The 71,089-nt window shown below is 44.5% G+C and overlaps 3 protein-coding genes across 6 annotated transcripts in view; all 3 read left to right on the top strand.

Moving 5' to 3' along the window:
• CACNG3 (calcium voltage-gated channel auxiliary subunit gamma 3) overlaps positions 1-5,582 on the top strand; it is a 67,384-nt gene extending 61,802 nt beyond the window's left edge. For both annotated transcript variants that reach the window (XM_053365911.1, XM_053365910.1), the window contains exons 3-4: positions 1-10; positions 4,042-5,582. The exon at positions 1-10 is cut by the window's left edge. In XM_053365911.1, coding sequence (XP_053221886.1) covers positions 1-10; positions 4,042-4,556 — 525 coding nt within the window. In that variant the 3' untranslated portion in view covers positions 4,557-5,582. The remainder of the gene's footprint in view (positions 11-4,041) is intronic.
• Positions 5,583-19,858: 14,276 nt separating this feature from the next.
• On the top strand, positions 19,859-20,344 carry LOC128401495 (putative peptidyl-tRNA hydrolase PTRHD1). The gene has a single exon (XM_053364620.1). It carries the CDS (start codon positions 19,863-19,865, stop codon positions 20,226-20,228), a length of 366 nt encoding a protein of 121 aa, XP_053220595.1. The 5' UTR covers positions 19,859-19,862; the 3' UTR covers positions 20,229-20,344.
• Positions 20,345-41,311: 20,967 nt separating this feature from the next.
• On the top strand, positions 41,312-70,698 carry RBBP6 (RB binding protein 6, ubiquitin ligase). 3 transcript variants are annotated; one of them, XM_053366180.1, is made up of 17 exons: positions 41,312-42,010; positions 46,914-47,013; positions 50,231-50,267; positions 54,936-54,980; positions 57,281-57,369; positions 57,496-57,592; positions 58,161-58,300; positions 58,957-59,129; positions 60,101-60,204; positions 60,522-60,841; positions 61,872-61,971; positions 62,053-62,131; positions 62,221-62,278; positions 63,936-64,301; positions 64,661-64,762; positions 65,807-67,552; positions 68,958-70,698. In XM_053366180.1, exons 1-17 carry the CDS (start codon positions 41,845-41,847, stop codon positions 70,507-70,509), a joined length of 5,274 nt encoding a protein of 1,757 aa, XP_053222155.1. In that variant the 5' UTR covers positions 41,312-41,844; the 3' UTR covers positions 70,510-70,698. The 3 variants fall into 3 exon arrangements, with proteins under 3 accessions (XP_053222155.1, XP_053222157.1, XP_053222156.1); XM_053366182.1 differs by lacking the exon at positions 63,936-64,301; XM_053366181.1 differs by lacking the exon at positions 64,661-64,762.
• The last annotated feature ends 391 nt before the right edge of the window (positions 70,699-71,089 follow it).

Genomic DNA, 71,089 nt, shown 5'->3' with positions numbered 1-71,089 from the left:
GTATCGGCAGGTGAGTCCCAAGTCACTTCTCCACTGTCTATGCTGCTTCGCATAAGATCAAAGCTCTGGCCTTTGCTGCCAAGGCTGACTCCCAGCAATGGGGTGCCAACCAGATTTGAATTCCGTGCTCCCAGAAGGAAACACTTTTGCTCTCCACCCTTCTGGCTCCATATGGTCTATTCCAACTTTGCATGCCTATGAATGGGATAGCTGGGTATCTGTCCCAAAAGGGCCATAGAGCAGAACATCTGCCCTGAAAGCAGAGGGTTCCAGGTTCATCCCCCGACATCTCCAGATTTTGATATGGGATGCAGTGATTCTGTGTGAAGATTGAGCCCTCCTTCTCCTCCTCCTTGCCCATTAACCCTTGCCAAGAACTGCTGCTTAGGTCAGGAAGGGCCAAAGCTTAGTAGGCACAGCCCCTGCTTGGCATGCAGAAGGTCCCAGGTCTGGTTCTCTGCATCTCCAGGTAGGTCTGGAATGTCCCCTACCTGACACCCCGGAGAGCTGCTGCCCATCAATGTCAGCAATGCTGAGCTGGAAGTGTCAAAGGTCTGACTCAGTATAAGGCAACTTCTTATGTCTCTGAGCTGCTGCTGCAGCAACAGCAGCTTCAAAGGGATTTGGAGCCCCAGAATCCCTCTCAGAGCAGTTTCTGTGTACTTTGATGTATTTTACAAAACTCAGAATTGGCGCTCAACAGCAGCATCTTAATTCTGAAGTTAAAGGTTGAGCTGATAAGCCCTGTGTGATGTCTTAGCTAAGCTGGCGCTCTCTCGCTCTCTCTCGCGCTCTCTCTCTCTCTCTCTCTCTGTGTGTGTGTGTGTGTGTGTGTGTGTGTTGGAAGATGCTGTGCTTTTCTGAGGATGCTCTGCATTTTCTGGAAAGCTAAGCCCACCTTTGTTTCTTGGCAGAATGCAATTGCCTTTAGGGAAACAGCCAGAGGAGTAAATAAGATAATTCAGGGCAGCACAATAAAAGGGTAACCACTGAATAACAGAAATGTCTTGGGACCAAGGTAGCTGAAGGACTCCCTCCAGCCATACAATCCTGCCCAGATATTTAAGGCCAGGTTCTGAGATCCCGCTTGTACGGCCACCAGGAAAATAAATGAAATTGGTAGTACAAGCACTCTCTCTGTGGTGGCTCCACAGTTCTGGAACTGCCAGCTGGACGGATTCTGTTCAGGCTTGCAAGCAAGCTTTCAAAATGCACCTGTTCCAGGCTGCCTTTTCTCGACAGTCTCATGCTGCTGCCTTTCTGTGCCACCTTAAATGATCAAGTTCTTGCAAACGCAGAATAAGTGTGTTGTGGTACCTGTAGTGCTGCAAATTCCACCGATCGAAGTAGTCAGCTTTGGGGGGCCACAGCCAGCTTGGTTCCATAGACTCATCCTAGTGCCCCGTACCCTACTATACCCTCCAACACCTTGAGTCCCCAAACCGGGGTCCATGTGCTCCCTCCCACGCTCCCAAGTCAGTCATGTGACCAGCGCAAGATCACTGAGCCCAAAAAACATGCTTTTTCGGGGCCAAGCTCACAAGGCACCCAAAAATGCACCATGAGATTGCAGCCCTGGGGGGGGGGAGAACTTTGGGGGTTGCTTTTTTCTGGGCAAGGTCTCAGTACGTTCTCACTTGAGATCACAGCACCCCAAATGGCCGCTGTGCTCTCACACAAGAAAATGGGATGTCCCATTTTTCTGGGATACTTGGGTAAACCCTGACTTGCCCAGGCCTGTACAGAGCTTATCTGAGGTCCAAGGTGGGAGTCTTGTTAGAACAAAGTTATAAACACAAACAAAAAAACAGGCAGCCTCTGGCAGGGTAGCCCAGCCAGCTTAGCCCTCTGAGGCCCAGGGCAAGCGTACCCAGCTGCCCCACCCCCTGCGCAGGCCTGCCCTATAAAACGCATTATTCAGAAGAGTGGTTTCCATTGCAAGGAGGTCAAACATGAGACCAATCTGGTTGCAGGGCGTTCCAAAGGTGGAACGGGTACTACAGGGGTATACTAGGGGTATACACACATGACCCACTAAGGAAGATAGTCACACAATAAAATTCGAAACAGTAACAATTAATTGCACATTTATTCAAAATCCAATTAAAACTATGTGGTTTAATTAATTCAATGAAGCTGATGAACGTGATCCCGTGATACCAGCTTTTCAAAGGCTGATAGTCATTTACACTTCTGGTGCCCCCTGCACCCCCCCCCCATGACTCTTAGCAACCCCTCCCCAAGAATCCTTGTGACCCCCAGGGGGCAGTACTGCCCACTTTGGGAAACAGTGGTTTGGCAGAACCTGCTGAAACCAGGCCTCTCCCATTCCCAGGAGGCTGCTGTGCCTTTGCACTGCCCTGGCCAATTCAACATCTGGAGAGGAGCAGCCATCTGGAGAGGAATGCGAGCGAGTGGCAAATGGCTTCCTTCCTGACTGCTGTCGTGGGCTATTTCGTGACAGTATCTTTGTCTCCAGGAAATCTTTTGTCTTGGGCTCCCTCCACAAACGCTCCACCCTAAAAAAAAGACAGAGAGCATTGTTCTCACTTCTTCAGCCGAAAGGAGTAGAGACACAAAGCAGCAAACAAAACGCTCTTGGCTCATTAACGCAACACAAAGCTCCTCTGTGGCAAGGAAGCAAGGGGGGGCGCCTCATGCATGTTAGCTGAAAGGGTGCCCCCCTCCTGTTTCACACAGAGTCCAGAAAATGCCCCTGGGGTGCTGGCTGGTGCTGGTGTCAGGCAGGAATGCTGGAAGATCTGATAATGTGTCAAACTGATGGTGCATCTAGCTCAGTGTTCTTGCATTGGGTCTCCATCAGCTGTCAAGCAGTGGACACTCCCAGTCCTACCTGGAGATGTGGGGGATGAACCTGGAACCCTGCTTCCAGGGCAGATGTTCTGCTCTATGGCCCTTTTGGGACAGATACCCAGCTATCCCATTCATAGGCATGCAAAGTTGGAGGAGACCATATGGAGGCAGAAGGGTGCAGAGCAAATGTGTTTTCTTCCAGGAGTTGAAATGAAAATAGCATGACTTCACCAAATATGTTGGTGTTTGTGTGCCACCAGTTCATCCCTTGCATACTGCAGAGTCCCATTCATCTCCTCTGACTGGATGAGCAAAGTGTCAGGAACTGGCTGTATGGGGAAGAGTGGCAGAAGCCACCTGACCAGAGCCCCCGGGGGAAAGCACAGAGGGAGAGGGTTTGGATCCTGGCTCCTGGTGGTGGGAAATCAGCCACACCCAAGAGGAGGGGGAAAGCTGGGAAGTGCTGGAGGCTGGGAGCTTGGAGGAGGATGAAGAGGAGGAAACAGGCAGGTGCCCCAGCCCACAGGAATCAGACTTGACAGCTCCACCAGAGCCACCCTGACAATTTCTCTGCTGACAGCCTGCAAGCCTCTTCCCTTCCACTCCTAGAACAAGGCATCTACTGCATGTCACAGAGCAGAGAGCCAGGCAAAAACAGAGAGCGTTCTTTGGGTTAGAGAGTGAAGGCAGGGAGTTACAATCCAGTCCAGGCAACTGCTTCATCTAGACAGGAACAACCCTTAGAAGCTCCTGTGTGTTCTCTGCTCTGCTTCTTTAATAACGAAACTAACTGTAACAGGATAGTATGCACCCCGGAAATTATCTCTTTCAGCTTCTGCCTTCTGGAAGAAGGTATAGGGTTATAAAGACCAGGACTAGCCGCCTGAGAAACAGTTTCTACTCAAATTCAATTCTGGTTCTAAACACAGCATAAGGAGTCTCTATAGTATATTGTATTTTAAAACGGGGTTTCAGAGTTTTTAGGGGGGGTTGAATGTTTTATGTAGTTTTTCAATTTCATTGTTCTGTATGGGACAATGACAATAAAGATATCGTATATCGTATATCGTATGGCATATATCGTATATCATATATTGTATATCGTATATCGCATATCATAAGTTAACCAGCATGTCACTGTCTTTCTCTGTTCTGCAAATGACCTGTTCTCCCTGTTGACTCCCGGACACAAAGTTACTTTAGTCCTCCTCTGATTCTTCCCTTCAGGGCTAAGCAACATCATTGGGATTATCGTTTACATCTCTGCCAACGCCGGGGACCCTGGGCAGAGCGACTCCAAGAAGAGTTACTCCTACGGCTGGTCCTTCTACTTCGGGGCCTTATCCTTCATCATTGCTGAGATGGTGGGGGTGATTGCCGTCCACATGTACATCGAGAAGCACCGCCAGATCCGAGCCAAAACCCATTCCGTGGCGCTGCTGAAGAAGTCCACCTTTGCCCGCTTGCCTACCTACCGGTACCGGTTCCGAAGGAGATCCAGCTCCCGCTCCACGGAGCCCAGGTCCAGGGACCTGTCCCCCATCGGCAAAGGCTTCAACACCATCCCGTCCACTGACATCTCCATGTTCACCCTCTCCAGGGATCCTTCCAAGCTGACTATTGGGACACTGCTCAACTCAGAGAGAGATCATGGGTTTTTACAGATTCACAACTCCCTCCCCAAAGAGTTCAAGGAGTCCTTACACAACAATCCAGGCAACAGAAGAACCACGCCAGTCTGAGGCCAGCCTCGCCCCTGGTTGGCTGAGAGTCCTGGCAGTCAGAGCTGCCCTGCTGGCTGCCATGTATAGAGGTGTATCGTTGAGACTGCATGACATGACCCGCCCCCTGTGATGGTGTAACCAGTGAAACTTTGTTTTTCAGAAGAAACCCTCGGTGGGGATCCTGCCCCTCATGGGCAACCTGGGTTGAGGACTTCGTTTTTTTCCATTTCGTTTTTGAAATCCTCAAATCTCCACTTGCTAAGCCCAAGCGATTGTGGCTTTGGTTTGACTGCCGCTGAGCCTCCCCAATTCCCAAACCTCTCATTCTTTGAGCAAGAACAGACATTGTAGCTTTGCCACATGCACAGCAAAAGGGGTTCCCATTGGACTGCCAGGAGGCCCCATCAGGAATGTAGGGAGTACCCCATGGCTATTGGTCCCCCCCGCGGAAATCCCACTTGCGCGCTGTGGTCATCCCGAAATCACCTCTGTGGGAAATCTCCAAGCACGAAACGGCGAACCTGAGTGTGTTTGAGAAGACTGTGACCATTGTCCCTTCTTCCATCCGGATTGTATTGAGTGATGCTGGGGGGGTTGGGGTGGGGGCTGTCTGTTTTTGTGTGCATGCATTAAATAGCTTGGAATCCCATTTCCTGCCATGTGGTTGGAAGAGATGGCCCGGAGCCATTTCTGTGGGTTTAGGGAGGGCTCTGTGTTTTTCTCGCATCTTCAACGCTCCCATCAAGGACTCCGGGTCAGGTGGGGAGAGGCAAATGCTCCCCCTCCTCCATCTCTCCCAAGGTGCTGGTCGTCATCTGCCATCTGTGGGTCAGCTTTTGACATTGCAGGTAGGATGAGCTCACTCTCTCATGCCCAGAGGTAGATCTCTGGACACCATGAAGATTATGTGTGGTTGAGTTTGCAATCTGCTTTTCCAGCTGCAGCACCAGTCTATATCCTGTACAGATGGGCGGTCGATATCTGGAATGTTTGAAAGGTCCAAGGAAAGCAAATATATACCAATAAAACACATTCGGATCAGCATTTGTGGTTCAGAGGCCTTTTGTTGGTAAAGGAAGGCATGGGGCGGGGAGCAATATATGGAGGGGGAACATGGGAGGGGTTTTTTGTTCATATTGCAAAATAGCGAAGATCAGTCAGCAGCTTTCTTGAGGAATCAGCACAAATGCTACCACTGTCAACTTCAAGGAAGCCCCACCTGTGAATTGCAATTTACATGCAATATATTTTCCTGGAGCTGCCAAGAGCATCTGCTGTGTTCTGCCCCAAATATATCTCTCCACACACACACCTTGGCAGGTGGAACATGGAAAGGCAGTCAGCTTTGAAGACCTGGGGAAGAAAAGGGACAAGCAGTCTGTTGGTTTTCCTTAGCCTTCCTCTTGCACATGGTGACATAGGGATGCTGGTGGTGCTGTGGTCTAAACCACTGAGCCTCTTGGGCTTGCCGATCAGAAGGTCGGCGGTTCAAATCTCCATGATGGATTGAGCTCCCATTGCTCTGTCCCAGCTCCTGCCAACCTAGCAGTTCGAAAGCATGCCAGTGCAAGTAGATCAATAGGTACCGCTGTGGCGGGAAGGTAAATGGCATTTCCATGTGCTCTGGGTTCTGGCCCGGTGTTCCATTGCGCCAGAAGCAGTTAAGTCATGCTGGCCACATGACCCGAAAAGCAATCTGTGGACAAACGCTGGCTCCCTTGGCCTGAAAATGAGATGAGCGCCGCAACCCCATCGTCGCCTTTGACTGGGTTTAACCATCCAGGGGTCCTTTACCTTTACCTTTACCTTTAAATGGTGACCTAACTTGCTGATGTTCAGCCCACCCCAATTTTCATCCTACTTTTGATCCGAGAATACCCAAGGCACTCTGTCTCTGTTTGTTTAAGCTGGTTGGCATTTCCCTCTATGCCCACCCAACAGTTTCTCCAAAAGATACCAGCCAAGTGCCCTTTAATGCAAGAGTCTTTTAATGGGTTGGGGGGAGTGCTGAATCAGGTAATTATTGGTGGGAAGTGGCCTCTAAGGGAGAGTTCTTTTCCCTAAATACAGGCTGTATTTTCCCCCACCCCTTATCTAGAAAGCTTTACATAGTGCTTAATCAGAAAAAAGGGGGGGGACAACAGCCTCTAAGCAGTTTAGGTAAAAACAATAGAAAATAGTCAAAAGGAAAACACTGGTAAAATCAAACTTTAAAGACAAGTAGATGTACAAAATTGAATAAAAAAAACAGGGGGGAAACAACAGTTTTTAAACAAATACACATATCGGAATTTTGTGTCTGGGTAGACTGGTCTGAACAAACAAGCCTTAAGCATTGGAAACAGTTCAGCAAAGGTGTCTGAAAAATAAGAACATTTTAAGAGCTGGGTCAGCACAGCATTCTTTCTTCACAGTGGCCAACCAGATGCCTGTGTGAAACCCACAAGCAAGATTTGAGCACAAGAGCCCTCTCCCCTCCTGTCGTTTCTGGCAACTGGTATTCAGAAGCATTGCTGCCTCCAACTGTGGAAGCAGAGCAGAGCCCTTGTGGCTAGCAGTCATTGATACCCTCCTTGAATCAGTCCAATCCTCTTTGGAAGCCATCCAAGCTGGTGGTCGTCCCTACCTTCTGTGGGGATGAGTTCCATAGATTAATTCTGTGCTGCAGGAAGCACAGAATTTTTATCCTTCCCAAATCTTCCAACATTCAGTTTCATCGGTCGTCCACGAATTCTAGTGTCATGAGAAAAGGAGAAATTTTTTTCTCTTTCCACTTTCTCCGTGTCATACATTATTTTATAAACATCTATCATATGCCCTCTTACCATAGCTGTCAACTTTTCCCCCTTTTTAAGGGAAATTCCCTTATTCCGAATAGGATTCCTCATAAGAAAAGGGAAAAGTTGGCAGCTATGCCTCTCGCCTTTTTTTCTAAACTAAAAAGTCCCAAATGATGTAAGTTTTCATCATAGGGAAGTCGCTCCCTCCCCTTGATCATTCTGGTTTTCCTTTTCTGAACCTTTTCCAACTCTACAATGTCCTTTTTGAGGTGAGGCAACCAGAAGTGTACACGGTATTCCAAATGTGGTGACACCATAGATTTGTATAATGGCAAGAACACCTGTTATGTTTGCCTTGGTGTCCTGAAACTCAAACTGTGGCCAGCCTCTTTTGGAGGAAAAACTGTTAAACAGTATTTAAAATAAAGAGCAACATAGCAGGAGAGCAAAGCTAAGCAGCATCCAAATGTTTTCTTTTACCCCCAAGTTCCCACTTGACTATTACTATTATTATTATTATTATTATTATTATTATTATTATTATTATTATTAAAATAGTATACAACCCTTCATGTGTAGATCTTTGGTGGGCTTAGGGGAAACATCATGTTGAGGTGGGTGATGGAAAATTGGAAATACTCAAATGGCTGAAGCTTCTTTTTTAAACTCACTGAAGGAGAGAAAACTGCAAGCATATTCCCTCTGCTTGCAAACGTATTTCGAGAGCACCCTTCCTAGGACCTCTGTGTCCTTGAGAAATATTTAAAATGCAAAACTTATCAATATTAAATGCAGCTTTTTTGCTAGAGGCAGTGTTCCTGACTGTGAACCATAAAACAGACATAGACTTCCTGTATGGTCTGTTACAGGAAGGGTTGTGGGTGGAGGTGGAGAAGACTTTTGCTAGGCTGGGGTGTAATGGGAGGGGAGCTCCTTACAGCAGTGGGAGACTTGGAGACACACATGCTCAGTGGTGGAGCATCTGGTTTGCATGCAGAAAGTCCCAGGTTCAGTCCTCAGTTTTCTGTCTGAAAGCCTGGAGAGCTGCTGCCAGTCAGTGCAGACAGTACTGAGCTAGATGCAGCATTGATCTGACTCCGTATAAAGCATGTTCCAATGTGTCACTTGAGCACCATCTTAAATTCATGGTGACTTCCAAATGTTTCAGCCTACAACTCGCACCAGCCCCAGTCGGCATTTTGGAAATCGCAGCTTAAACCTGCGACTGTAAGAGGAGGATCAAAGTTGTTGAGGGTGTTTGTTTTTGAGAGAGAGAGTCCCGTCCTACCCCTGGAAGAAGATATTTTGAGAATGAAGAACTCGATTCCATTGAGTTAGATCCAAGAATGAGATATTTGTGGCAGCAATGGGTGACGTGGCCAACTGTGGGATGCTGACTTGCGATGCCAAGCACGGACCAGCTGCTTTGTGGAGGAGAGATGTGCCTGTGGATCAGCAGAGGGGGCGGATCCTGGTGCCAGCTCATAGCGGAACCCTCTGGAGGTATTTCTCTCCTGAGCGTAACACATGGAGCCGTGTGGGGCATTCGCCGCGCTGAGTGGGAGGGGGCCACTCTGAAAGGAAGGTACAAAAGGCCAACAGCAGGAAGGTGGCCTTCAAGCCCACCGGCATGTGGAGGTACGCAAGCTGGTGATCCCTGAAATACATCATTGGTAGGGCAAGGGGAGGTCCCAAGCAGGTTCTTTCAACTTGGGTTTGCTTTGGAAAATTCCGTTCCCTCTACCCTTTTTAAAGCAAGAGTTATACCATCCATTACAGAGACTCTCCTGGAAAGTTCTAGTGCTTTTGCTAGAAAGCAAAATGTGGGAAGAAGAGCCATGCAGCTCGCGGTTCAACTATGGAACTCTCTCCTGCACATAGCTGTCAACTTTTCCCTTTTTTTAAGGGGACTTCCCTTATTCCGAATAGGATTCCTCGCAAGAAAAGGGAAAAGTTGACAGCTATGCTCCTGTAGGAGGCAGTGATGGCCACCAACCTGGATGGCTTAGGTTGGTGCAAATTCATAGAGGAGAGGGCTAGCGATGGTTATTAGCCACAGTGGCTATGCTCTACCTCCACAGCTAGAAGCAGCAGTGCTTCTGAATCCCAGCTGCTGGACACCCCAGGAGGGGAACGGTCTCTTGTCCTCTAATCCTGCTGGAAGGTTTTCCAAATGGGGGATCTGTTTGGCCACTGTAATGACAGGCTGCTGGACTAGATGGGCCATTGGCCTGATCCAGCAGGCTCTTCTTAAGCTATGTTCTTATGAGTCTGCCTGTATGAAGGTCCCCAAGCCATGCAGGTGTCAGGATGCTATCAGCGGCTCCCATTTGGTTGCCCAAGAAAGTACAGTGGTACCTCGGGTTAAGTACTTAATTCATTCCGGAGGTCCGTTCTTAACCTGAAACTGTTCTTAATTTGAAGCACCACTTTAGCTAATGGGGCCTCCTATTGCCGTGCCGCCGCGCGGCCGGAGCCCGATTTCTGTTCTTATCCTGAAGCAAAGTTCTTAACCTGAAGCACTATTTCTGGGTTAGCGGAATCTGTGACCTGAAGCATATGTAACCTGAAGTGTATGTAACCTGAAGTAAAGGTAAAGGTAAAGGTACCCCTGCCCGTACGGGCCAGTCTTGACAGACTCTGGGGTTGTGCGCCCATCTCACTCAAGAGGCCGGGGGCCAGCGCTGTCCGCAGACACTTCCGGGTCACGTGGCCAGCGTGACGAAGCTACTCTGGCGAGCCAGAGCCGCACACGGAAACGCCGTTTACCTTCCCGCTGGTAAGTGGTCCCTATTTATCTACTTGCACCCGGGGGTGCTTTCGAACTGCTAGGTTGGCCGGCGCTGGGACCGAACAACGGGAGCGCACCCCGCCGCGGGGATTCGAACTGCCGACCTTTCGATCGGCAAGCCCTAGGCACTGAGGCTTTTACCCACAGCGCCACCCGCGTCCCTTGTAACCTGAAGTACCACTGTATAAAGACAAGGAAAAGTTTCTCACCGTGCTTGTTTATTTCAGTCTTTATAGAGAGAGGCTATAGAACCCAGCCTCTTGGATAATGGTGTTGTCCCAAGTGAATCCACATGCGCACACACACACACACACCGTCTCTCCCACTTGCCTCATTCATCCCTTCTATGGGTGCTGCTACGTGCCCTCTGTCTCTTAGTTCTTTGCTCTCCTACTTTTAAGGCTCACTGTGTTCTGGGAGATGGAGGGTCTGGAATGCTTTCCAATGACAATGTGTCAGCCAGCTGCTGCTCTGGCTCCTCCTCTCCCAACATCTGCCTCTGAGCAGTAACCTCCCTCAAACCACTGTTGTAAATCTATACTGTCTTCCTCTTCCTTCTCCCTGGAAGGGTCGGGATGGGGAAGCGGTCTCTACCATTCCTCCTCTGCCCAGTCCCTGAAAGCAATTGACTGTGCAGCATTGTGCCCTCTGATTGGCAGGCACCTTGAAGCCTCTGGATTGGCCAGGCCTTGTGCTGTAAATACAGTTGGTTGGAAAGCATAGGAAGTTGCCCTATACCAAGTCAGAACATCAGTCCCTCTAGCTCAGCATTGTCTGCTCTGACTGGCAGCGCCTCTGCAGCATATTCACCTCTCGACACAAGTGGAGTCAAACCTCATAAGGACTGAGCAACTGGAGCTCAGTTGAGAGAGCAATGGGGGAAAGGGGGGCTGAAAGGCAAACCTCTCTGTCTCTTTTTCAGCCATAGTTCTTGCCCAGGATCAGGGTATTGGCCAAGAGAGGACCAGGTTGTGTGACCAAGATCAGGTGCATAAAGTCACTGTCTCTTTAACTGTGTCCAGCAGGTTGCCTGCTGGACCTAAATCATCCTATTCATTGAGCTCTACACAGGTTCTGGAAACTAAACTGCTGCATTTAATTGAGTTATATAAAGATTCCAGGCAGGTTTCTTAGCACACACGTGCAGTCCAGACATTTCATTCTGCTGGAATGCAATCTTTGCAAGAAGGGGAAGGGGCAATACTTTGCTGGTAATGAGTCTGCTCCCACTGCCATTAGCAGATCTCATCACCCCTACCTGCAAAAGCACAATCCTGGATTAAGAATCACAGCTGGTTTATTGACTCATCAACTGATTCTGCAGGCAGGGCCTCAGTCTATTCCCTAGAAAAGTTTTCTCCCTATGAAAGCTGTAGGCAGACCCAAATCATGCAATCAGTCCTGCCTGCTCCTATAATATTTTCACCAGAGACCCACACTTCAACAAAAAAAAATATTTTAAAATCCCTCTCTTTGAAGAGTTGAAGACTGCAGACAGGAACAGCAGGGAAGCAATTTGGGGTCCACATTACATAATGAACTTGTCATTCGACAACTCTGGAAGTATTGTGCTTGTCAGAACATGGCATATTCCAGAATCACCAGTCCTGCCAGACTGGAAGAAAATGGCCTGAAAATTGCATTAGAATCATAGAACTGAAAGTTGGAGGGTACCCCAAGGGTCATCTAGTCCAACCCCCTGCAAAGCAAAAAAATCACAGCTGAAGAACCCCTGGCAGATGGTCATCCAACCTCTGTTTGAAAACCTTCAAGGAAAGAGAGTCCACCACCTTCCAAGGCGGTCCATTCCATTGTTGAACAGCCCTTACCGTCAGAAAGCTCGTCCTAATGTTTGTGCAAAATCTCATTTCTTGCCATTTGAATCTATTGGTTTGGGTCCTCCCCTCTGGAGCAGCGGAAAACAAACTTGCTCCATCTTCTGTGTGACAGCCCTTCAGATATTTGAAGATGTGATGATGCTTCATGATATGCTGTCCCTCCAGGTGGTACTATAAGGATGAAGATGAGAAATGATGACTGCCCCCATCAGTACATGGGAACAGTGTGTCTTCATGTGCTGCAGAATCCAGGGACCTTTTCAGATGCTTTTCACACTGGTGTGGCGAGCTGTAGCCGCTCCAAGTGGCTATAGTATAGATGTTTTTACAAAAAAAGGAAAAATAAAAGGCAGCCCTTGGGCCGCAATGTAAAATTGTAAGTAGTTTTTGAAAACAGAGAGAGACATTTGTGTGGATTTTTAAAAATCTGCTCATGCATCTGAAAATGGACCTTCAGTCGGTCTCATATGAAATAGACATGGGCTGAATTAAGACCGTTCCATCCATCCTTAGCTGCAATAATACTTCCTTTTGGCTCAGTGGTGAAGGGTCACAGCTGAGTGGCAGAGCATCTGCTTTGCATGCAGAAGGTCTAGGTTGAGTCCCCCTGGCATATCCAGGTACGACTGGGAATGCCCCCTGCCTGAAACCCTCGAGAGCCACTGCTGCCATCCAGTGTGTGGACAAGAGTGAACTAGGCAGACCAGTGGTCTGATTTGGTATGTTCTTCCCTGATCCTGTTCATGCAAAACTGAGCTCTGTCAGTTTCTTCAGTCGAGTCTCATTCTCAGCAAGGCTCCCCATTTCAAAATCCAAGAGAGGTACATTCTTTGCACTGGTCTACATGGACTTCATTGTATTAGGTATTGTATCTTGTACACAGCTACAGAGGTTTGCTGTCTGAAGTGGGGCTCAAATCTCTGCTGGAGTGGAGGGAGAACATATTTGAAAAGTGTTACTCCACCACTGAGGCTCCAATTCCTGCCTATATCTCTCCTGGACACACAAAGGTGGTTTCTCAGCAGATCACCTCACCCAGTCGCAAGGCAGGATCAGCTTTGATTCAGGCTCCATACGGGCATTGCCAGGGCCGGACAAAGACATTTTGAACCTGAAGCAAAATAGCCCATGTAAAAGCACCCAAGGCTGGTCAGGTTATTTTAGCACTCGAGAGAGGAAATCTCACTGACCATTCTCCCTGGGAATCAAAATGCAATACATGGCATTCAAAGTCAACTGCTTTGAAGGGTTCTTGGCAGCAGTGGCTGCTGTCCATTGAGAATGGCGAGGCAGAACCAGTCTTGGGTGTTGACAAGGTGGCAGGTCCAGCAATAACATGTTTCTGCAGATTCCCAGGTGTGTGCACACTCTCTGTTTCACAGTTGCAAGGACATGTCGAAGGGAGACCTGCCTTGTGAAACTCATGGATTACAATACAGGCAATGACCATTTTGTGTAGGGGTTACATTACCGACCACCCCCACCCCACATGCACACTGACGGAGGGCACATAAGCCCACTTGGCCCCACCCCATTATGCCCCCCACCCCTGCTCTGCCCCACCCCCTTTTCCAGCCACTTCTAGGTTGCAGCAATATGCACATGCGCAGTCACACAAATATTGGACAAGCATAAAATGGTTGTTGCCTTATGTAAAGCATTTCAGTGCCATGGTTTGCAATTTGAATGGAGACAAAGGATGTTTAGCACATTATACATATTAATTGGCTCACCAATGCCAAGGTGTTTGTCTCATCAAGAACTGTTTAGTGATTGTCCACTGTTTACATAATTATCCCTGTACTTTTATGAATTTCATTTCCAACCGACCTCACTGTTTACAATCCCTCCCTTCCAAAAAAAACCAAACCCACATGTGAATGTATACCTGGTGGCCGAAGATCTCACTCCCATGCATTTGGTGAAGCGGACTGTTGGTCATGGAAGTTTATGTCTTTTTGAGGTGCCAAAGGACGTGGTTATTATCTGAAGAGGATTACCAGATATAAGTCGAATCCATGCAGAAGAGAAGGAGGTCATTGCATAGCAAGGATCACTTACTTCCTGAGCAGCATTTAATATAAAGTATACATTTTTACTGCTCTTCCTAGACATGATGCTTTGAATTTCAGGCACTGCTGGCTGAAATCCTCTCACACACACACTCGCTCTTCCCCTTGGCATCAGACTCCTCCTCATCAACTGGGTGAGGAAGGACTGCTGTTGCCTGCATTACACCCCATTGGTGTGCATCTCATTGCATCAAAAGCATCCAGGGCTGGGAGCTGAGCTCCAGCTGTGGCCAAACAGCTGGGCAGATGAACTCAACGGTTGTATGGCCTGCAGCTGATCAATCATCTTGGGGTTAAAGCATCCCCTAAACATCCAGCCAGTGACACACTTCTGGCTTGCCTCCCCAATTTCCACAAGAATACTTAGTTTCAACAGTGAAGGTCCTTGTGGTTATTTGATTCCCCTCCTTCCTTTCAGTAACTGACTGGTTTTTGAGATAGATTAATTGCTTTATGGTAATGCTCAGCACTGGAGCTCATTAATAGATTAGAGTATGGTGTGATTTGAGCCTGTTTCAGTCCAACCTTTTCAACTATTGATAAAACACAGATGGAACCCAAATGTTTTGGAGATGGCAGAGCAACTCAGCCCCAGCCCCTCTGATCTTAAACCCTATACCGGAATCTCTTGGCTCTTATTTTCAGTCCATTTTTAATTGTAGATAGTTAAATCACACACACCTTCCCTCATTGTCTAGAGAGGAACATTCAGTCATTTGTTCATGAGCATTTTAGTGTCCATGTGTGTCAGAGAGGAGCATAGCTACAAATAAAATGTGCACCTCCTCCACGGTTCCCCAAGTCCCCAAGTGAATGGGTGGAGGTGTTGAGCCTAGTTTCCTTTTGAATGACACAGAGCAAGGGCATTTTTGTGGTATCTTTATATTTACTCTGCCTTGGTTCCATGGGTGAGCCCATAAGTGCAAGTAGCAAAGCAAGTCGGATGTTACAGCACCATGAGAGCTCAGAGGCAGCACCATGGACAGCTCCAAGGTAGCAAAGCAGGTCGGTGTTGTAGCACCACAAAGCACTTAAAGTGGGCAACTGGCTTGGACAAGGACTAGGAGTGCCTCCAGTCTACCTCTCTTACGGTGTCTTTTCCTCCAGGGCACAATTAAAGTTGTTGTTTTCCGCCCAAAATAAAATAAAATAAAGCTAGCCCGATCCATTGGGGGACTGCAATGGGGAAAGGCATGAAGAAGAGCAAGTTGGTAAGTTTATTTTGATGAAATACAATAATTATCAGGCTTAGCAGCTGTTGCTATTTAAAACAAGCAAAAAAAAAGCAGGGCTCGCATTGAAAAATGTTTTGCAAACCAGTTGCACCAACAATCTGTTCCAGCCAAACCAGCCATTATGGAATCCGTATAATAGCAGCAGCTCATTACAGAAAAGTTAAATTGCAAATCATTTTTTCCTCCCCTGCACAAAAGCAGGGAGATGAATGCACAATTTTGTCTCAAAGAGAGAGTCTCTTAATTTTTGATGTGGCTGCCAAAAGATACCTCACTTCATGCTGCAGCTGCTTCGCAGGGACTGATTGTCCGTTTCAATGACAGGAAGTTTCTGTTTCAAAAGAAGGATTTAAGAGCAACAAAAAATGCAAGTTAAAAAGCCAGAAGTTTACCAAACTGATCTCCATTTTTTTAAAGAAAAGAAAAGAAAAGAAAATTGGCTGTCCTGAGTGTTCAGGAGGATGTTTTAAAAGGCAAATTGCCAAATTTGCAATTTTAGGTGCCACTTCACCCATGACAAATTTAATAGGCACATGTTAACAGCCTCTCATAGTGCACCCACGGTGCTGTCCCACAATAGTGCTAAAAAATGAAGAAGCACCACAAATGTTATAGTCTTAGTGGATATACGTACCTTTAATGCATTGGACTGTAGGAAGCTGCCCTATACAGACCACTGGTCCATCTAGGTCAGAACTGTCCACACTGTCTGACAGTGGCTCTCCAGGGTTCCAGGCAGGGAAGACTTTTCCCAGCCCTACACAGAGATACTGTGGATTGAACCTGGGACCTTCTGCATGCAAAGCAGAACCTCTATTCCACAAGGCCCTTCCCCCTAAAGATAACAAGTAAGATTCTAGTCCTCATGGTTGTGAAGAAAGAGCTGATAGAATAGGAACACAGGAAACTGCCTCATTGGGGTCCACCTCTCTCAGTAATGTCGACACTGACTGGCAGTGGTGCTCCAGAGTATCAGGCAGGGGGTGGTCCCACCCCATCCTAAAGATGCCCTTAGTGATTGAACCTGAAACCTTCTGCAAGCAAAGCAGATGCTCTACCACTGAGCTACTACACTACACTGACCTGTAGACCACTGATCTATCTAGTGCAGTACCATCTACACTGATCATCAGCCAACTCTACAATTCTATAATTCTATCTAAAGTTAGAGATGGGTGGATTAGTCTATTTCCAGTCTGCAGTCAGTTTCATTTGCATTCATTCAGAACTCCATCTGTCCTGTTTTTTGCTTCTTCTTTTTAAGGTTGTGTCCATGTTCAGAAGAAATTGAAACACAGGCAAGGAGCATCTTATATTCTGTAGCATTAATTGTCCACTCCAGAAAGAGTTGATTAATCCAACAAACACCTTGGATTCTAGAAGCTGGAAGATTCCTGGAAGATATTCTCGATATTGGGCGATATCCAATGTTAGTCCTATTCTGAGTGTGGCTTTGTTGGATATCACTCACCATATATTCTTCTTCTCTCTAATACAAATAAAGAAACTGTAGCTAAATTCCTGTTCCTGTTGGGAGCAATGAAGGCATGAGAAAAAATCTTATCCAAATATTTGCAACCTTGTTTTCCTAGCTGTTGAAGCAGATGTTTAGTAATCTGGCATCTCACTTGGTATGTAAATGGATGTGTATGTTTTATTGTGAGGTCATTTGATGGGATCGATGGTGGATTGATTCTGCTTTTTTTTAAATAATAAAAAAGGAAAGTGCACAAAGTTTTGCATTTAAATCGTACACGGGTGGGGAGCTCTTTACAGTCCTCATTCATTTCTGGATAACCTTGGGAGAGGGGCCTACATGCCAGTGGTGGGTGGGGCCAGAGGCAAAAGTGGGTACGGGAAGGAATGTCAATGCTACCTTTGTACACACCTGTCTCTATTACCCCATCCCAGTGGTTTTCAACCAGTGTGCCGTGGCACCCTGGGGTGCCTTGAATGATGGTCAGGGGTGCTGCGGGCAACACTGGCCTCTGTCCCTCTTTCCTTCCCTCCCTCCTCTGATGCCTTCTTCCGTCTCTGCCTCCCAAAGGCTTGCACAGCTGTTTGTTGCAGCAGCTTTTCTGGCTACAAGCTCCACAGGTGAATGATGCCCCTGGGACTGGCCAGGGGGTACTTCTCAGTCCCCTGTGGAGCAGTGTGAGCAGGCAGGAAGGGGGGCAGCTCAGAGACCAGAGGTAGCAGCTACGGCTGCCCAGAGGACTCCCAAGGAGAGGGGAGAGGAAAGGAGGCTGGTGGAACACTCCACAAGGCATGGTGTGTGAAAAAGGGGGAGAGTCTGCCAGCTCTGCAAGTAAGAGGTGACATAACTGGGCACTTGAGGGCCACAGGGGTGCCGCAGAAAGAATGCAGTTGGTCAAGGAAGCCGTGGACTCAGAAAGGTTGGAAACCTCTGCTCCATCCAGTCAAGGAAGAGGCATCATCAGCACTCATCCAGTCAAAAACGCTCAAGAAGAGTGCAAAGCAGGGCCTGTGATGTGTGTGGCCTGGAAAGAATACAATGGGCCAGGTTGAGGGGCTGGAGGGCCACATTCAGCTTCCTGCAGAGGTGAGTTCCATAGTTTAATCATGTGCTGCGTGAAGAGGGAGTTTATTTTATCTGCCCTGACTCTTCCAGCATTCAACTTTCTTAGATGTCCCTGAGTTCTAGTATTATGGGGAAAGGAGGAAAACGTTTCTCTATCCATCAGCTCAGGATCTCCCTTCATTCATCTGATGACATGGACAGCAGCCCTCAAAAATGCATCTGATAAAAATGTATTCCATTACGCAACAGCAGCGGCCAGAATACTGATCGCAAAGAACTGGAAGGGGGAGAGAATACCATCATTATTAGAATGGCAAAGTAAACTCTGTGAGTTTGTAGAAATGGTAAACTTGACAGCAACTATTAGTGACCATTCAAATCAGAGAATAATTAAAGAGTGGGAGGGAGTGAAGGAATATATGAAAAAATATGGTTCCAGAACTGGAACCATAATTGATAACATGTAAAATGTGCAGGGGTAAGCAAGGAAATAATAAAAGAATCAGCTGAACAATGATTAAATTATAATAACACAACAAGACAGAAGAAAAAAAATCACACATGGGTGAAGGGGAACGGGGGGTAAAGGGGAAATTGAAATATTATTTATAATATAAAAGCTTTAATATAAAATTTCTAATTGTGTTACATTTGGATACAGCAAAGAGAAGTTTAGAGTAATTAGGTATATTTTAATTTAGATAATTATGTAATAGGTTTATGTTAGAAAATGAATATGGATGTTGAATTTGATGTTTGTAATTTTTCTTTTTTTTGGTTTTGGAAATATTTTTTTTTAAAAAAATGCATCTGATAAAGTGGGCTGCAAAAACAGGGGCTTGGGGTTTTGAGCCTCCGGTGAGCAACAACAGCTTTAAGCCTTTGCTGCATCGCATCACAAGTTCCCTTGGCCCCACCGCTGCTGCTGTGTTCTTTGAAACCTAAAAATATTCCTCTCCAGGACTGAGCACATAACTTATAAACACAAAAGCACTTATTATCGTTTAATCACCGGCTTTGTCCTCGCCACCCTTAGCAGTCGCTCCGTGCTCCCATCAAGATGAAAATTAATTTGTCATTTCAGCTGTATTTTTAGGAAGGGATTTCTCTCTCTCCCCCTCTCTTTCTCCCACTTCAAAACAATACACAGCGCTTGGAGATTGCTCCAGAAACACCCGTCTGCCTTCCTTGCGCCTTGACTGACCTCATGCCCTAGAACAGACTTCTCCAACCTGGTGCCTGCAAGATGTTGGGAACTACAACTCCAATCATAAGAAAGTAAGAACGTAATATGAGCCTGCGGCATCAGGCCACTGGCCCATCTGGTCCAGCACCCTCTTGTCACAGTGGCCTTTGGGAAATGCGCAAGCAGGATTCAAGCACAAGAGCCCTCTCCCCTTCTGTGGCTTCCAGCAACTGGTATTCAGAAGCATTGCTGGCACCAGCTGTGGAGGCAGAGCACAGCCATCCTGGCTAGTAGCCATTAGTGAGCCTCTCTTCCAAGAATTTGCCCAATCCTCTTTTAAAGCCACCTAAGTTGGTGGCTATCACTGCCTCATAGGGGGTGGGGGGTTTCCACAATTTAACAATGCACTGAATGAAAAGGGTTGTTTTGTATCTGTTGTGAAATTCCAACATTCAGCTTCATCAGATGTCCACAAATTTCAGTGTTATGAGAGAGGGAGGAAAAACTTTATTCACTTCCTCCATGCTGTACATAATTTTATAATCTTCTATTGTGTTGCCTCTTCCTCACCTTTTTCAAATCTAAAAGGCCCAGATGCAGCTACCTGTCTTCATAGAGGAGTTGCTCCATCTCCTTGAATCATTTATTGAAGGTTGAAAAAGGAGTACAGTGGTACCTTGGGTTAAGAATTTAATTCATTCTGGAGGTCTGTTCTTAACATGAAACTGTTCTTAACCTGAAGCACCACTTTAGCTAATGGGGCCTCCCACAGCCGCCACACCGCCGGAGCACGATTTCTGTTCTCATCCTGAAGCAAAGTTCTTAACCTGAGGTACTATTTCTGGGTTAGCGGAGTCTGTAACCTGTAACCCGGGGCAAGATGGCGGCGCGGGCGCTGGTTCAGTACATGGTGCTGAGGGGGGACCTTCGGCGGGAGCTGCTCTCGTGGCCCTTGGGCGCCTCGGTGGCGCAGGCCTGCCACGCGGCCCTGGCCATGGTGCACGCGCACTACCAGCACCCGGACACGGCGGCCTACCTGGCCCAGGGCGGCAGCATGAGGACCGTCGTGCTGGAGGCCCCAGATGAGTGTGCATTGACTGCGTTAGCAGAGGTACTGCAGCAAAACAACATCGATCACAAAGTGTGGATTGAACAGCCAGAGAACATTGCCACTTGCATTGCCCTTCGCCCATACCCTAAGGAGCACGTACACCAGTACCTGAAGAAATTCAAACTGCTGAAATGATCTTATGTATTTCTGGCCCTATTCAGGACTGGCCAAGAAAATCCAGTTCTCAGGTAGGCGCTTGTGGCCGAGAGTTTGTGGACAATTTGCAGTACCATGGTGAAGTGCAATAACTGAATCAGTCTGTAACCTGAAGCATCTGTAACCTGAAGTGTCTGTAACCCGAGGTACCACTGTAACAGCATTGCATTATCTGGATTTGGGGGATACCCTGTGAACTAACACAGATTCCTATGTCCTAACTCAGCCAGGATTCAAAAAACTGCATATACACTAAACACAGAGACTGGAGTTCGAATCTGTGAGGTGCTTTATCAACCTTCTATAGGAATGGTTCAACAGATGACAGCTGCTCAATGAGCAAGGAAGACAGACTTTGGTTTTTCTGCTGGGCTACCTGAAGGTGGCAGCTGAAGAATATTTGTGCTATTAAGTTCCACAGAGCTCTTCATTGCTTAGAGCGAAGGCATTTATACTGTTGACATCAGAAACTTGCCAAATATTTTGAAGAGTGACTGCTATCTGAAATGTAAATGCTTCTGGGCATTTGCAACGTAAACCAACACACACAAAACCCAGCGCAAAGAGTGTTGAGCTTTGCAAATAGTTGAAAGCAATTATGCTGTCATGGTTTTTATGCTGCTGTAAGACACCTTAAAATCCTATGGGCAGAAGGGTGGTATGTAAACATTTTGAATAAATAAATGTAGTGCACTATAAGCCAGAAAAATATCAATCTATTTTTCTGGCCTGGTTTAGGGACAACAGCTGCTTTGATAACTCTGTATTAAGTATTAATGTGTAAGTATTTTTATAGAGTTATATACATTGTTGTATGCATCTGTGTATGTGCTGGTTACCTTAGGAAACCTGGACCGTATAAGCATATAATGTGCACATGTTATTATAATGTAATGATGCATATAATGTGCAATCATTGTTCACATTTTAAGTGGAATCAGTGGGAAGTAGGGGGGAATATCTGCTTCTTCTTGCACTAAAGGAGCAAGATTGGAATTGGGAGGAAATCTGTGTGGATAAGTTCAACATTAAGGGCAGATCTACACCATAAAAAAGCACATCCAATGGCTCCCCCGAGGAATTTTGGCAACTGTAGTAAAGGGCACTGAGAATGGTATCTCTGTGAGGGGGACGCTACAGATCTCAGGATTCATCTGCAGAGTCATGTGCTTTAAATGTGCGTTGAATGTGTGGATCTGCTGCCAGATTTTCAGAAAATGCCATGCATCCATGACATCCAGGCAGCACAATGGAGAGCTCCAAGTGACTCATAAGTTGCTCTGGCAGAAGCTGGAGGTGAACTGAGGCCGTGGGAGCCTCTTCCCCCAGATCACCTTTCCCAACTTAGCCTGAAGACCTGGCATATTCCCGGCGCTGTTGGGCAGGTGTGGTAGTGCAGCAAGCACTTGGTTGCTCTTGGTTGCAAGTCAGGCTCAGGAAGGATCCCAACATGGGCTATGCAGAGCCCAGGCCGCCAGCCTCAGGTTTTCTGGGCTCTAAACCACCAGCATCAGGACCCTGGTCCAATTCCCCAGTGGGTGATGCAGCAGCTTCCTGATTCCACCCATAACTGTGGGGAAAAGTTGCAGGCTCAAAGTTTTATGCAGTTGTAATATCAGGGCTGATATTGAGTTCTATAAGGCATCCTCAGTTCAGTTAGCTCATACGTTGCTTAAGTAAGTGTTAAGTATTCATGGGAATAGCAAAAATGAGAGGTGAAGAATCTGAGATCAGCTGAGGCAAGCCAGGACTGAGCTAGCTGAGAAGTGAATAAATTACTCTTTCTTTCTTTCTTTCTTTCTTTCTTTCTTTCTTTCTTTCTTTCTTTCTTTCTTTTGCAAGTCCCTTTGGTGTTACCTCTGAAGGTTCAAGGACCTGTGAAATAGGAATGGAAGATGACTTATACAGAGTTCAGACCTTAGTACATCTCACTCAGTATTGTCAACACTGAATGGCAGATGCTCTGCAGGTTTCCAACAGAGATCTGGGATCTTAGTGGACCACAAGCTTAACATGAGTCAACAGTGCAATGCTGCAGCAAAAAAAGCTAATGCTATTCTAGGCTGCATCAACAGAAGTATAGTGTCCAGATCAAGGGAAGTTAATATTACCACTCTATTCTGCCTTGGTTTAAGAAGGATATTGAGAAGCTGGAATATGTGCAGAGCAGGGCAACCAAGATGATCAAGGGTCTAGAAATCAAGCCTTATGAGGAACGGTTGAAGGAGCTGGGTAAGTTTAGCCTAGAAAAGAGGAGACTGAAAGGAGATATGATAGCCATCTTCAAATATTTCAAGGGCTGTCACATGGAAGAGGGAGCAAGCTTGTTTTCTCCTGCTCTGGAGGGTATGACTTAAACCAATGGCTTCAAGTTACAAGAAAGGAGATTCTGACTAAACATCAGGAAAAACTTTCTGACGCTAGGAGCTGTTTGATAGTGGAATGGTCTCCCTCAGGAGGTTGTTGACTCTCCTTCCTTGGAGGTTTTTAAGCAGAGGTTGGATGGCCTTCTGTCATGGATGCTTTGGCTGAGATTCCTGCAAAGCAGGGGTTGGACTAGATGACCCTTGGGTCCCTTCAAAACTCTACAATTCTATGATTCTATTATCTCTCCCAGCCCTACCTAGAGATACCGGGGATTAAACTGTCAGAATCTCCGCTCCTCCGAGCTCCTCCGGAATCGCCCTCTGACATGATTAACGATCTGAGCCTCTGATAAGGCTCCAGGCACATTCCCTATTCAACAGAGTTTCCAGCACAGGGAACAGACGAGAAGTTTGAGCTACATTGCTAGGTTTTATTACTAAGCTACGCAGACAGAAAAGAAATACATCCTCTCTCTGTGAGAGCAGAGAGCAACTGAACAAACAAAGAAGACAGGAAACCAGTAACGTCACATCCGTCTCCCGTCTCCCGTGAGACTTCCAACAGTATGGAATCTCTGGAATGTAAACAGAGTCTTGTGACTCCAAGAACTGCACAGTGGCAACAAACAGAAACTAACATAAACCTGGGACCTTCTACATGCAAAGGGGGTGGTCCTCCTCCAGATTGTGGTCTCTCCACTTCCTTAAAGCCCTGGAGAGCCACTACCAGTCAATGTAGACAATTCTGAGCTAGGTGGACCATTGGCCTGACTTGGTATAAGGCAGCTTCTGATGTTCTTATGTTCTCCGCCAAACATAGGAGGTCAGGCTCCTGGTCCATGTAGCTGAAGTTTGTCTTCTTTTCCAGGCAGCGGCTTCTTGAGATTTCAGACAGGGAATCTTTCACAGCCCTGCCAGCAGATACCATCAGGGATTGAACCTGCAACCTTCTACGTGCAAAGCAGGTGGTTTCCCACTGAGCTTGACCTCCTAGTGCATCCTCTGCAAGGGGAGCAGGAGCTCTCTGTGAAGTGTCTGCAAACTGAAGCTGTGAGCTCTAAACAGGGTGGGGGAGGAACAAAAGGCTCAGGAGCGCAGGATTGGCCCTCTGGAGGCTCTGCAGAAAAACAGCATAGAAAACCATGTCTGTCCCCAAAGAGACACTGATGCCTTTCATCTTTATCAGCCAGAAAAGACAACAGAGGAGAAAGTGTTTCGAGTGTGTAATGGAAGCAAGACACCTCTACAGTCCAGGTGTGAAAATCACCTAGGCAGCTTCATGTGAAAGAGAGAAAGGAATCCATCACACGGGTGAAGGGGCACAACATCTCCTACCAGTGTATAGGAATGTCAGGATTTTCCATGGCTGGAATGTAGCCAACAGTAGAAATTTCAGCTACCCCTGAGGAAGGCACTCCTGACCTGTTCAGAGCTTAGGACTAGGAGTTGAAAATAGGTTAACCCTTGTATCTTTGCAATGCAGGAAATAATAAATAAAAGGAAGAAAGGAAATAGGTTCTGGGGCTCTGCTCTGCTCGGTCGGCACTGCTGCTTGTTTCAGGTGCAATTGCCTGCCCACTTCAGTATCTCCCCTTTATTTAGTGAATTGATCTCCAGCCTGAGAACTAAATGGTGAACGGCTTTGCCACTGTAATAGGAATTTTGAGGTCTTAGATATATGTTAAATGTTCATAAGTGTACCAAGAGCCTTCCCATTGTCTCAGGAATTGAGTAATCAGCATTTTAATGGGTGACAGACTATCAGGAAAGGCAATCAGATAACCTGGCAGACAAGAAAAACAACAATACCTTTTCTGTGATGTAGATATGATGTTTGTGGGGGGTGGACTTGGGTTACACCCCTTCTGTGATGTATGTATGATGTATGGAGGGGTGGTCTTGAGCTCGAGGGCAGGGAATTTAAAATGTCTATATAAGGCCTTGTGCGCCATTGTTCTGGGTTCCTCTTCCCTCCTGTGTGTGATGAGTGAGGACCCCGTTCAACAGATTAATAAAGATCAGGCTTACTAGCTGCTTTGCTTCTCAATATTCTCTGGTTGGAGGGACGCGGGTGGCGCTGTGGGTAAAACCTCAGCACCTAGGGCTTGCCGATCGCATGGTCGGAGGTTCGAATCCCCGCGGCGGGGTGAGCTCCCGTCTTTCAGTCCCAGCTCCTGCCCACCTAGCAGTTCGAAAGCACCCCTAAGTGCAAGTAGATAAATAGGTACCGCTTTATAGCGGGAAGGTAAACGGCGTTTCCGTGTGCTGCTCTGGTGCCGGTTCGCCAGAGCAGCTTCGTCACGCTGGCCACGTGACCCGGAAGTGTCTGCGGACAGCGCTGGCTCCCGGCCTCTAGAGTGAGATGGGCGCACAAACCCTAGAGTCGGACACGACAGGCCCATACGGGCAGGGGTACCTTTACCTTTACCTTTATTCTCTGGTTGGCCTCTGTTATTTTCTCCTACCAATAGGCAACCTATGTAAGGACTCTATATGGGCTCTTGGATACCCCATAAGGGGAAAAGGGCAGATTTGGTTTACAACACCACCCCGCTACCTGCCTTCAGCCAGACCCCAACTAGGACAGAGAGCAGGAAATTTTAATACACAATTTCTATAGAGTTTCCCCCACTTTTATTATAACAATCTAATTTCTGACTTATTTATAGTGGGGTTTCCTGTGTGTAGATCCACCTCTGGTGGGGGAAAAAATCCTGGAACTGTCACTCATACGTCTACTCATGAGTAAGCAATCCCTGATACTGCTTCGCTGCCAGCAGCTGTGATTAGGGTTAGCTATGATTCCTACATTCCTTCCTCTTGCATAACAATAAGACACAGTAGAGTCATCTAATGAAGCTGAAGAGTTAGCGATACAGGGCAGACAAAAGCAAGGACCTCTTTAGACAATTTGGAATGAACATACAGAAATCACTGCAGCAGGCTAATAGTGACAGCAGCAACAATGATACAGAACAGAAGGTGCGAGGTGGGAATTGTTCATTTTAGCATTGCACAGAGCGCCACTGAAACTTGAAAGTCCAAATTCCATCACTGTCATAATTGAGCTTCGTAGCTAACTGGGACTGTGCCCAGCCTTCCCCAGTCAGGTGCCAGTCAGATGTCTCAGATTGCAGCTCTCATCACCATCATGGTCATTTGATCATGGGGCTGATGGGACTTGTAGTCCCAAATGGCTTTGCTGGCTGGGGGTCATGGGAGTTGCAGTCCAAAGCATCTGGAAGGCACCAGATTGCCGGAGGCTGGTCTGTCCATTGCAGCTGGCTCTCTGTCCAGCAGAATCTCCACTGCAGGACATAACAGGGGGAAAAGAGGATTGTTGCAACCACTAGGTGTTATGTACTGAGTTGAATAGGATCCAAAATGCAGCAGTTTGATTGGTCCTAGAACAATAGGATTCAGAATGCAGCAGTCTGATTGGTCCTAGAACAATGCAGCAGTATGATTGGTCTGCAGGAGCCACCCAATCCAGCTCCAGATGGAAGTGAATCCACAACCTGATTGGCCTACAGGAGAATTCCAGAATTAGCCAATCACGTGCAGCCCATTGTGTAAATAATATATATATAAAGCAGATACTTTGGGGGAACATTCATTCCTCCTCCCACTATGAGCTGAATAAAAAGCATGAAATCCACTCTCGACTCTGAGTATATTTCACTAGGTTTGGTAGTTGAGGGGGTGGGGTGGGGTAACAGCCAGAGCTCTCTTCCTTTGACAATTATTTTAATGAGCTGCAATCTCTAGCAGCCTGACATCAATGCAGTGCACGCTGCATTAAATGCACAAATAATGAATATATATTTGTTTCCATCTGATCAGCATCTTTGGGGTTCAGAAAGCTCTCATATCATCAGATGCTCCAGCAGGGATGGTCACATTGTGCTTTGCTCTGCAGGAGCGAATCTGTCAATAACTTTTTAAAGCCCTATTAGGAAACATGAATTGACAGGAAGAGCCAGGAGGGAAAGTTTGCTATTCCGGCTCATGGCCAAGTCTTCATTATGCACAACAACAAGAACTCTCCCCCATTTCTGTGCCGAGGCAACCGAAAGCCAGTGTACTAAATACAAGATGTAAATTAACCAAATGGGCAATTTTAAAAACCCCTATCATTTTGCATTCTGTTTCTGCAAGCCATGGCAAGAAAGAAGGTGCTGAACTTTCCTCTCCTGATCAGTGGAAACTCCTGCTCAGTCTCATCACTGGGTTCTGTGATTTCATTTGCTAATTTTCAAGCTTATTTCCTACAGCCATGAAGACTAGAAACTTGCTTTTTTCATACATTATTTACTTAGCACCATCCATACACAGAGATGGCTCATATATATGTGTGTGTGTGTGTGTGTGTGTGTGTGTGTCATTTTAAACTGTTATTGATATTAATGTTGTTGTTGTTTTTAATTTTAGATTTTATGATTTATGTGTAAATTGTATTCCATTTGGTTGTGTACCTTTTGATGTGCTTTATTCATTGTCTATGACTTTTGTTATGTTGGTAATTATGTAAATCTTGTCATGTTGTAAGCAGCCTTGAGCATAGTTTCAACTATGGAAAGGCGACATACAAATAAAATGATGGTGATGGTGATGATGACGCTTTAGAAAGGATGAAAAGTCAAGTCCCTGATTCAGGTGAGCTTATAAACAAGAAAATGAAGGGGGGGGGATTGAGGAAACCTAAGAGGTTGGGGGTGGGGAATATACACTTATTTTCATTGCCCCTGTTTAGGCTTAACTGCATCTAGACATGAAAACTAGGTGGGTTTTCTGCTTGCCCATGGCTGAGAGCTCAGTAGCTCTCATTAGACAACCACAAGATTGACAGTTTCAGAGTTGATTTGGCCTCTGAAAGTGGAGCACATATTGATGAATGGAGACAGCAGTGTGGGGTAGATTTGGTTAAATTCACATTTTAATGCAAACCCACCTAATCTGCACTTTCGGAAACAGCAGACGGACTGAAATGCAACCATCCTTTAAAATTGACACTTTTCTGAATTTTGCATCAGAATTATTCAACTCAGAAATGTGTACAAAAAGGCATGTATGGGGTGGGGTTAATTTCATTTTATAACTTATATAAAACGGAGAGAACAATTATAACAACAGATGAAAATTAAAGGATGAAAAACAGGCACATAGAATGAATGCAGTTGCACGTGGGTTAAAACAGCAAAGTCCAAGTACAAAGTATCAGCACTGTCAGATTATCAAGTTGGGGGGGAGTCTTTATTAATGCATATATTGCTGAAAAATGCAGAATGTCCAGGGAAATTATTTGCCAAAAAATGCATACAAGAGCAGAAGTGCACACTAAGATGCCGGTGAAATTTCATGAGGACCTTTAAAAAAAATATATTGCAAACTCATGCGGAAATGTGGTAAATAGAATGAGGCAAATAGGAAAGTGAGAGAAGCAGGAATTGACAGCTACATCCATCGCTACGTGAGAGGGAAGTTCTGTGCTGTGCTGACTGAGCTGCCATTTGGGCTACTTTTAAGAAGCAGCCACATGGCTGGTGGGTTGTTTTCTTCTCCCGCAAGACCTTAACACAATGCGCAGTGAGGCAAATTGGGGCAAAGAGAGCTGACCTTTGACAAAAGTGCAGGCCTCCCATCGCCTTCTGGGAATAAGAATTACCTGTAATTTGGCGAGGACTTACACTACAAGGAGATTAAACAGGTGCAGGCAATGGCTCGGCTTGGAAGGTGGTTGGGAGGCAGGCAGGCAGTGTTTCAGAATAAATCAAGAGCCCGCAACACCTTCCTGCCAACTGATAATCACCCGCCACCTTTTCTTGAGCACAGACGCACATTTCCTCCAACCCAAAAACCATAAGGGTTGCTCTTAGAGTGTCTCCCCACCCCCCCACCCCCCCAGGAATGTTTTAAAAAGTCCCCTTCTGTTTTTAGAAGCGGGTCTGGAAATGGAGATCAGAGTGTTAACAGAACTGTTAATGGAGAAATCTGAGGGCTCCCTTGGACAAAAAAACCCAAGGACACCAGTTAGGAATACCAGAGCAAAACAGCAGCCACTAGGTTTGGTCTTTACTGAAGCCTGTCGCGACAGGACTCCCACCTGCCACAAGGTGGAACAAGATGGAAGCCCCGAACAAAAGAGAACCCAAACTTTTATTAGCTGCTAATTCCCATGTTACACACTCCCCCAAACTACATCACTAATAAATCATGGTTACATCCATGAAAGGGGAGGTCTGGTGGCAATAATCTGAGAATCCTGGACCCTGCCCTGTGGTTCTCCTTGCCCTCCACCGAACACCCATCAAGTGTAACAAAAGAGATTTTTACATTTCCCTGTTTCCCAGCCAAGTTAATCACACCCTTTTGTCTTCATCTGGGTATGATATTTCTGGAATGGCTACCTGTCTGGCACTCAGGTATCAGGATGCCAGGAATTATATGATTTTGATGGGGGATATGAATGGAGTGGTGTCTACAAATATGGATAAAGCACAGGTAGTTACTAAGGATGGTAGATTGCCAAAGACTTTCTTTGGTATGGCTGACAATATGGACTTAGTTGATATTTGGAGAATTAAAAACCCTTTGGGAAGAGAGGGAACCTTCTTCTCTGAGGCCAAAATGACATGGACAAGAATTGACCAAATTTGGGTAACTAGAGGGCTGGCTCCAAAGACTAGAAAGGTGGAAATATGCCCTAAAATGTGCTCCGACCATAATGCTGTAAAGATGGAATTGAAACTAACACCAACTGGTTCCTTCAGATGGAGGATGAATGACACATTGTTTAGGAATGAAGAAGTGACTAAGAAGGCCCAAAAAACTCTGAGAGACTATTTTGAGATAAATATGAATACCACTGTAGAAAAAAGAGTAATTTGGGACGCAAGTAAAGCAGTTATGAGAGGATTTTTGATACAACAGAATGCGATTCAAAAGAGAGTTCAAAATGAGAAAAAAGATAAGATTTTTGGGGGGGGAAAGGAAGGAGAGAAGAAATTGAGAGCGAAACCAAAGTCGCAGGAGATTCTGAAAGAGATAAAGTTACATCAAGTACAATATATGAAAATGATAAACCAGGAAATAGAATGGAAAATTAAACAGATGAGACAAAAGACATTTGAATCGGCAAATAAATGTGGAAAACTGCTGGTTTGGCAAATGAAAAAAAGATAGAAACTTAACACTATTACAAATTTGGAAGTAGAAGGGGAAAATATACAGAATCCAGTGGAGATTAGAAAGTGTTTTCAGAGGTATTTTAAACAACTATATACACAGGAAACCCAGAAACAAATGGACATTGATTGTTTTTTGAAAACAAATGGATTACAAAAAATCTCTCAAGAAAATAAGCTAATGTTGAACTATAAAATAACGGAGCAAGAGATAGAAGCGGCCATCCAGAATATGCAATTGGGTAAATCCCCAGGACCGGATGGCTTGACTTCAAGATACTGCAGATCTTTGAAAGAATGGATAATACAGCCTTTAAAGGAAGTGTGTAATGGAATATTGGAAGGGAAAAGGGCACCAGAGTCGTGGAAGGAGGCTTATATCACACTTATACCGAAAACAGAGTCTGAGAAGACACAGCTTAAGAATTACCGCCCCATATCTTTGCTTAATGTGGATTATAAAATTTTTGCAGACATTTTGGCTAAAAGATTAAAAAAGGTATTAGTAGAAGAAATTCATAAAGACCAAGCTGGTTTTCTCCCGGGCAGACACTTGTCTGATAACACGAGGAACATAATTAACATTTTAGAAAAGTTACAAGTGAATATCAATACTAAAGCAGTCTTGATATTTGTGGATGCGGAGAAAGCCTTTGACAATATTTCTTGGAGCTTTATGAAGAAAAATTTACAGGGAATGGGGGTTGGCCAAGGTTTTGAAAATGGTATAGGTGCAATTTACTCAGAACAAAAGGCAAAATTAATTGTGAACAATGTAGTGACGGAAGAATTTAAGATAGAGAAAGGAACACAACAAGGTTGCCCAATCTCTCCATTGTTATTTATATCGGTCCTGGAGGTTCTTCTAAACATGATTAGAAGGGACCAAACAGTTAAAGGTATACAAGTTGGAGCCAAACAGTATAAACTGAAAGCATTTGCCGATGATTTGGTATTGACATTACAGGAGCCAGAATCTAGTACTAAAAGAGTATTGGAACTGATTCAAGAATTTGGTCAGGTGACGGGTTTTAAGTTGAATAAGATGAAAACTAAAGTCTTAGAGAAAAATGCCCTACATCACTAATACATCATGGTTATATCATGAAAGGGGAGGTCTGGTGGCAATAATCTGAGAATCCTGGACCCTGCCCCGTGGTTCCCCTTGCCCTCCACCGAACACCCATCAAGTGTAACAAAAGAGATATTTACATTTCCCTGTTTCCCAGCCAAGTTAATCACACCCTTTTGTCTTCATCTGGGTTTGTTATTTCTGGAATGGCTACCTGTCTGGCACTCAGGTATCAGGATGCCAGGAATTATCACTCAGGCAGAGGGGCTGCTGAACAGCTGAGCTCACATATCTAAATGAATTTCTGAAGTTCTCCCAGTTGTGATAGGAATTTTGTGGTCTTAGATATATGTTAAATGTTCATAAGTGTACCAACCAACCACGTACATAGATCAGCACAAGAAGACCGACCTGGAACCATTTTGATTCCCAAACTGGGCAAATGTTTTCCCTGCAAGGAGGGAGGGGGGTCAGGGAGCCTTCCCATTGTCTCAGGAATTGAGTAATCAGCATTTTAATGGGTGACAGACTATCAGGAAAGACAATCAGGAAAGGCTATCAGATAACCTGGCAGACAGGGAAGACAACACCACCTTTTCTGTGATGTAGATATGAAGTTTGTTGGGGGTGGTCTTGAGTTACACCCCTTCTGTGATGTATTTATGATGTATGGAGGGGTAGTCTTGAGCTCGAGGGCAGGGAATTTAAAATGTCTATATAAGGCCTTGCGCGCCATTGTTCTGGATTCCTCCTTTCCTGCGTGTGAGGGGAGCACCCTGTTGCAACAGATCAATAAAGATCAAGCTTACTATATTACTGTTATTTTCTCCTACCAATAGGGAACCTTCATAAGGACTCTATATGGGCTCTTGGATACCCCATAAGGGAAAAAGGGCAGATTTGGTTTACAACACAGTGAGCCAGTACATAGACACATTTATCAGTGAATTCTTACATTTGGTATCATGCAGCAAAGGCCCTTTGAATAGATAGGAAGAAACTTTGATGAAGTGTTTTGTGGGGACAAATCACAAAAGTCACAAAAGTGATTGTACTGATTTTGGCAGTGGGCTGCATGTGCATGATATCTGCTGGAGGGGCAACCCCCCCCCCCCAACCTATACATAAATTCCTGCAACAAGAGGAAGTAGGGAAAGTAGCTATACAGTGAAGCAAACAAAATTCTGTTTTTAGACGCTGCATTTCCACTGCTGGCAATGCAAACGTTTGTGTCCTTACAGAGAGAGAGACATACATTAACCCAACTTCTCAGAAGGTCAAAGCAGAAAGTCTGCAGTTGTAAGACTATCAATGGCTACTAGCCATGATGGCCCTGCTCTGCCCCACAGTCAGAGGCAGCAATGCTTCTGAATCCAAGCGACTGGAAACCACAGGAGGGGAGAGTCACTGCTGTTGTGCTCAGGCTTGCTTTGCGGGGTTCCCATCTGGTTGGCTCCTGTGAGAGGACAGGAGACTGAACTAGATGGGCCATTGGCCTGACCCAACAGGCTATTCTTATGTTCATTAAGTTGCTAGTAATGTTCTGAGCCAGAGAGATAACTCGGGCAATGGCCATGGTGGCTCTAGGAGCACTCCCAAACTATGGGCAAAACTACACCATACATTTAAAGCTCATCCAACACGCATTTAAAGCACATGACTCCTCCCCTCGAACTCTGGGAACTCCTGTCTGGCAGGTTACTTGATTGGATTTCCTGGGGAGCCTGGCTAGTCTTTTGTAATGATAAATACTAAGTTCCTGGGCCAGGTCACAGGCTCACACCCTATTCTTATCCTAAATGTTCTCTTAAGACAGGATTTGTGAGGAAAGAGACAATGGGGAGGCTTTTCCATTTTCCTTTGACCTTGCAGAGGAAACATTTGGTCAGTTTGGTACAGTTTGGGAATCAAAATTGTTCCGGGTTGGTCTTCCTGTGCTGATCTATGTACGTGCTTGCTTGGTACACTTATGAACATTTAACATATATCTAAGACCTCAAAATTCCTATCACAATATAAACTACAGTTCCCTGGGACAGCCGTGCGCTTTCAATATGCAGTGTGGTTCTACCCTACATACCTGCTTCTTCAGAGGGAGTGCAAACCCATCCATGTAAAGACATGGCTTCAAGGGAAATGGCTATTCTTGCAATGCCCCCCACAGCCACTCCTGCTTCTTTCCTAACACTGTGGACTGTGTTCTATGATCCTTTGACCGCCAAGGATCAGCTGCTCCTCCCTTCCTACTCGGTACCCTGGGCTCCTTCAAGAGGAAGGGGGTGATATATAAATTCAATAAATAAATACTTCGTCAGCCTACTTTTTGCATGCTGCACTTTTGCAGATTGATTCTTGGCAGTGGTTGGGGTTTTTTATACATATATATAAATGTGTCTGTCAGCTGCTTTGAAAAGCTACAGGTGTATGTTAAATGCTTGGAGAGGCCTGGCTTGAAAAGCAACATGCTAGCACTATAAATAAAAAGGACGCGGGTGGTGCTGTGGGTTAAACCACAGAGCCTAGGGCTTGCCGATCAGAAGGTTGGCGGCTCGAATCCCCGCGGCGGGGTGAGTTCCCGTTGCTCGGTCCCTGCTCCTGCCAACCTAGCAGTTCGAAAGCACGTCAAAGTGTAAGTAGATAAATAGGTACTGCTCCAGCGGGAAGGTAAATGGCGTTTCCGTGCGCTGCTCTGGTTCACCAGAAGCGGCTTAGTCATGCTGGCCGCATGACCTGGAAGCTGTACGCCAGCTCCCTCGGCCAATAAAGTGAGATGAGCGCAGCAACCCCAGAGTCAGCCACGACTGGACCTAATGGTCAGGGGTCCCATTTACCTTTACTTTAGCACTATAAATACCGTATTTTTTGCTCTATAAGACTCACTTTTTCCCTCCTAAAAAGTAAGGGGAAATGTGTGTGCGTCTTATGGAGCAAATGCAGGCTGCGCAGCTATCCCAGAAGCCAGAACAGCAAGAGGGATTGCTGCTTTCACTGTGCAGCGATCCCTCTTGCTATTCTGGCTTCTGAGATTCAGAATATTTTTTTTCTTGTTTCCCTCCTCCCAAAACTAGGTGCATCTTGTGGTCTGGTGCGTCTTATAGAGCGAAAAATATGGTACATAACAAAATGGGAAACTGAAAGGGAAGCCAAATGTAGGGAGCCACAGGCTACACGGCTTGGAAGGACCAAGATCCCAAATAAGCCACCTGGGTAGATTAGATACTGATAACAGAGGCAAGATACTGGAGAGGCCTGACCCCTATCATTCAGGCTTGGGTGGCTTTTAGGTTAGACTGCTGTAATTCACTCGATGTGGTGCCGCCTTTGAAGACAGGAACTTTCCTTGGTACAGAATGACACTTCATTTTGAAGCATGTTTTCTTTTCCTTTTTTATAATATACATGGGCTGGGAGGGAGAGAGAGAAAAAACATATATTTACATTCCCACCAAGCACAATTAATTTTTGAAACGTCTTGTCCGCATCGCCAGCAAATTGCCCCTGACAAATTATACATCTGCTGCTATTTATGTGCGGTCAAATACTATAAATAAAGCATTTAGTAATGAAATAAATTGAATTCTTTCACAGCTAGATCTAAAAAGTGTTTTGAAGTCTGGCGTTGAGAAGTCCTGCCTTGTTCAGAAACTGAAACAGCAGGCTTTCCAAGAGAGTTTTGCTCTGGCTTCCATCACAGGGTTTTTTTTGGGGGGCAGGTAGCAAGATTGGCTGCCCCTCACAGCAAGCCCCTTTTTGGTTAGAGCCATGGTAACTCTTTATTATTTAATTGAAAGCCTTTATACACTGTTTGATTTTGTTTAAAAAATCTCTTTTTAAAACTATGACAGCATTCTCCTACACATAGAGACATTCACGCAGCCCCTTCTCCCTAATCCATGCAGATCAGCTGAGAAAGAGTGTCTGGTTACCCCATTCACCACCTGATCAGTCTGAGGACCAGGGAGGAGGGACCTGTACCCCCTTCAGGGTGCTTGGGGCTCCTCCAGATGTCCCTTTTTATTGCACATTCGTGATTGAGTTGTGCTTATGATGTTACTGGGCTGGTCATATGCAATTCCACGTTCCGTACTGCTTGCCCACAAAGGGGGAGGGAAGTTCATGTGATGAAAGACCTATAATCCCCACATGCCTAGACACTTGGGGTTCATGCTAGTGGCAGTTTAGGATCAATGTTGTAAGAACCATAAAAGGTAGAGGTAAAGGGACCCCTGACCATTAGGTCCAGTTGTGACCGACTCTGGGGTTGCGGCGCTCATCTCGCTATATAGGCCGAGGGAGCCGGCGTTTGTCCACAGACAGCTTCCGGGTCATGTGGCCAGCATGACTAAGCCACTTCTGGCAAACCAGAGCAGCGCACGGAAACGCCGTTTACCTTCCCGCTGGAGCGGTACCTATTTATCTACTTGCACTTTGACGTGCTTTCGAACTGCTAGGTGGGCAGGAGCTGGGACCGAACAACGGGAGCTCACCCCATTGCGGGGATTCAAACCGCCGACCTTCTGATCGGCAAGCCCTAGGCTCTGTGGTTTAACCCACAGCGCCACCCGCGTCCCATATGTAAGAACCATAGAAGCATATAATTGTAGCATTGGAAGGGATCCTGAGGATCATCTAGTCCAACCCTCTGCAATGCAGGAATATGCAGGTGTTGCATGTGTTGTAAACAAAAATCTGCCCTTTTCCCTTATGGGGTATCCAAGAGCCCATATAGGGTCCTTACGTAGGTTCCGTATTGGTAGGAGAAAATAACAGAGGCAAACCAGAGAATATGGAGAAGCAAAGCAGCTAGTAAGCTTGATCTTTATTGATCTGTTGCAACAGGGTGCTCCCCTCACCCGCAGGAGAAGAGAAGGAACCCAGAACAGTGGTGGGCAAGGCCTTATATAGACTTTTGAAATTGCCACCCTGTAGATCAAGACCACCCCCAGAAACATCATACCTACATCACAGAAAAGGCGGTCTAAAACAGAACTTTGAATGTTGTTTTTCCTGTTTGCCAGGTTATCTGATTGCCTTTCCTGATAGACTGTCACCCATTATCTGATTGCCTTTCCTAATAGTGTGTCACCCATTAAAATGCTGAAGTTGTCTGGGGAATGCAGGGTGTTTTGGTCTCAGAGTCCCTCGGTTTTAGGAAGTTTAGTAGGGTCTGCCAGGTAAACTAGCAAGCGACTTTGTTCTTGGACTAGGACAAGGCAACACTTGAGTGCAAGTTGAGTGCAGGGTGAACCAAGGAGTGCCGGGTGCACTGGCTCAGAGCCTTTCCTTTTTTTTAGCAACTGCTTTGGTGCATCCCAGGACCCCTCCCATCTGGGCTGCGGGAGTAAGTGAGAGGGTGGCAGCAGCAACCATCTGAGAATAAGACCCAGTAGCAACACTCCAGGGCTGTTGTGTTGCAGCAGAACAAGGAGAGGGGTACAAGAGGCTCTTTTGGACATCGCTGCCCCCGGCCGCTTCATCGCAGATCAACTGCCACTTTACCAGTCTGTGTACATCCTGTAACTTCATGCTGAAATCCCATAACTTTTCATAACACAAACACTCTGAGATTTCTCCCCCCCACACACACACACACTTTTCTTGTGCTTTGGCCCCCATCAGACAGCAATGAACAATACATAAAGCGTAACAAATCAGAACTGCTGTTATTGTGTCAAGAACATGGTGCAGAATATCACCTGCAATAAATCACCAATCTAGGGGGGCTCCCACGTGGGTGAACAGGTCTAATCTTACACCCACCACAGCAATGTGTTTACAGTGGTACCTCGGGTTAAGTACTTAATTCATTCCGGAGGTCCGTTCTTAACCTGAAGCACCACTTTAGCTAATGGAGCTTCCTGCTGCCGCCGTGCCACCAAAGCACAATTTCTGTTCTCATCCTGAAGCAAAGTTCTTAACCTGAAGCACTATTTCTGGGTTAGCGGAGTCTGTAACCTGAAGCGTATGTTACCTGAAGTATATGTAACCTGAGGTACCACTGTATTTGGCTTTTCTTGCTGCCCTAACCCCAACATTCATGGGGTCTCAGGGAGGCAGAAAAACTTGAGTCTTGATCAGACTGGGAGTTTTAGAAAATATGGTTGGGCTCTGTCTGCCAACTTCATTCCTGCTGGCTCCTGCAGTTTCCTAGCAGCTATCAGACCACCTGTGTCCTCTGCCTTCTCAGGGCTGGAAAAATTTAACGGGAGAAAGGGGTGCATTTGAATGGTAGGCTAGCAAGGGCTTGGCTAGTCAAACACAGAAAGTCTGCTGGGCTTCCTGGCCTGCATCAAGAGATTGCAACATTTTCCGTTGCCTCCCAGTGCCCACTGCTGGCCAGTTGTGGGAAGGCGCCACAAGCCAGGATTTCATCCCACAAACTGTTTGAAATGCAGATCAAGCAGGATAGCAAAGCCATTTTTCAAAGTCCTGGAAGACAGCAACTCTCCTTACAGCTAAAGCGCTGAGGCGAAGACAAAAAGTGGGAGAATTCAGTGTTACATTTTTAAGCTTGATGTTTACCAGCCTGTGCCTCTTGGAACAGAACAGCTGCAGAATTGGGGGGGGGAGGCTTGTTTCAAAATAAAGTTTTGGTTTGTTTTGTTTTAAAATCCCATGAAGCGTGGGGTGCACTTCTAGACAACCTGTTTTCTGAGCATTCATCCTGACCTGTTTTCAGAAGAACGGACCGTGTTGGCTATTTAATTCATTCTGATTTGTGAGCAGAGATGTTAGATGTGCAAGTGCTATTATCCCACACTTTCCAGGGCATTTTCCTGTTGCAAAAAGTCTGATCCTTTGGAGAAGGATGTTTGTTGTACAACAGCTTCAAATCAACATGCACCGTGCAGCCTGTATTTGCTGGCACGTAACGGCTCCTTTTTACCATTTGAGCTCGCCTTGTACTTTTTAATTGCGTTGTTGCCTGCCACTCTGTAATGCCAACTACAGATTCTAATATAAGTAGCTATGAATTAGGGTCCTCTGTCAGAATGGATGCCAATATGCTCCAAAGTCGCCAGAAAAGGTTCAGTGGCCACATTGACTCCTGCCACTCGCCCACCCTCCTTAAATAAGATTTAAATGAATATTCTGCTCTGGTGGGACATCACAACTCTTTCCTGGAGGCTGGAGGCCTCTCAGGAGGCTGCTTTCTACCCGTGTGTCTTGAGCAAAGAGTCTTCCCTCCTCTCCTCCCCTTCAAAGGATTGTTGCAGACCCCTCCTTCTATGCACCCCTGGCAACTTTTCTCCTTTACTCCTTTTTGTCTTTCTCCCTAGACAGTGTTCTCTCTGCCTCTCCCTCTCTCTCTCTCTCTCTCTCTCTCTCTCTCTCTGCCAAGCCTGTAAGAGAGCACAAAGTTGCTGTTGTTGTTGCTAATTTAATTTACACTGCATAATTGCCCAAGTGGCTTCTATGCAGTTTGAAGTACAGGAGAGGAGCCCACTGATGCTTGACCAGGTGTGCTGGCACCTGTGTCACATCTGCTGAATTAACATCGGGCAAATCCTCCAGACAGCAAATTTCAGAGAGAGTGGCATTTCCTATCTCCAGCATGTAATGCCATTTCAAATGGACCCTTTTAGAGTTGGTGGAGGGTGGTCTCCCTATAGATTTTACTTGTTCCTTCGGGTATAAAAACATCTAAGCCCAGCAACTTTTCTGAATTAAAACCAAGTATTGTTATGAGTTTGCGGGGAGGAAGTAGGGTATATGTGAAACCCTTCTAACCCCTGGATCCAGCAAGGGTTTAAATATAACCCAGACTAGCTTCCTGTGTTTAGGCGATCACCTGGGTGACGGGCAGGGCTTTTTTCAGCCAGAACTCAGTGGAAATCAATTCCGGCACATCTCAGATGGGTGCCATGGCCATTATAATAGCACAAGGGAGGAGTTCATGGTGAGTTCTGGCACCTCTTTTTCTAGAAAAAGAGCACTGGTGTTGGGCCATTAAGAAACAAAGGAAAGGGGGCTCTGAGCAAGAAGGCAACTCAACTGAGAGATACTTAGAAAGTCAAAGCCTGAGTTTAGAATTGAGAATTGGCAGTGATGTGACCTAGAGGTAAAGCAGCACGTTGGAGAGAGAGTCAGAGCAATGCTTGATTTCTGTTTGAATCTGAGGCTGCAGCTTTGGGAGAAAAAACCCTTTTTGGGTGTTAATGCTATGAACTCCTCTGGCTCAGGTTGTATATACGTGTAAATAAACACCATATATCATAAAGACACCACAGTCTCCGCTGTGCCTCATTCTAAAAGGAAACAGGAACCCTGGGTAAGCTCCTGGAACCCCTGAAATCTTACACTGCTCAGAGAGTGGAGAGGTGTGCAACAGTATATTCATTGCAAAGATCTTGCTACTATGAGCCATTATGTCACATCCTTCCACAAAGTGCTTGCTCCATCCCCCTCTCTCCAATGTAGCCAAATGCCTAGCACAGTGATGAGGTTCCAGGGGCTGCAGTAGAGAAGGAGAGCCACAAGGGGGCATCCCGTGAACATCCACATTGGCTGTGTTTGTGTCTGCCCGATCAAATCCTGGTTTTGTAAGCCATGCAGGTGCTTTCTGCACCCATCCAAAGCTACTTCACTCCTCCCTTTGCATAAGCAGGGTCTTAGTTGATCACAGAACAATAAAATAGAATCAGAATTAAAGAGTTGGAAGGAACCCCAAGAGTCATCTAGTCTATGGATGTAGCAGGAAATGATGGTTAGCTGCATCTTCCTGGTTAAGTTTCCCTGCTTGTTGCAAGGCAGAAGTGAAGCATGAGCAGCAAAGGAGCTGGACTCCAGTGTGCAGCACCCACACATACTCTTAACATGCAATAAAACTTGCACATATTAAGCCAATAACTGATTGTATGAACACAGCCACTGAGTGTAAGGTTGTGGGTCACCTCAGTGGCAATAAATCCTTCTGTTCTGTTACAAACTAATATGCAAGGAGGGAGGGGGTCAGGGAGCCTTCCCATTGTCTCAGGAATTGAGTAATCAGTATTTTAATGGGTGACAAGACTATCAGGAAAGGCAATCAGGTAAGGCAATCAGATAACCTGGCAGACAGGAAAAACAACAACACCTTTTCTGTGATGTAGATATGATGTTTGTGGGGGGTGGACTTGGGTTACACCCCTTCTGTGATGTATGTATGATGTATGGAGGGGTGGTCTTGAGCTCCAGGGCAGGGAATTTAAAATGCATATATAAGGCCTTGTGCACCATTGTTCTAGGTTCCTCCTTTCCTGTGTGTGAGGGAGCACCCTGTTGCAACAGATCAATAAAGATCAAGCTTACTAGCTGCTTTGCTTCTCCATATTCTCTGGTTGGCCTCTGTTATTTTCTCCTACCAATAGGAACCTTCGTAAGGACTCTATATGGGCTCTTGGATACCCCATGAGGGGAAAAGGGCAGATTTGGTTTAAAACACAGTCAGCCAGTACATAGACACATTTATCAGTGATTTTTTACATTTGGTATCATGCAGCAAAGGCCCTTTGAATAGATAGGAAGAAACTGTGATGAAGTGTTTTGTGGGGACAAATCACAAAAGTCACAAAAGTGATTGTCCTGATTTTGGTAGTGGGCTGCATGTGCATGATATCTGCTGGAGGGACAACCCCCCCCCCAACCTATACATAAATTCCTGCAACAAAAGTTACTTCCCTTCTTTATGGCAAGGATTTGCGCTTCCCCACTCACTGTGCTTTCTTTCACTAGTCCATTAATTCAATTCATGTATACTTGAATCTAAACATACGGTATGTACAGTGGTACCTCTGGTTAAGTACTTAATTCGTTCCAGAGGTCCATTCTTAACCTGAAACTGTTCTTAACCTGAAGCACCACTTTAGCTAACGGGGCCTCCTGCTGCCGCTGTGCAATTTCTGTTCTCATCCTGAAGCAAAGTTCTTAACCCGAGGTAATATTTCTGGGTTGGCGGAGTCTGTAACCAGAAGCATATGTAACCCGAGGTACCACTGTACTGTATCCTTGTGTGTATATTTCATATATTGGACTGATTTTTTTAAAAAAATAATATGTATATTCCATATATTAGACTTTTATATAAAATAAACAATGGACAGGGCGAAATTTAAATAGGTATCCTTGCAATATATCTCTGAAAGCTGCAAGAGGGCTGCGTGCCTCCAAGGCCAGCCCCCTCCTCCCCATCCACCATCTTCGGCTTCTCTCCTAGAAGGGCCCCCCGCCCTGGTGCCCTTGCTGCCTGCGCCTTTAAGAGGGAGGAGCTCCGGGGGATCACGCGGCTGAGAGGGGAAGGCTAGGAGGAGAAGGAGGCGGAGGGCTAAAGCCCGGAAAGCACCGCTCTCCTTCCTTCTTTGCCCTCGCTCCCTGCCTGCCACCCCCGCCCTTTTCCTTTGTCATAATGCGCTGGGTCACGTGAGGCCGAAGGTGGCGCACTATGACGCATGCGCAGACCAGTAACCCGGGAGGGGGGAGGGACCGCCTGCGCCTTGCGCTGCTGTTGTGCGTGGAGCGGCCGTTCCCTCCCTCCGCAGCCCCTGCGGTCGCTGGCCGGGAAACCCCATCGAGCGGAGGAGCGGTAGCGGCGTCGTGAGGGGAAGGAGTTGGAGGCCGAGGCCGAAGACGAAGGAGGAGGAGGAGAAGGAGAAAGAAAAGGAACGGAGGGAGACCGAGGAAGAGGAGGAAGGAAGGCGAGAAGAGGAGAAGAGAGGAGTTTTAGGAAACCGCCGCCGCCGCCATGATGGCGGCCTAGCCGGCCCAACGCAACGCCTGACGGGAGCCGCCGTTGCTGCCGTCGCGGAGGACCATGGCGGAACGAGGCGGCCTTTGAGGAGGAAGAAGCCTCCGCCTCACACGGGAGGACGCCCTTCGCGGCCCTTTTTCTCCCTCGAGGCATCCTTCCTTCCCCGCCCGCCGCCGCCGTAGTCTCGGCACCTGCCCATCCCCCACCCGCGTAGCGCCCCCCCCGTCCTTCCCTCCCCTCCACCGCCATGTCCTGCGTGCACTACAAGTTCTCCTCGAAGCTCAAGTATGACACGGTCACCTTCGATGGACTCCACATCTCGCTCTGCGACCTCAAGCGCCAGATCATGGGCCGCGAGAAGCTCAAGGCCGGCGACTGCGACCTCCAGATCACTAACGCTCAGACCAAAGAAGGTAGGAAGGACGACGACGACGGGCGGCTCTCGTGCTCTGTTTTCTCGTGTCGTCGTCGTTTGGCTTTCTTCTCTTCCTCCTCTCTTGTGGGGATACCACCACCATCCCTCACACACAGCGCGCGCACACCCACCCACCCGCGATCCAGGCCCCCCCCCCCCGGCAAGCGAAGAGGTTACCCACATGATGCGTACACACATACACAACAACATGGGTTTAAAAGGCACGTTTACACACACAGGGAGCAGAAATAATCCCGAGGGCTGGGAATTGTGGCCTTGTGAGGGGTGGAGATGTGCTTTAGATGTATGGATGGTGATGTATGCAGCCACAGTCTAAATCGGGGCAGGAGTGACAAACATCCTTGACTCAGGAAGCCCTTCCCTTATGAGGGTTGCTAGGCCGCATTTTCTCCAAAGGGCATGGGTCTTTATCTTCACATGCTTTCGCTTTGCTTTCTGCAGAGTCAGGCCACTGGGCCTCTTTAGCTCAGTATCATTGACACCTTTGGTCTTCAACTGGTGGGTTGGGACCCACTACTGGGTCATGGTCTGATCTAAGATGTTAAGTGTCAAGTGGGTTTCCCAATGCATATTTGAATTACAGGTGGGACTCAGGCCTGACAGTATTGAAGACTGCTGCCAGAGGCTCCTTATGATGTCAGGCTGGGGAAATTCCCAGCCTTACCAAAGATGCCAAAGCTTGAACCTGGGGTTTTCCACTTTGCAGGTTTTAAAATTGCTTAAGGGTTGTTATAAAATTTTAGGATGCACACACATATCAGACACACACTCCACAGAAAACCAATCCTTCACCCTTCAAAATTTAGGAAATATTTTCTGAGAAAATTGCCCATTATTTTAGCGCACAGAACAATCCCAGAAGCTATATTGGCTCTCCTAATATTAGAAGAGAAACCTTTCCCAATAGTTATTTCAGTTCCAAATCATTCAAATCCCATTTTAAGGGGGTATTTTGTGTATGAATAGGAAGTGACCTGGATTCAAGAACTAAAGTATTTACCATCTCAAAAGAATGGTCAGACTGCCCAGGTACAGTCATACCTGGGGTTGCGATCACTGCGGGTTGTGCGTTTTTGGGTTACGGATATGCTGAACCTGGAAGTACTAGAACGGGTTACTGTACTTCCGGGTTTCGGCGCATGTGCAGAAGCGCTAAGTCGCCTCCCTCACGGATCACGTTCATAACCTGAGGTTCCACTGTAATGCAATTAGTTAAAAGGTTATTAGGTATTCTGGCAGGCAGGAGAGGAGCCTCTCAGTTTTTTGTTATAGACTGCCTCCTTGTTCATGATGTTTTTAGGGTGGTCTTTGGCTAAGGGGTTGGGCAATGTGTAAAGTCTTTGAAGGGGCTTGCACATCTTTGTTCTGGATCTCTCACCTCCTTACAAGGAGGCAGTGGCTTTGTTATAACAGAAAAATAAAGATCTGCCTTGCTTTCACTGGATCCTGCCTCCATCCATCTCTGACCCATTATGGACTTAGGGAACTCAGAGTCTCTTGGTGAGTTGGGCAGCAAAAACTAACCCCCAATTCTACAACAGACTAAATACAAAGGGGAAAATATGAAGCAAATGCTCCACTGTTGAGCTAGGCAGTATTGGGAATTTGAACCTGGAACTCCTTAGTCTTTGTCCAGGACTCTTAGCCATCCCCAGCCTGATGTTTTAGAGAACAGCTCCCATCAGCCCTAACAAGCATAGGGTCAGAAACTATGGGAGTTGTTGTCGTAAAAATCTGGAGGGCTCACACCACTTTGTACACCTTTTCCGTTACTTACCTTCCTTTCATAGATTGGTGTGTGTATGGGTAGCCAGTGGTCAAGCTGTTGCCCTGTATGTGGTGAGATGAATTACTAAGGTGGTAGCATCTTTAGTCTTGTGATCTTCTAGGTCTCACCACCCCAGACCCAAGAGTATATGGCCGATAAAGAATGCAACTACTCATGTAAGCAATTTAAAGTTACATTATATAGCACTTTTGTGCCTGCAACACTATGTTACTTCAGTAGTCCTTACAGCAGCTTGAAGCACATGCTTCCCCAACACTTCCTAGTGTGCTAAAGGTAACAGTTGAATTGGGGAAACAGTTTAAAACTTGTTTCATCAGTGTTACTTAGTTTCCCATTCCAATACCAGACTGGTACACAACATCTTTACACTGCTTCCCTGAATATGTAATAAATACCTAGAAAAATATTCTGGTTTTTATATGATAAATAAGTAGAGAGCTTGGCTTGTATCTGGTCATAGTTGAATCCATCAGAAGTTGTTGAATCCATTAACAAGGCCCCTCAGGTTTTTTGTTTTGTTTTGACTGCAAGTGAGGCTCAGGTGGCCTGATTAGCTGGTGTCTGTCTGTAGCAGCAGTCAGCAGCAGATGCGTCAGAGGAAGTGCGTGGTAAACAGTTGTTGGCATGAGCCATTCCAAGCCACTCACTCCCAGTTTCCAGCAGCTCCAAGATTCCACATACTGTTTAAGCAGTTACATCATGGCTAATAGCCACTGGTGGCCTACTTACCTCTCAATTAGTTAAAATCTTATTATCCTTGTTGCCTGATGGTGTGGCATATGGTGTTATGTCAAAACATACATACTGAATTTGTGTATGAATAGAGCTGCTTGAGTAGATTTACGATCTCCTGATTTCACCATTGGTACAGTATAGGGACACTGTAAGAGCCTAGGATGAGGAGGGGTGCTTTATAACAGTTATGTCAGGAATAGGGAACTTGTGTTCTCCAGGTATTGTTGGCCTCCCAGCTCCCATGAGTTCCAACCAGCATAGTCAGGGGTGACTGGAAATCTAGTCCTCCCACATCTGGAGGAAACAGGTTCCTTATCTTTGGCTTATGACAGCCTAGGGTGAATACACGGGATACGATTAGTTTCCTGGTTGGTGGTAGGCCTGGTGGACAGTGACTTTGATAATGTCAACACTCATCTCAGTAACCTCCTTGGCATGCTAAAAAGTGGGCCAAGACTGTCTTTATGTGAATTTTTTGGAAAGTACAAGTCATGTTGGATATGTGCATTTTAAACATTGTGCTTGTTACCACAAATCACAGCAAACAAAGCAGACTTCAGACTGCCACAAAAGCCTCTCATATGTACAAGACTTGTATGGAAGAGAGAATGTTTGTCCTGCATGTATGTGCATTGTGTGTCTAAGGCAAGTCCCCGAGGTTGTCATGTGCAGGCAAAAAGCTCCAGACTAACTGCTCACTGAAAATGTCATGCACCCCACTGAGAGAGTTCACTGTAAATGTAGATTAGATGTGTCAGGACTGAATTAGGCGATTGGATTAAGGTTTATTAGGCAGCAAGGTTATAGTAGTTCATCTAGTAAGGCACCCCAGACAGGTATCCTGGGGGAAATAGGCTGTGTCACATTTACCCTCACACTCCTTGTTTTTCTCCCCCTCCCCCCACAAAGTATGTGTACCATTACGCAAGTTTTGTGTTAATTCCTGGAAAGTGTGCATAATTCCAGCAGAATTGCTGTAGAAAGACTGTTTGGGACAATAAGTTGAAAATAAGTTGAAAAGTGAACTATGGCAAGTTCTTTGTGTGAACACAAGCCATTTATTTCCTCAAGAGAATTGTACAGTGAATTCCTTAATTAATTTTCATGTCAGCTAGTTAAATTTTTATGACAATAGCTGTTTCAGTTGCTGAACTATTTGGAGTTTTAAAAAAACAGCCACCAGGTCCCTGGGAAATTCAGTCGTGTGTTACGCTTGCCATTTTTATGCTCTTGTCCAGGGAAAATCAGAGACATCTTCACCAAACACACTGTTAGCTTATTATGCCCATGCATATATGATGTGTGTTAAAACATCCACATTGGCACAATGATATTAGCAGCTCCAGGCTGGTGGGGGGTAGTTAGTTGTAAGCACCAATCCTAACTAAGGAGCCATGTGTTAATCATTTTATAACTGGGTGCTTTTTAAAGAAATAGGGGTATGATTACAATGTATGGTGTTGAGTGGCTTAAATATTTTGGGTGGAATCCAACTAACTCCCTCTCTGATTAAACCCATTGGAATTGCTGGATCTAAGATAGCTGTGTTCATTCATTTCAGTGAATCTACTCCAACTATAACTGTTATTAGATAAACCTTTTATAATAGGGGGGAGATCCATGTATTCCAAATACTAAACTTGTGGTTTGTACATTTACACATCCTGTTCTTTGCAACCTTTCACAAGGACAAGCTAACATTTTGGTTATGTGATTTTGGCAAAAAGGGGTAGAACATTTTTCAGTATTCCCAAAAGGGTGAGTCCAGTGAAATTGCCACCTCAGATCATTGTGCCATACCTGCTTTCTTGGGAACACTTTGCAAACTAGACTACAAATTCATAGACTTAGGTTGCAGTCATATATACCCTTATCTGATAAACTCAGTAGGGTTTACTTTTGAGTATACATGTATAGGGTTGCAGACCGAGTGTGCATTCCCAATGCAGTGTGAAGTTCCAGACCACTCTGTACATAAGTTTATCTTTTGCTTTAAATATCTCCCTATGAAATCCTTGTTCTAGAGTGCACTCTTAATTGGCAGGGTCCATTTAGCATTTTAAAACTATCCCAAAGATTATAAATATGGTCCTATCATACTGTGCTTTTAGCCAGTGTCCTAATAAATTACATTTTCATTAGTATACATTCTACTGGTCTTGGGTATATTAAGGAAAGTGGTCCAAGTTCCACCAAATGCTACTTCAGTAATTGTGGGATAAGTATTAATGATCCCAAATGGTTACAATTGCTGAAAAGTCCCAGGGTTTTGTGGCCTATTTTGAGAAAATTCCACATTGGTTTTCTTTTTTTGTATTCTGAACCAAGCATACATGTTTTTTCTCTCCTTTCCTAGAATATACTGATGATAATGCCCTGATTCCCAAGAACTCATCTGTTATTGTCAGAAGAATTCCTATTGGTGGAGTAAAATGTACAAGCAAAACTTATGTCATGTAAGTGTCTGTTTTTCTGTTCCAAGTACTAAAATAAACATATGGGTTCTAACTAACATGTAGAAGCTTAGTGATGCAAGAAACATAGTTTAATTTATTTCTGCTACATGAAAAACATGCATGCAAATTCATTTTGTCATATTTGACCATGCCAGCATATGTAAGTTGCACATTTCCATTTCAGTCTATGGCAGTTACATTCCTATTTATTCTCCTGATGAAGTTACACTTTCTAACAGAAGTTACAGGGAGAGCAGTTTTCTACTTGCTAGTTTGCTGGGGATTTCCATCAGAATCCTCTCCCCCACCCACTCAGTCTTGAGTTTCATGTGAGTGGATTAGGCACCTCCAGCTTCTAGTTTGTAATAAGTTATGTGTTTTGATATGTTTGGTGAGATTGGGACAATAAAGTCAAAAAGGTTATTTTGTTTACTGAATAATACTTTAAAATTATACTGTGCCCTTTCTGGTAGTCCTTTGAAAATGAAGAATCGGAGTTGGAATGGACCCCTGAGGGTCATACATGAAGTCCAACCCCCTACAATTTGGCATCACAGCTATCCAACTTTAAAAACCTCCAATAGGAAGTCTACCACCTTCCAAGGGTGTCTGTTCCACTGTTAAACACCTCTTACCATCAGAAATTTTTTTCCTAATGTTGAGTGGGAATCTCCGTTTTTGTCATTTGAATCCATTGGTTAGGATCCTCCACTCTGGAGCAGCAGAAAACAAACTTGCTCCATCTTCCTTGTGGCAACTCTTCAACTATTTGAAAATGGCTATCCTGTCACCTGTTTCTTCTCCAGGCTAAACATCCCTAACTCCTTCAACAGTTGTTCATAAGGCCTGGTTTCCAGACCCTTGATCATCTAGGTCTCCCTCCTCTGCACACGTTTCAGCTGACCAACTTAAATGGTGGTGCCCAAGAATTAGTCCTACATCTATTCTTGTTTAAATTTTTACATTCTTTTACTTAGAGACACTTGAAGTAGATTATTCCTCTCCAGTGAATAGACTTGTGTTCCTGCAGTTTTGGAATTTGGAAAATAAACTTGACTGAAATCCTGAGTGTGGGGCTGATCCTTGAAGTTCAGGTTGGCAATAGGGCCAATTCTGAACATCTCCTGGAGATAGAATATTTTATGTTTGGATTGACTTTGGGATGATCAGACAATGTTGAGCTTAATGGTGAAAACAAATTTCTATGGTATGTAGAGGCAGGATGAGGAGAGAAACTCTTGGGACTGGTTTTCCATTATAGGAGTTTGGGCTTGTCTACGGATTGCTTAATGAGATCTGCATTCTACATGTGGGTAGGAGTTCCTGGGCACAGGACTCATGCATATTGCCTTTTGGGGAGGAATTGGGTGGAAGCAAGCAAGAGCAGTGGATGCTGGGCAGGGCAAGATTCTGGTGGATTGTGCTTCTGAAGATCATGTTTTGAATATTTTAAGCAGATACTGTTCTAGTCCTCTTGTGCATTTGTCATAGCATGGGGTAGTTCATGATATCACCTCTCAGCCATCAATAGCATAACATGTGAATGGTGTGTTTGTGTGGGGGGGGGGAGAATAAGAAAGAGGGAATCATAGAATTGTAGAGTTGGAAGGATGATCTAGTCCAACCCCCTGTGATACAGGAATATGCAACTGCCCCATACAAGGATCAAACCTGCAATCTTGGAGTTATCAGCACCACACTTTAACCAACTGAGCTGGTCTTAGGTTTGATACTTGGTAACTGGATGGCACCCTTCCACATAGCTGACATAGGTATGATGGGTTAGCACTAAAGCATAATGTGCTCTGGAGTGAACATTGACTTGTTCCTTTAAAGTCAAGTGAATACAGAGCACATTTGCCTATGTTTGCAAAAGCTGCTTATGGTAAAGATGTACATTTGTAGGGTAAAATGTATTGAAAACATATCCTCAGGAACTCTTGAGAGTAATTTTTGCTGCCTGCTGAGGCCAGGTCTGGTGTCTACTCCATCCCACCTGCCAGGCCAACACTAAAATGTCTTGCTGCACCATTCAGGCACTTAATGCCTGTCTTCATGTATTCTTCCCACCACAATGCTTGCTTAAGCGGCCTGCTTCCTCCTCCTACAGAAAAATACTATTCCTGGTGCAAGGACCAGTTTTCTGCTTAGAGTTCCATTCCTTGGTATCTGTCCACCCACCCCTCACACACACACCATGGAACATGCTCGTTGAGTGTGCAGTACTATCCCCTCACCCCATGTGTAGTTTTAACTTAATGTGTTCCTGTGGCCTTCGCTTTGTACCACCAGAGACCATGGTTAGGATTAGTTCTTTCCTCAGTAATAAACATGACAGACATCAACCTCAAAAATGAGACAACAAAATAGCAGGATTCAGATAATTTTTTATTTTTAAATACAAAATAGCTTTTATCTTGGGTTACTTGCTGCTTACATTTAAACTGTTTTCAGTGACAAATATGTAAGGCATGTGGTATAAGGCCCTATTCAGACATTGGCTTTGGACTTGCATGCACTCACTCCTTAACAATTGTGAGGAGATCAGTAACTTTTAAGCAATGTGTGGTTCTCTGTAACATCCAGTCTGTGGTTACTTAAACAACTTAACGAGAAGAAGCTAGCAGTTTCAAATCCTGCCTTGTTATCACAAACCTTAGTTTAAACACAGTTCGCCAAAGTTAAGATTTAATGGGCAGTTGTGCTTTGTATAAAAGCAGGTGCTTCTGCTCACCCACAGCCATTAAAGAAGCGGAGGGGTCACCATATCTTATGCACATAGCAGAAAACCATGGTTTCCCATTACATCTGAATCAAGCTTAAGTGTGTTCATTACATGATGGCTGTTGTGCGGGAGATGCAGTTGGTTAATACTGTTCTATAAACAGTTCTCTCTGGGCCAAGTTAGCTTCCTTGTTCACAGTTTGGGGATTTGGACTTTGTATAACTTTGTGCAGCTTCTGTTTCTCATGAAATGGGTAAAAGTTGTAAGTCTAGTAATAATAATAATAATAATAATAATAATAATAATTTATTTATACCCCGCCCATCTGGCTGGGTTTACCCAGCCACTCTGAGCAGCTTCCAACAAAATATTAAAATACAGTGGTCTGTTAAACATTAAAAGCTTCCCTAAACAGGCATATGGTTTGTATCTAAGGTGGCAGTTTCCTCTGTCATTGCTGTTTTTCTGACATTCTCTATTTTCTCTTTTTAGAAGTCGAACTGATCCAGTGAGTGGAACTTCAAAAGCAGTATGTAAAAACACAATATCACACTTTTTTCCTTCTACACACTTAATGTTTTTAAAGTAATGTAGCAATAAAATACTTTTCTAAATATTAATTTACATTGATTTCTCACAGAGAACCATTTATATTGTAAATACAATGTATTTTGAATCAGTATAGCAAAATTAAGCAATGCAGATCATTTTAATGTGAATATTGACACTTGTGCAAAGTGACGCACTGTATTGCATATTGAATGCAAGATTATTTCCTGTATGACTATGAGTTGTACAGATACTGTATGATCATTTATAGATCATGTAAGATAAGGGTTTCACTGCTAAACGTGATTACCTTGTTCAACATCTGTGTGTCTCTAGTTAGTAGCTATATGTTTGTATAGGTTGTTGTGTGCCTTTTTGTTTTCTTGAAATAAAAACATTTGGAGTGTATCTTTTTTTTTGCTACTATTGCATTGTATCACCTAGGCTTTGTTCTAAGTATTTCCCTTTATGGTTTTTGAAAACGTCAAAAACCACATTAGTGTTGTTGTTTTTTTCCTTTTAACTTGGGGTTCAGGCACATGTTGAAACATCAAGAGCAGTTTTATGCAGCTATAAATGTACCCTGTCATACACAGTCTTTGCACACGACTTCCAATAGCAATAATAATTTTTTAAAAAACCATCTAGAACTGGTATCCTGAACTTGCTTCCATTTTTTTGTGAGCAAGCACATAATTTAAATTTGTCACAGTAGTCAACATACAGGAAACATATTTTGGCATAACAACCCAGCTACAAGTCCTGCTACCTTTTTAAGAAACCTTCCCAGTTGAGGATAACTTGCCTTGCTTCTTTCCTCTTCACCAGACAAATTCCCTAATGTTATTTTATATTAGATAAACTCTTAAATTGAATACTCTAGTAAATCCTTCTGTAGCATACCATTGTTTGTGTATGATAACATTGGCAGCATTTTTGTTTGATTCTGGTGTATTAATTTTAGCCAGTACTAACACATATTCTGTTCAGTATGGTTTTGCTTAATTTAAGATACTGCAAACCTAGTTCTAATTATTTTTCAGCTTGGCATATCTTAAGTGTACTTGTTTAAGTGTAGCTGGCTTTCTTTTTAGAAGAACGAAACCCAAAAAGTTATTTTGTGGATTTACTGGTCTTGGTGGCCAGTGAGAATATTGATGAAATAATGGTTAACTAGAAATGTTTGGTCTTTGTGTAGCCTTTCAAAATGTTAAACCATAGGCTGCATTTGACAACTCGTCATACATGTTTTAAAACTGCTTCCCATTTATAGTGACCCAATGACTGCTGTAATACATAATATAGTGGATTTGTGTAAGCTACACTTACCTAATTCTTTTTTCATGAGCAGTCCTTTTCTTTGCTAGTATGTATATAAACACGACTATATGTTCGTAAATAAAGTTCAACATTCATTTAGAATATTGTGTTCCCTGGCATGTCTATTATACATCTGGGTAGTTCTTGTAGTTTGATCAAATGTTTTTTAAATGTGTTTTTTTAAAGCAGGCTTGCAAACAGGCCCACAGAATTTACTAGCCTACAAACTTTTATCCACATTGTAACTTATTTGCGTTCTAAAGTGGGGGTGATGGGTGTATACTTTTTAAAGCTTCCCTGTCGTAAGTACCTGGAGGTGATTACTACTTCCTGGCCTAGAGGGTGGCTGTTTAAAGCCTGCTTTAAAGCTAAGGCGGAACTCTTAGTTCCTTTACATAATTCATCTGCTATGCTGTCTTGCCCAGATGTCAACTGAGAATTCAAAAGAAAATTCTTTTTGGAAATAGGTCTTTCCAATTCTGTGTGAAGTGTTCAGTGCTCTGGGAAACTTGGTCTAGATGGTGGGGAGGAGACTTCAGTGCTTCCATGTGATATATTACAAAGCGAAAAACTCTGTAGGCTGAAGATGAGGCTTGGCACTGGGCTGAGAGTAGTATAGAGTGCAGGTTTCTGTAGTCTAAAAAAGTCACCATGTTCTGAATTGTCAAGAATTCCTCAAAGTAGTACTTCTTTGATTGTTGTCTTAGTATCCAAAAAGTATAGCATCTTTTTGGGTAGGCTTTCTGCATCTAATATAGACTGCTAATGTTCTTGATAAGGCCTCCACAAGTCAGGTTTCCTAAGAAGGCAAGGTGTCCCACACACAGATTCCCTCTCCTGTGCTGCAAATAACTTGGGATCTAGGAAGTTGTGAACTCAATCATGTACAGGGCTGGATCTAACATGATCCTTAGTGCCATGGCTCTGGGGTTTTCTTAGCTCTTTGTGGCACTCTGAGTTCATTGTAGGGCATGGGTTTGACTGGGTGTGAAATGTGAATCAGCTGTTTGTGGCCATGCAAAGGAATGGAAATCAGGGGACTGACAGAAATCTCAACTGGAATTGATGACTTTTAAGAGCAAAGAATTTAGCATTAAAGGAATAAGAGCAGCCAGAGGACTTCCAACTACTAGGAGACCCAAAATTCACTTGCTTGTGGTATTTTAGAGTCCAGGATGCAGTGTGTTCCCTTGTCCCTATTCTCTTAAGCAATGCTTTGCTTGTAATCTGTTCAGTGCTTTCCACGGGAAATATTACCTCTGTGCCCATGTTCCATAACTTGCTTCATATGGCTGCAGCTGCTTACAGTAAATAACACTTGATGAGCTGTTAAGCTCTTCAGTTTACCTGCTCAGCCTGTTACCACACACAAAAATAACTGCCATGATACAGGTTATGAACTCAGTTTCTTGAAAAGGCTGCCTTTAGAAAGCTGTGTTTGAGTATACTGCTTTAATTAAATTGCTGCATAGTTCAAGCTACAAAAAATGTTAGTAGTCAGATAGCTCTGATTGTGATTGGTGGGACATTATGGAGGTGAGGTCATTTCAAATAACTCTGTGTTGGCTGAGGCTGGCCACCCAGCTTTAGGAATGGTGACCAGGATTCACTCTTAATGATGTCCCAAGTGTCGTGCTGGTGGGTTTGAATGGCAGCTATTCACTTGAGCAGGAGAAAGTAAAGGGGTACCCTCATAACTTTGGGCAAAGTGTGAAACCTATTAACTCGAGCATGTTCACCCATCCTGCCAAACAGAGTCCTGCAGAACTCCATAGAGGCAAGCTTAATTCTTTTTCAGGGTTAGCTTCTATGTGCCTAACCCCATGTTTCACTGTCCCCCTTTTAGGCAGACATTATTGTAACACAAGTCACAAACACCTGAAATGTTGGGAGTTAGAAGGGAAATGTGTGATTTATTATCTTAACATAAATCCATTTTTCTTCTTCAGCAACTTTTTGCATTACACTTGAAGACCATAAAACAATGCTAGTGTTTTACGATGTTATATTTCTGATTGCTTTAACTTCAGAGCTACCTGTAGGCACTACTTAAAATGTGTCTTAAAACTTAACGTTGAATGTTGTATCCTAGGATTAGCCTCTCAAAAATGTGGCTTTATTTACTTGGCGCCAGGCATGTAAGCGCTTGAGACCCAATCCTGGTACCGTCAAGCAAGATACCACCATGAGAAGCAATACATGTTTTCATTGAAATTGTTTTCTAAAGTAGTAGCTAGAGTCCTATTCCTTATGTCACAAGAAGGGCTATCTTATCTCATTACTGTATTTCTGGTATTGAATGCCGCCTTATTCCAAAGTTAGTTCGAATCCAGCCTTGGCCAACCTGTTGGACTCTGGATGTTTTGGACCACAACTCCCATCAGCCCTTGCATGCACAAGTCTTTAGGATGCTGAGGCTGATGCACACCAAAGCATCTGGAGTGCACCAGGTTAGTGAAGGCTACTGCTCTACAGTAAATGAAAGAAAGTTGATCTACACAATCTGGTTTAACACTCATGGCACCTCCAACAAAATAAAATCTTTTGCTTTAGGGGGTTTCAGTTCATTTTCTGAACAGCATCTGAGGTCTGATTTCTTGCTATATTATGCCATTTCTCTTAAATGGACAGTAGCTGTAGTTTAGCCCAGTGCTAGAAATCAAGTTCCTGAACTGATCCCTGGACTTCGAAAAATATTTGCCATTACTGATTTAGATATTACAAACAAAATTCTTTAAATGTTACCTCTTTATTTCAATAGTTTCCATTAAAATGTAATTTGAGAATCACATAAATATTTTAAGCACTTAATTCCAACACTTTTCCTGCCACAGAGCATTTAATTAGTACCCTGTTGCTATCGACATTGGCTTTTTTGAGATAAGCATTAACAAGTTTCCAGAGGCTTGAAATCTGCTAAAAAAATTTTTTTTTAATATAGGAAAATATTTGGCTATTTTGTGTGACTGCTTTGTGGAACCTACTACAGCATGCTATTACATGCAGAATGAAGATTTTTAACTATTGAAAAAGCAATTTATTTTTATTGTGAAAAAATGTAGGCTTGTTTATGTTGATCTCTGAACATAAGCCTAATGAGTTGATTCCATTGAGTGAGTGCAGCATTAGTTGCTCTCCTGTGAAACTGAATATTATGTATACCTGACTGCACAAACTGTACAGACAATGATATGTTTTGGCCAAAGGCTTCATTACTTTGAAAAAATGCCTCTCTGTAGGACTAGATCTTAATAACACAGTAGAGGCTAAATATTTTGCTTCATTTTGATTGTGGAACTTGAATGTGTGTTTAATTTTTTATGAACAGATTGATGACTCTTCTGCATCTATTTCTCTGGCCCAGCTTACAAAGGTATATATACATATATTCTTGTCAAATATAGCCAAATAAATTGTTGCTTGCTTGGTATTTTCAATGTTTTTATGCTGTGATCCTTATCTGGTTAATTTCTGTTACTGGTGCAAAGCATTTTTAGTAAAAATTACCGAGCCTAAACATTGAAAATGTGTGTATATTTATTGATAACTATCCTGTAAAGAGTAGTTCCCAGTATGGGAAGATAGAAGGGGAGTCCCTTATCAGCCTCAACATAATGTTGCCGTTTTACTCATCTTCAAGACACAAAGAAGAAGCACCTCCGAAGCTGTTTTATCGTTTCTTTCATACGTTCCATTAATTTTGCATTGGAAAAATAGCACAAAGAAGAATTTTAATACTTTGGCTATTTATGGACTCCTAGGATTTCTCGGTGTGACAGCCAAAATAGAAGTATTTCCCTATCACATGGACACTTTACATGATAATTTTGGGATTCTGCATTCAAAGCCAGTGATAGTGCAATAATTTGCATAAAATTTGATAAAAGTTGTACACTTGTAGTGTATGCAGTGGGCAGCAGCTATGCAACTAATTTGTTTGAACACAGACTGCGTAAATGTAACTGTTTATAGGAATATACCAATGTGTATGTGTGGCATATTAGCAAATGTGACCTTCTGAAACTGTTGTATCTGCTTTGTTTTGCTATGAAACTGCTTGCATTTTCTGCTCAATAATGTGTAACTTTGTCTGGGAAAGCACTAGTGATAACGCTCATCAAGTAAATTAGCTGCTCTTTAAAATTCCTATTAAGCAGTGTTACCTAATACATTTGTGTTCCCTTTGTGAATAAAGACTGAAGTTATGTGTTTCCAAGAAAAACTTTATCTAGTAAAGTTGGGAAACTCTGAAGTGCATTTGCAAATACAAAATTTAAGTCAAGCAAGGTAGCTTTAGTTTGGTTTCCATTAGTGCTGTCCTTAAATTTGTCCTCAGTTCTGTAAGCTCATGTCAAGTTCTATTTTTATTGAGGTGTGAAAAAATGTCCAAGAGGTATACAAGTTACGGAGAACTTAAGTATTTCTGACTATTTTGTAATATAAAGTAGTTGAAAACTGTTACTTGCTTTAAAACCTCTTCAATGCACAGAGTCTTTGCATAGAGGAAATGTGTTTAACAGTTTTCTGTTTTATTCCTATTATGTATTAAATGCCATATTTGAATTTTGGTCTATTCCTACTAATGTTTTGTGCTATTGGATGTGTTCTGTAAAACTGTTTGGGTTCAAACAAATTAGCTCAGTATTTGTAAAATAGTCTTCTGTAAATGTGAACAATTTAATAGTTGTTAATCTGGAATGTTAAGAAAAAATATGTATTTTAATCAACTGTTTAATAAAATGTTGAAACTAGCTGGTTGCTTTTGTGGGTGAATGTATAAAGTATGTGTGGCTGATCTGAATGTTAAGTGATTGAATATCTGAACAGTTAGTAAACCAGTCCCTTAGACCCTGCTTGTATCTGTTTATAGAGTGTAATGAACCATCCTAACAGGTACCAAGTTTCTGGAAACATTAGCTCAATAAGGGAGCCTCACATTTAGGGCTTGCACCTTAAGGGTAGTGTCATCTTGAAAGTTGTGTTTCCAAAACATTTTGTGCTGTGTTTAATTCCAGTTGGGAAAAATTATTTTGTCTGATTTTTTTTTGTGCATTGGTGCAATGCAGTTTTTTTGATACATTCAGTTGCACTCAGGCATTTTCCTTTTAAAGACATCTGAAAGGGAATAACAAGCCCATTCCCCAAGTTTTTAAAGGTGGTCTAGCTGGGCTTCTGAACCCTCAGTTTTCAGGATGACATTGTCCTTTTAAATATTTTAAGCATAATGCATAGCATTATATAGCAAATTGAGGCAGTAGTGAACAGCATCACTTTACAAAAGGAAACAGCTCAATGCCTTTTATCTTGTAAGTATTACAGAAGGCATCTTTCAGAACACTTAACTCCAGACCATTTAAATTTATCACGGCAAACTGGAGCAGTTACACAAGCCATTACATAAGATACAAACTGCACCTAAGGTTTAGTTAGAATGCCCCAGCGGGGTTTTTTATCTTTTCATTTTAGGTTAGCAAGTACACAAACATCATGTAACGGCATAAGGACTCCCTGGAACATCTTCAAGACAATCTGATATTAAAGAGCTGTTTTTGAGGCAACTTTCAGTTAGCTTTGTGCTGCTCTTTACAGGATTGGATGAGTGGTGTTTGTCTTTGACTGGATGGACTTAAATGTGTTTCTAATGTGTGTGTCAAATGATTACCTATTGAACAGACCGCCAATCTGGCTGAAGCCAATGCTTCCGAAGAAGATAAAATTAAAGCTATGATGTCACAGTCTGGCCACGAATATGATCCAATCAAGTAAGTCTTCAGCATGCCACAAACCAATTTTTTAAAAAAGCTAACTTTGGAAAAATTTACAGATTTACTATCTTCTTAATTAAAGCAAAACAGCAAAGAAACACTTCTCTTCTTACACCTTTTTAGTTACATGAAGAAACCCCTGGGTCCGCCTCCGCCAACATACACTTGCTTTCGTTGTGGAAAAGCTGGCCATTACATAAAGAACTGCCCGACCAATGGGGTAAGGGACAGTGGAATGGAAGTTTTGATTAGTGTTAACTTGTTTATCTTTATTTTTATAGACCTCCATAAAACCTGTAGCAAGAAAATTAAAGTTTTATTCCTTGGTTTATTGTATATGGGGGAGTGTAATATCCTGTTAAGTCCTTCTTTCTCTCCACTTTCAGATTGTGTCTGTCTCTTCAATGATCCATTTGGTAGTGCCACCTTGTATTTGTATCACTGACTCCAGTAATGCAAGATCAGTGGGGTTGAGGGAGGGCTACCTGTCATGGATTATTATTGCAGGGCACTGCTCACTATGAAAAGTAGTTTCTTAATGATAGCTTACAGTAAACATTCTAAGAGCAGTAGACAAATTTGTTCAATTCTTTCATGCTTCAAATGGGATGTGACTGACTTAAATAGCATCCTTGGTGAAGCTGCAAAGTTCATGTCATGTGCCTGAACAATGTTGTTTCAACACAAGCCAAGAAGCTTGTGTTGGGCAGGGGTTCTGTTTGGAGAAGCTGCTGAATCTTTCCCTTAGAGCTTAGAGAGATCTCTTGTGTTTTTTACCCCTTCGATAGGACAAAAACTTCGAGTCTGTTCCCAGGATTAAAAAGAGCACAGGAATTCCCCGAAGTTTCATGATGGAGGTGCAGGACCCTAATACCAAGGGTGCCATGCTCACAAACACAGGGAAATATGCCATCCCGACTATTGATGCGTAAGTATGCAGGTCTTTAGAACCTTTAGAACAGAAATGTTGTCTCTAACGTTCAATATTCCTAGCTAGAGCTTTGCAACTAGGGAATCTTATTTATTGTAAGCAGCATATTTGTAAAAAACAATCAAAATAAAAATGTCATAATAAGAAATAATTGTGAATGTTTGTGACAGTTCATTTATGGCATCAGACAATGTCTTCAGCATCAGACAAAAACATTGCTTTTCAAAAACACCTCCAGAAACACCTGGTTTTACCATTTTGCTGCTGCAGTAGAGGGAAAGCCTCCTGTTTATTGATTTCTCCTGGAACTATTCTCTTTGATAATTCTGGTTTGATTCTGTCCTCCAGTGTTTTGGTTTGAAATTGGAAACTGCTTGAGTTTATTGAATATAAGGCAGGATGTTGTTAGAATATAGTATTTATTTGACTAGGCCTGTGACTTGGGTCAAATCCACACCATAAACAGAACATTACTTCTATCCACAAACTGTAGCTTGTTAAGAGTGCTGGGAATTGTAGTGTTGAGTTCTTTGGGCAGAAAGGTGGGACACAAGTGGAATAAATAATAATAAATATTAAACACATATATTTAATGCTTAACATCATGTATTGTCTCACCTTTTTAAGACCAAGATGTGTGTCTGTGTTTTCAGTGCTGCTTATGCTATAGGAAAGAAAGAGAAGCCCCCTTTCCTGCCAGAGGAGCCATCGTCTTCCTCAGAAGAAGATGACCCTATTCCAGATGAGCTTTTGTGTCTGATTTGCAAAGATATAATGACTGATGCTGTGGTCATTCCCTGCTGTGGAAACAGCTACTGTGATGAATGTGAGTTCCATGAACTGGCTTGTGTGTCTGAATGTGATGGGAGAAGAGCAAGGCTGATTGGGTTTTCCCACCTCTAGCGTTACCTGAGAAGGAGAATAGAAGGGTTGCTTTTACGTTAAAGTGTTGGGTACTTACTTGCACCTGGACTGCTTCATTACTTTTTTTAAGAGGCAGGAACTGGACTGGGGTTTTTAAACCAAAATTTTTACTCTTCCTTTGACCCACAGAATTCTACTTTTTCCTTAAGTTCATTGGTGTTTTGGGTATATGATACACTCTAAGATATCAAAAGCCCATTCCACAGTAACTCAAAAGTGGCTTTTTTAGTGTAGTTGCACCTGTTCTATGAAACAACATCCCTCTTGAGATAAGACAAGAGCTGGCTATCTGCACTCTTTTGAAACAGTTGAAGACATTTTTGGTCTGCAAGGCTCTGCCATGGGTGCTTATTTTGTGTGGTTTTCAATTTCATCCACTATTATTTTCCGTAGATTATAGCTGTTTTGTACATCATCTTGATATACAAAAGAAGGCAATTAAAAATATTCATAATAAAAAAGCTGAAACTGTTGTCTTGCTTAAATTCTGACCTGGAATGCTTTATAAAGCAAGGACATTCCTTTTCAGGCATTGGAGTTTCCCTCTGCACCTCCATGCCTCTAGAAGGACAACCACCCACCCCCTTCTGGAGCAGCGGCTTTTCAGGAGGCATGTGGGACTGCAGTGGGTGTACAGCTTTGGGACATGCCCTTTGGATCCCAAAGTTGCTACTAGATTTCTGTACTGATATACTATTTTGTGGCCTTTGCAGTGTCCTTTTAGTTACAGCACATCCACATTTAGAAGTCTTCTGGCATTTGTTGTTGTTTGCAGTCTTAGTAGCTGTGCTAGTACATGTGTACCATTGAGCAGAGTGTGAAGATTTATATAACAGTTACACATTTCACATGGCATTGAAAAATCATTCACAGGTATCAGAACATCGCTGCTAGAATCGGAGGAACATACCTGCCCAAATTGTCATCAGACAGATGTTTCTCCTGATGCGTTAATTGCCAACAAATTTTTACGCCAGGTAACTTGAGATCTATCTGTATCCAGTTCTGCATGCCTGAGTGTACATCTCTTTCCCCCTTATTCTTACTGATCCACTGTGTTTGCCCGGATGAGAAGGGGTGGGAGTTAAGCTGGTTTGGTCCCTCTGTGACCTGCCACCCAAGAAATTGACCCACATGCTGTGTCCCTTCCTGCAGTAAAGGTATCCACAGCAAGATCTGATTTTTTATGACCTCACCAGGCCTGATAACAAGTAGCACAGATGTTTTGATGCAATTTTAGGGAAGCTTTGATATGCTTAATCATTTCTCTTGACTGGTGATTTTTCTTCTCTAGGCTGTAAATAACTTCAAAAACGAAACTGGCTACACAAAAAGACTTCGCAAACAGGCCCAGCCACCTAGACCGGTAGTTCAGCGGAATGTGCCTTCATTACAAAGGCCAACAGGTTCCAGGCAGCAGGATCCCCTCATAATTCCAGCCACTTCTGCTCCTCTTCATACACCTGCATCCCTCACCTTGTCATCAGCTCCTGGCCAATCAGTATCTTCAACAGCCTCGTTGTCAGTCAGCCATTCTGCCACCACATCTGCTAGTGAGGTCTCTGCACCAATGTCCCTGGCAATTCATGCTGACAAGCCAGAAGGACCTTTCCGGTAGGTCGATTTGCAGAAAGAGGCCACTAGATTGACAGCTTGGCTTCGCTTTTATACTGTCCTGGGCTCTGGTGGTGTTGTGTCTAACATTTGTATGCCTATCTCCCTGGAAGGATTGACTGCCAGTTCTTGAGTGTGTTTGTATGTCTTAGTAACTTTTCTAAAGCTGGCAGTGAGTTTTCAAGTTACATGGGGTTCTTAGAAATCAAATCCAAAGTAAGGTATTTCAAGCCCAATGCTTGCTTTTGGCCTGTTAAAATTGAGTGTTCTTATGAGAGGGAAATGATGCTTATATGTTTTAATGAGTTACTACATTGTTTTGAATTTCATTCAATCTCCAGGGATTGATTCATATTGCTATGCTTTTATCACATTTTGCCTTTTAAGATTTTAGGTTTGAAATCTTAAAAGACAAAGTGAGCTAGGTGAAGCTGTGAGAATATCCTAGTGAATTTCAAGAATTTCTCCTTTGGGTGCTGCAAGCATCCAAGAAAGCAATAATCACTCTTTATCTGTATTATTTGATTAAATTTCAAACTACAATGTTCTCATCGGCCGTCAGCTCAATTCAGATAGTCCTCAAGAGCCATGCCATGCTATAAATTGCCAATTTGGATATCACAGCAAACTGATTAACTTTAAACAGGAAATGGAGAATGGGAGGCAGGGCAGGAGGGACCTGGTGAATCCATAGCATGTCAGTTCTCCTGAAACCATGGCTTGGAAGGTTCTCCGGAGCCTATCCACACCACATGAGGCAGATTAACATCTCATTGAAAAACTTAGTCATAGCCCAGTTCCTTTCTGATATATGCACCTCAGTTTAACCGCAAAACACTCTCATAGAGAGGTTCTCCCAACCATTTAATTATGTGTGTTGATTTGTTTTGCCTGCCCTTCCCCACCTTTTTAAAGTATTGTGAATATGACTACCTCCAGGGTCTGCAGAATGACTTTGTAGCACCCAGTCTATCGTTTTCAGTCTCTTGCCTAGTAGTTCCTAACCTTGAATTTGCCTCTTTCACTGCAGTGAGGGCGATGGTATTGGACCAGCTGCTGCTATAGTGACTGCCTCAGAACACTCAAAGCCACCTTCCACACTGTCAATTAATACTGTGATGGAGGAGAAGGTAAGCTTTGTTTTGGAACTAAACTTGTTTGCACATTTTAGCAGCATCACAGTCTAATTCTGTTCCTCTTCCTTTCTGCAGGGCTATCAGGTTCCTGTTCTTGGGCAGCCAGCTTTGCCAGGACAGCTGGGCTGTCATGGGCATTCAATACCCACCATGGGTAAGTGGTACAACTTTGCTCTTGGCTATTTTTTGCAATAGGCCTGCCATCTACATTTAATAAGCAACTTCTTCCCCTTTTCAACATAGGTCAACCGATGAGAACTAATCCTGTTCGCTCTGCAGGCAATAGGTCAGGCTGGGAGCCGTAAGTATACCTCCAAAACATATTTTTTGTATCTTAGGTAGTAAGTTTAGAACATGATATGCACATTAAACAGCTTGATATGCATAGAGAGGCTTTTTTAAAAGTTGCTGGTTAAAGGATCTAGTTTGGTATCGAGCAACACTCTAACCTCACTCCATTTTTCAAAGTGTCAAACTGTTCTCAGGATCCGGGGACACCTTTAAAGTCCTAGATTAGAAATAAATATGATTGATTTCAAAATAACTCCAGTTTATTATAAAAAATAATATTTATCGATACTGCATTCCAGAAAAATAGAGCTGTATCCAACGATTGAAACAACTTATGCTTGTGCAGTGGACCTTCTCTTTCTGCTGCAGCCCCACCCCCGAATCTGCTCTGGGGGTTCCCCAATACCCCATGGCAGGTTTGGGAAAAGATGTTGGGGGCGCTTGTGAGGAGGAGAGAGGGAAGTTCTGTTTCACAAGTGGAAGTTATTCAACTCAACACAGTTGAATACAAACTCTTATCTAGTCCAAAAGCTATTGGGGATACATTGAACCCCACAATGTCTACCCAAATTGCTCATTGAGCTATCGGTAAGCCCTAGAGGAGAAAACAGAAGAGATGCATAAATGAAATACTGAACTTTTAACAGAAGATGAACTAGAACCCAAGCAAGGCCTAGTAGGTTTTTTCTTACAAATGATAAATCAGTGTTGAAAGCCAGCTTATAGGAGAACTAACTGCTTAAGATAAGATTCATTCCTGTGATTTAGTGGACCCCTGCAATACTTTGTTCTGGGGCTTTGTACACACAGGAATGTGCAGAAAAACTGGACAGAAGATGTACTCCAGTGCGCTGAACACTAAAGTTATTTTACCTACCCTGTTTTGATAAGTTGCTGGGGATAGAATAGGCCCCAGTTAGTGAGTAGTTTCACTTTCCCATTCATTTCAACAGGGTAAATCAGCCTCTGACAACTTAGTAAATTAACAATTTTAAAAATAATTGAAAGGAGGCAGGGAGCAAAATGAGATGTTACAGGACAACTGACTCCATAATTGCTGAGGAATATGTGGAGTAGGTTTGCAAAACATTTTATATCATATTTGCAGCAGTTGCTGGTACCAACATCAACATCATTAGCTGCCATTGGGCTAAAATAGGTAGTTTTTAGCACAGGGTGAGGGCCGGGGTTTCAAATTGCCAGGCAGCAGAATTTAGATTGCTTGAAGGCACCCTCAAGTTTTTGAATTGCAAACCATAGGCAGAGGGTAGAGAAATCCAAACCCTGACAGGTCTGTATTAGACATACTGTGCTAGGTATCCTTTTTTAACATCTACAAAATGCCAGTGTACAAAAGAAATGCAGTTGTGATGGGGATGCTGGATGGCAGGCATTTAAAACAGCAGCAGTAGCAGATTAACTAATGTTCATGAAAGGCTTGGAGGAGGAAAACTGTGGTAAGTGTTGTGTGTGACAGGGAGGGCTCTTGGGAGGATCTGTTGAACCGGCAGTGCTGAGGGGGAGCAAAAGAACAGTTTAGACTGGGTAGGCTGTAAGACTGAGGATGGGCAGTTACTGCAGAGGGGTGCTATCCATTTCACGTTTCTCTCTTGAGAACAAGGGGCAAGTGTAACACTCAGTGACAACGTGTTTTTGGGTTTCTTTAGAAGTTCAAACCGAGGACGCCCGCATAGTGACCGTACACAAAGGACTCAGGCCCCAACACTGCCAGCATCAACACCAGTCTTTGTTTCCGTGCCTCCTCCTCCCCTGTATCCTCCTCCTCCCCATGCACTTCCTCTTCCACCGGGGGTACCTCCACCACAGTTTCCTCCTCAGTTTCCACCTGGTCAGCCTCCACCTGCTGGGTACACTGTCCCCCCTCCGGGATACCCCCCAGCTCCAGCAAACATATCAACACCTTGGGTACCAACACCAGTACCAACGGCTCATTCAAATGCCATCCCAACGACACAAGCACCTCCTCTCTCTAGGGAGGAGTTTTACAGAGAACAGCGGAGACTTAAAGAGGAGTAAGTATTTGGCTCTGAATGAAGTTCCGTTATATTTCATTCTTCTGTTTCCGTAGAATATCAGACTGCAAAACTATGCTAAAAATGCGTCTGCCGTAAGCAAAAATGACATATAACGTGAGATTTCAAATGTTGGTTTTCACCAATAAAAATAATCCTTCAGATCTCAAACCCAGAAAACTGTAATTCTAACAAAATGCCATGAAGCATCTCTTGGAAACCTGCGTTGCTTTTTGCTTTGTTGTAGCATGTTCACATCTCAGTTGCATGCAGAGTCCTTTTTTGAGTGGTGTGGTTCTCTTAATGCCGCCTTTAACATTGCCCAATGACCTGACATCACGATCTCTCACTTTTGACAGGGAAAAGAAAAAGTCAAAGCTTGATGAGTTTACAAATGATTTTGCTAAGGAACTGATGGAATATAAAAAAATCCAGAAGGAACGCAGGCGCTCTTATTCCCGGTAATTGTTTTTATTGTGCCTGTATAGATGAGCCGGAACAAAATCCCCCGTTCATTTCACCTTGCAGATCCCCTATTCAGTCCCTGGCATCATATCTAGTTTTTGGGTCTTATGTAGTACAGAGATGGGGAAAGATGCTACCACTCAGTGCCAATGGTACTGGGCAAGGTGGGCTAACAGTGAGACATAGCATGGCTTATTGCCGGTACAGGGAACCTCTGGCCCTCCAGATAATGCTGAAGTACATCTCCCATCAGCCCCTCAGCAAGCATAACCAGTGGCCAGGGATGATGGGTGTTGTAGTTCAGCAATATCTGGAGGGCCAACGGTTCCCCAAACCTGGCTTACTATGTTCATAGGCATTTTTCCTATGAAGACTAATGCAGGATACAGATTTGCATCTGTTGCCCTACATTTCAACCTTGATGCTAACTGCAGTCAATGAGATACAACTTCTTTTCCCCAATATTCAGAGGAACAACATGCTCTGAATTTGCTAAGGCTTTGAAAGAAATATTGTTTTGGATTTTTAAGGGTTAAATAGTTCCTGGGCTATTTTGGGAATGCACACAAAATTTCCAGTAGTAGCTTTCTGTGAAAGTAAACTCTGAAATAAAGCCTAATGATTGTCTGCAGACCAAATAATTTCTGGATACTCTGTTAGCTAGTCACATAGTGCATGAAAATGTTTCCCAAAGAGGAGCTGTCACCATCAGCTGGTGAATTGCTTCTTAAATATTGGGTGTACAAAAGCAATTTGTGATAACTTACTTGGTGCAGAGTGAGGAGCTATTCTTCATTGACAATAGTGATAATAATAAAGCTGTAAAAGTCCCACTGAGCTTGAATGAGTTGTTCGGGGTGCCCAGAAGAGCTCTGTGCACTGTCTCCTTCTAGGTATCTGCAGTGACTGCTTCATAACAGATTCTGTGACAAAAAAGGGAATGCTCTTCACTGTGGTTGTGCCACATAATTTGTACAAAAGTGAAGAGGCTACAGTTACACATCTTTCCTTCCCCCTCCCCCTTTGCTTTGTTTCTTAAGGTCCAAATCGCCATACAGTGCATCTTCATACTCAAGAAGTTCCTATACGTACTCCAAGTCCCGATCTGGCTCATCTCGTTCTCGATCCTATTCTCGGTCATTCAGCCGTTCCCATTCCCGCTCCTACTCACGATCTCCGCCATACCCACGAAGGGGCAGGGGGAAGAGTCGGAACTACCGTTCCAGGTCAAGATCCCACGGCTATCACCGCTCAAGATCCAGGTCACCCCCCTACAGAAGGTATCATTCTCGATCGAGGTCTCCAGTTTACAGAGCCCAGTCCCCAAACAAACGCCCTGTTCAGCAGGCAGAAGGGGAAAGGGAATACTTCGGCCGATACCGAGAAATTCCACCTTACGACATGAAAGCGTACTATGGCAGATCTGTGGATATGAGAGACCCATTTGAGAAAGAGAGATTCCGGGAGTGGGAGACCTACCGGGAGTGGTACGAGAAATACTACAAGGGCTACACAGCTGGAGCCCAGCCCAGGCCTTTGCTTAACAGGGAGAACTTCTCCCCAGAGCGCTTTGGTCCTCCTGGCCCTAGGCGAGAGAATTCCCCATACGTTCGGGGCCGTAGAGACGATTACCCTGGAGGGCTGGGCCATCGGAATCGGAATGTAGGTACTGGCTTCTCTGAGAAGCTTCCAAGTAGAGAGGGCCATGGCATGAAAGAGGTGGCCAAACTGAAAGACAAGGAGGTTGAGATCCCACCAGGCGACGTGAAGGGAAACAAACACAAGAAGCACCGCAAGAGAAGGAAGGGGGACGAGGGTGAAGGCTTCCCCAATGCTGACCTGTTGGAAGGCTCGCGGAAGCCACGGGATCCTGCCCCTGGGGAAGAGGGCAGCAAGCCTGACCCACTCTTCATGCTCCCAAGCAGGGATGATGCTACTCCTGTCCGAGATGAGCCAATGGAAGCAGATTCCGTTGCCTTCAAACCCACTTCTGACAAGGAAAGGAAAGAGAAGCCAAAGGCAAAAGCCGAGAAGACAAAGCGAAAAGCAGAAGGCAATGCCACTACCAGGAAAGAGGTGCAAGTGAAGCCAGCTAAAGCACCCCAAGAGAAAGTGGAGGCAGATCGTGAAAAATCCCCCCGGGCAGAACCTGCGAAAAAAGCCAAGGAGGAGTTGCCAAAGGCTGATCCTATTAAGTCAGTGTCCTCTCAGAAAGATGAGAAGGCACTTGGTACGCCACGCAAGGTTCATCCCCGAAGCTCAAAAGAGCATCCAGAAACCAGATCAACCAAGGAGGAGAAGGCCAAGAAAGATCCCCCCAAGGAAGTCAAGCAAGAGAAGCAATCGAGTAAGGAGGAGAAGTCAAAGAAGCCTGTGGACAAGAACAAGCCTGTGGATGCAAAGCCAGAGAAAAGGAAAAGGAAAACCGAGGAAAAAGGAGACAAAGATCACGAAACGCCGTCGTTAAAAATGTCCAAACCTGACATTGTAGAGTCAAAACCGTTGCCAAAGGGGAAAACTGAGCCAGAGGGTGAAAAAGCAGAGAGGACCCCTGAAAAGGACAAAGCTGTTCTGCCAGTTGCTCCTGCAAAAAAGATTAAGCTGAACCGAGAAACTGGCAAGAAGATTGCCAGTGTTGAAAATGTCCCCCCAGTGAAGGAGGCTCTAGCCGAGAAGCCTGAGCCACCCCCCAGCAGCAAAGGGAAACAAGAGAAGGCGAAAGGGAAGCTGAGGAGGAAAGCCGCAGCTGCCGATGGATCTGGTCTGATGCTGGTTGATTATACCAGGTACCTCCTGATTAAAACTTAAAAATTAATTTCACTTCCTGTCCATGTCATGTTGAGTACTGCCTCCTTTCTTAGGCTTTGATTTGGCCTCTCTTAAACCCATGTGTGAGTAGAAGATAAGTAGCTGACGTTGGCTGGTCTGGATCTTTTGTCCTATGGACAAGCCAGATCAATCCCTGTGATATAGATCAGTTGCCCTCCAGTCCCAAGCAGTCCAGATTAAGTCATGACCTTTTAATTTCCCTTCTAGCATGAAGTTTTTTATGAAGCAATTTGCCCACCTTTCCTTGAAGTCTGGGCTGTGTCGGTTATTTTGTGCCTGTGGCTAGGTAAAGTGCACTTGCCATTGGCCCTGGGTAGCCCATTGGAAATCTCACTTCAGCATTTTCCATCGAGGGGAAGGAATCATTGCCTGATGTGGCTTACTAGTGTTAATTTATCAGTGCTACTCTGTGATCTGTGGGTGAGGGGGCCGTTCAGAGTTCCTCATTTGCCCTGGAGGCCCATTACCCCCCGTCGTCGTCATACCCACCTGTCACTTAATATCATTTGATGTCAGGTGAGCAAAGTGCCCTCATGACAGGTGGGGAAAATAGCCTAATCGGCTGTGTCAGGCAATGATTATTTTCCTTTGGTGGAAAATGCTAAAATAAGACCTGCAAGGGGTCACCCATGCTTGATGGGAAGGCTACATCTGGATTTAGATCCACTCAGGAGCTCCTGATTGAAGTTCCCAAGCAGACCTAATGTCTGCTGAAAGCAGTACAGTTTTATATTCCATGCCAAATGCAAAGAAACAATTGGGAGCCTCTGCAAGAACCACTTGCATTTGGCACTGTTTCAGTTTGGCACTGAGTGCCCACTATGCTACTTTTGGCCAGGTTAGATCCACTCCAGTGGATCTGATCTGGCAGCATGGCTAGCATTCCTTGCCGCATTTTAACAACATTGAATGCATGGCACGCTCGCAAAAGAACAATCCCGCCTGCCAAGCGTGGCCTGCAGAAGGTTTGCCATAGCTGAATCCAGCCCACTGTGTCAACAAGGTTCCCTGCGCCTTTTGTTGTCAAACAGAAATCTCTTGAGTCACGACAGCCCCTCTCTCTAAAGTGTAGGCTGTGAAGAATTAAGGCTTGGTTACTAAGTTTAGTTTTCTGTAGTGGGAAAATGCACATGTAGCCTGGAAAGGGGGGGTGGGACTCTGGACCCCAACATTTCTGAGGGAAAAAATAAACCCCAGGCCAGTTCCTTGATGCAAGGGCAGTTTTCTATGTGAAAATAAAATAGAAAAGTGGGGCTTTTAGCCCTGCAAAATAATGAATATCCCCACAATCTAAATTTGGAATGAAATTATGTTGCTTTGATGTCTTCCTTAATAGGCTGTCTTTGGTTTTTCCTTCCTTAGCACCAGCTCTGCTGGAGGAAGCCCTGTGAGAAAGTCAGAAGATAAGCTGGACATGAAGCGAACTGTCATCAAGACCATGGAAGAGTACAACAATGACATAACAGCCCCTGCCGAAGATGTCATCATCATGATCCAAGTTCCTCAGTCCAAGTGGGATAAAGACGATTTCGACTCTGAGGAGGAAGAAGAGGAGGAGGACGTTAAATCTGTGCAAGTTCCCTCTGCAGCTGGGAAGCCCTCGAGTGTCGTCAAGAATGTCAGCACAAAGCCATCCAACTCCCTCAAACACAGTGAAAAGGATCCTGAAAGTTCACAGCCTGAGTCCAAAAACTCCAAAACAGTGTTATTGTCCAATGAGAAAGGGAAACTCAAAGAGAGGGATCACACTGCATCTGACAAAGACTCTTCTGAGAAAAGGAAGAGTGGCACTCAACAGGAGAAGGAGCGCTCCGAACGCAGTGCTGAACAAGGCAATGCAAAGAACTGCTCTTCTAACTCTTCCAAAGAGGCCAGGTCTTCAGATAAACATGAAGCTGCCTATGGGTCCTCTGGGAAGGATTTCACTCCTAACTGGGACAAAAAGTCTGACTATGACAGCAGCAGTAGCAGAGACTATTCTGGTTCCAAGCGAAGAGAGGAAAGGAGCGATCTGGCACGGAAAAAGGTCTCTCCTCCTCGCAGCCGTGATTCTGCCACCTCTGGACAAAAAAACAAGGCCAGGGATGAGCGAACGGAGCAGCCCAAAAAGGAGGCTGGGGACTCAAAGCGCGGCAGTTACAGCCCTCCAAGGGACCGGAGGCCAAATGACCACAAAGCTCCTTACGACTCCAGGCGTTCTGCAGAACAACACAAGTCCCAGGAGAGAAGTTCGGGCAAGGAGAGAGAGAAACGCCCGTCCTCTGAGACTACCTGGAGCAACAAGGAGAGGGTGGCAGGTGGGAACAGGTCCTTGCACCGGCGCTGCTCACCAGAGGCAAGAGAGCCAGGGACAACGGTGCCGAATGACAAGGGCACCACCAAGCCGAAGCCACTGCCCAGCCACTCTGCCCGCCTCTCGTCTGACCCAACGAGGGAGACCGACGAGGCAGCTTTCGTCCCAGACTACAATGAGAGTGACAGCGACAGCAACGTCTCTACAAAGCAAGAGGACTCCCCTGGAAGAGCCACTCAGGAGGGGAAGGATAAGGCCCCCGAGAACAGTAAGCCTAAGGAGGGAGCGGTGGGGGCAGCAGTCTTGGCCCCCGCAGTTGGCGGGAGCCAGAGCCAGAGCAGCCCCAGCATCAGCCGCAGCCAGAGCCCTTCCGAGAGCCAAGGCCGGAGCCGCAGCAGCAGCGCCAGCTTGGCTGACAGCCAGGACAGCAAGAAGAAGCGGAAGAAGAAGGACAAGAAGAAGCACAAGAAGCACAAAAAGCATAAGAAGCACAAGAAGCACGGCGGGACAGAGTCGGAGGCAGAGCGGAGCCAAAAACACAAACACAAGAAGAAGAAGTCGAAGAAGAACAAGGAGAAGGAGAAAGGAGACGACCAAAAAGTTAAGGTGGCCCCCCTCTAGGGCGGAGGGCGGGGCAGAGGGTGGACCGACCTACAGAGGGACTGAGTCGCCTGTGTGAAATTTTGTTATAATGTAAACAAATGAGAGCCTTGTAAATAATGCCATGACGGGCCCTGTGCTGCACTTACACAATTGCTGCTTGATTTGATTTTTACATCAGAGCTTTATAAAGTGAACATTTTGTACAGACTTGTGAGTTGTGACCATGTGATATGGGGGAGGGAGGTGGGTTTTTTATTTAATTTTATTTTTATTTGGGGGGGGGACTCTTAACCACCATTAAAATAGTTTGGGTGGTGTTTACTGTACTGTGAAAAAAATTCACACTTAATTTTTTTTTTTAAATTGCCTGTCAGGAAAAAGAAGGGCTGATATCGGTTCTAAAATATCAGCCAGAGGACTTGTGGAATGCATTACAGCCCTGTTCTGTTACTTTTGGATTACAATAAAAAGAATTCATTAAACTTTATAATCAATGTGTTAGATTTGCAGCACCAGCTTTAATCAGGCAGGGAAGGGAAGGTGACCCTCACCTCCCCAATGAGCTCTACCCTTCATGAGAAATTGTCTGTCTCTGACA

This window comes from Podarcis raffonei, chromosome 14, assembly GCF_027172205.1.
Source record: "Podarcis raffonei isolate rPodRaf1 chromosome 14, rPodRaf1.pri, whole genome shotgun sequence".
Lineage (NCBI taxonomy): Eukaryota > Metazoa > Chordata > Lepidosauria > Squamata > Lacertidae > Podarcis > Podarcis raffonei.
The sequence above is the reverse complement of the archived record's forward strand: the minus strand, read 5'-3'. Positions and strand labels throughout refer to the sequence as shown.

Excerpts from the sequence above, each read along its gene's own strand:
- LOC128401495 (XM_053364620.1), top strand. The coding sequence starts at position 19,863 with ATGGCGGCGCGGGCGCTGGTTCAGTACATGGTGCTGAGGGGGGACCTT.
- RBBP6 (XM_053366180.1), top strand. The coding sequence starts at position 41,845 with ATGTCCTGCGTGCACTACAAGTTCTCCTCGAAGCTCAAGTATGACACG. Across the intron at positions 61,972-62,052 it reads ATACTGTGATGGAGGAGAAG|GGCTATCAGGTTCCTGTTCT; the intron begins GTAAGCTTTGTT and ends TCCTTTCTGCAG. Across the intron at positions 64,763-65,806 it reads CGCAGGCGCTCTTATTCCCG|GTCCAAATCGCCATACAGTG; the intron begins GTAATTGTTTTT and ends TTGTTTCTTAAG.